The sequence below is a fragment of the Caloenas nicobarica genome, chromosome 18, assembly GCF_036013445.1.
Source record: "Caloenas nicobarica isolate bCalNic1 chromosome 18, bCalNic1.hap1, whole genome shotgun sequence".
Taxonomy (NCBI): Eukaryota; Metazoa; Chordata; class Aves; order Columbiformes; family Columbidae; genus Caloenas; species Caloenas nicobarica.
In genome coordinates, this window is record NC_088262.1 from 2,377,597 (window position 1) to 2,433,231 (window position 55,635).

General features: G+C 49.0%; 1 protein-coding gene across 1 annotated transcript; it reads right to left on the minus strand.

Annotated features, from left to right (window-relative positions):
• Positions 1-4,389: 4,389 nt before the first annotated feature.
• On the minus strand, positions 4,390-52,632 carry MAP2K6 (mitogen-activated protein kinase kinase 6). The gene is made up of 12 exons (XM_065647699.1): positions 52,341-52,632; positions 30,754-30,820; positions 29,827-29,875; positions 27,423-27,536; positions 27,105-27,224; positions 26,245-26,361; positions 25,751-25,802; positions 23,772-23,899; positions 23,002-23,079; positions 22,117-22,256; positions 19,152-19,197; positions 4,390-15,663 (listed from the first exon to the last, which is right to left on the minus strand). Exons 1-12 carry the CDS (start codon positions 52,354-52,356, stop codon positions 15,586-15,588), a joined length of 1,005 nt encoding a protein of 334 aa, XP_065503771.1. The 5' UTR covers positions 52,357-52,632; the 3' UTR covers positions 4,390-15,585.
• Between the last annotated feature and the right edge of the window lie 3,003 nt (positions 52,633-55,635).

Genomic DNA, 55,635 nt, shown 5'->3' on the forward strand with positions numbered 1-55,635 from the left:
TTGTCTGTCCTGGCACCTCAAACCTCCATGTGCTGCCACGAGACCAAGATGTATCCCTCAGACAGTCCACAGCCTTCAGTGGCACCAATTTCATTGCCAAATATTCACATGTTTTCAATTATAATTTAGCCCAGGCGAGGCTCTTTACAATACCGAGACTGTGCAATGGTGCGTTACGTCCTTCTCTTCAGCATTGCCTGGTGGGCCAGAGACACGCCGGCTTTACAAGAGTTAAGGACTGGGGGCTGGGAATTAACTGACATCTTCCATCTTCACAGGATCTCAGGTGGATACTTTATTTTTTTGTCTGAGAAGGTTTATTTTCCTCCAGATTGATCGGATGAATTGCGTTCCCAGAGATCAGAGAGTTCAGATGGCAGAGGATCCTCTTACCAGAAGATGAAAGCCAATATAATCAACTGCAAAACTTCAAAACATGCAGCTTGTTCTTGTTGGCTGAGCCTAAGTTTTCCCTGCAGAGAAGCTGTCGACAATGATTTGATATCAATCCAGTAACAATCCCTGGTTTCTAATAATAATTTGCACTTCAGTAGAAATGTTCATGTGAGGCTCTGAGAACATTTAGCAGATGGTCATTAGCGAAGCTCCCCAGTTCTCCTGCAAGGAAGAGATAACAATTATTAGCCTTGTTTTACAGATGGTGACACTGAGGTGAGGCACTGAAAGGTGAAATAACTCTCCTAATTTTCCATAATGAGCCAGTGGCAACAGATCTGTGAATGAAACCCAGGCATCCTGCTGCGATTACTCCATAAACCCTATATCCTTATCTCTTACAGGAAAACGTGGTCAAAGAGGTGAGCCTGGAAAGCAAAAAGCAAATGACTCAAAGGCAGATTCATGACACATTTCTGGAAATAAGGAATTAGGTCTGGGTCAATAAATAAGTGGAAAACCAGGGGGACGCAATCCGAGAGGCATGTGAAATGGGGAGGGATGGAAAGGAAAGAAGATAATGGAAGGGAGGGGAAGGAAAACAGAGAGTAGCTCTGACTTTTTATTTCCACTCTTGGTTTCAATCAGTGTTGTAAAATTAAAGGTTAGGGCTCCGACAGAAAGAAGAAAGCGAGCTCCATCTCCTCCCGCGGGGGCATGCCTAATGGGTGAGGCTTCAGACGTGAATCGCCGATAGCAAAACCCTCCTCCTCGCGCGTCCGACGGTGCGTCACCCTGCAAGGACACTGCCAGGGGACAGCGCTTGTGTTTTGGGGGCTGCAGAGACCTCGGAAGGGCAGGGAAACAAGGCTGGAGCTCTTGGGAATGCTGGATCTGCCCATTGGCATCTGCACGCCATCAACCACCAAAAAACCCCGGTGCAGTAGGTCAGCCGCCGAGCTGGAGGTGCGCGGACGGGCGCTTCGGGGACTAATTTTAGCTTTCGGTTACAGTGACTTTTCCTTTCTCACCCAGAACGTCTGGACCACTACTACGGATGGACCGGCTGATACTACAAACCGCCCCGCTAACATCACACATACGCGACAAGGGGAACACAGCCCAGCTTAGCTGGCCCAGCAGCAGAGCTTATAAAACAGCCAAATGGAAGCCAAAAGACTTGAGTTTAATCTCTCCAGTTAAGTAATCTAGATTCCTTCTCGCCACCAGCCATCTGATCTCAATCAACAAATCTTGGCCTTCATCTCCTGCCCTCGCCAAGAGTCGCGATGCTGAAGCCTGAAGTAATCTGCATGCAAAATGCTTTGGTAATGATTCCTTCAAGAGGGATTTTTTTCATTATTATCATTTCCCAAAAGCACTCTAATGTGAAAGTGGTAGGCAAACAAGAAAGGTCTCTTAGTAATGTTTGCCATTCATAGTTTGTTAACACTCTGTAATGTTCCTCCACTTATTTCAATACCTGTAGTTAATAGAATACTGAAAGAGACATTAAACATTAATATGTTAAAAACAGTCATTGGGTGTTAAAATAGGATGGTTAAAAAGACTGAAAATACTTCCAATTTGTCTGTTCGTCTCATAACAAGCAAACGAAACAGAATTAAACATCTGTATCTTTAACACCAGTGACCCACATGCAGGACGCTCTTAAGCAGCTCTGTGATATTTTGCTTTCAGCATCACCCCATGCGCTCCCAGCATCGGAGAGCAGAGCGCCAGACCTGCAACCACAAGTGTGCTGGAGTGGTAATACACGGCTTTGTAGGAAACATCACGGTAATTCAAGAGAGCAGAAATGATGTTTGCAATGGCAAGATCAAAGATCCAGTTCGAAAAACACGCAGTTTCTGCAGATGCTTGGTCCATAGTCCTGGGCATCTGTCACCATGGAGAAATATTAGAAAAACGCCATTTGTCAGGCCGAAGTGTGTTCCAGTAAAAGTCACAAATCAAAGTTGGATTCTAGATATTCCAGGCTATCTTTAGCAAGAGTTGTGGAACACATCTCTCTTCAGTTTTATAATCTCTAACGACTGAGAATTGTTTATGCCTCAGCATTTGATTTTCCCTTATAATTTCTTTCCACTCTCAGCAAGAACCACATACAGAGAAAACAAGGACTGGTTCAGTGGCCGAGGTACGTTCCACAAGGGCAGGGACATTTCTCTCTGAGTGCTACTTTAAATATTATGTTCTACAGGGCAGGAGCCCTGTTTGGCTGTGAGGACCTCACCTTCCACTCTTCTTTTCCTCATTTCAATGTGACGTTACTTGTGACAATGCAGGACATTATTTCACCATTTCGTTTTCTGCACATGTATTATATACTATACAGTAGGCAAGGGAGACAGAGGGAACAAGATCTGCCATTTCATCAACTAAAATAATTGTATTACAAAGCTCAGCATGGCTTACATTATTGTGCCATGTTCAATCAAACTCCATCCCAAAGGTGCATACATATCTCTAGACCATTTTAGAGGTTGACGGCTGCTTCAGTACACTTACTCCTTTTTATTTATTATTTTTTTTCATCTTGGGGCTTTTAAAATTGATGGGAGGCTGAAGGCAAGAACTGATGCATTGTAGATGACAACAAAAGAGGCTCCATGAAATTGCTTTGGGCATCTTGTGTGCGTTCCGTCTACATCTTATAAATTACTGCTGCATTTCAGTGATAAAAATAGTTTTGTATTTGGAATTGATTACAGTGAGATAAAGCTCTTAAAAAAAATACCAATGCATAAATATTCTGAACATACAAGGCTAATTTGATTTGATAAAATAAAAGTGTGGCTCTTAATTTCTTCCTTTTAAACAGAACGCACATACACACACATACCACAGCGCAGATAAAACCTGGGCAGCTGTTTTGCTCAGGGTTCCCAGAAATGGTTATGTGCCTCTTGCAGCTCTTCTCTTCAGACATTTTTATGGCGACCTCCGTCCATCACCCAGGCCGGGCAACATTCCCCCTGCAATTGCGAAGCGTTCAGCCCAAGGCATTGTGCTTTCTTCGATGTGATAAACATTGATTCCTTCCCTGTGCCCTTAAAGGTTATTATATTAACTGGGCTATTTTTGTTTAGTTTGCTCTTCAGCGCATCAGCTCTTCGACTTGTGCTCTTGCTGGGACTGGGACTGCAGGATCAGCAGAGGGAGCTGATATATTGTTTTCGGCAATTCTAATATAAATGGAAGCATAATTTTATTTACATGAGAAAGAGGGAAACAGCGATTCATGTTTCAGCATGACCCGGACCAGTACGCTTTACTCAAGCAAAATGCTGTTTGACTTCGCCTAATAAATTAAGGGTGAAAATTGGCTTTGCATCATGACAAATGCACAGCCTCATCATTAACCTTCAAAGAAACACAAGGCTTAATTGCAGATAACAGCGATGGGCCTGGCAGCGGGACCAAGGGTTGGATCCAGGAGCTGGTGAAAGCCAGAGCAAAGCCCCGATGTCTGTTTTCCATCCCGCGGGTGTGGGGACCGACAGCCGTGCAAACCCCACCGCTCCCTTCGGCCGCACCGGTGCACGGTGCTGAGCGAACCGCCGGGCTCCCAAACCCGCACCCCGCACCCCCGGCAATGCTGTGGCCATTTGCAGCCCCTTGAGCCCGCCGTCCCCACCGAAAAGCTGATTTTTTTTTGGGAGGGGTGGGCAGGAAGGCGGCTTCTCTCGCCGCAGCAGCGCCTGTGATGTGGGCTGGACGGGATGTGGGTGTTCTGCTCCCCCAGCCCAAGCGCAGGAAGAAAAACCAGCGGCAGAAAGCCTGACGATTCCTTCTGTAGCGCAGCTTCAGCATTCCTGAGTTTTCAGTAACGTACGATAAGCTGTTACGAGCAAGATGATCCTTAAAAACCTTCCATGTGAAAAGCAAAAGCAGTACAAAGTGTGCCCCCAACAACTTCCACTGGGTAAATAGAGGTAAACTGACAGCACATCACTTTTAAATCTCATTTATTTATTTTTTGTGTACATTTTTCTTAATTTGACTGACATACCATTGCTATAAAGATGCCCTGCTCTTTGAATATTTAATCCAAGACCACTAGTTCAAGTGTGGTTATGAAAAGTCACGGCAAACATATGACTGGAAAGAGGTGGTTGGTTTTGACTTCCAGGCAGTTGTTTGAAGCAGTTCATAGATGCACACAATATTCAGCAGAACACACGCACACACACTGCTGAATTTAACACACACGCGCGCGCACACGCACATCTGGAAAACGGTTACAGTGGTTGAAGTTTCAAAAAGGTGAACTGTCCCCTTCTCTCAGCAGCACTGATAAACCTTTGGGTATCCTGAGAAATAAAACTGAAGCGTAGTAAAGATGATTAACTTATTCCACCAGAAGTGTTTGGGTTCTTGTTCAAGTTAAATATATTCTCCCAATCTAATTTTTTATTTTTTTAATGAAGAGGGTGGAGGGAAAGGATCTGGAGCAGTCAGGCTTGAAGAATACCAGTTCAGTTGTTCCACCAATATCCCTAATCCAGCACAACGCGGATCCTAAAAGCATCTCATTAAAACGACGACGACATTAAATAAAAGTTTATCTAATGTGACACACATGGTCCTACTGTCAGTCTCCGACTATTCATCATCTTCATAGTACGAGGAACGGCTTTGAGATGAATGAAGATGACACAGACTAAGAGAAGAGTTTCAGACGGGGCGGACGTGGAGCCGTACGGGGGGGCAGCCGAAGTTCTCCAGAGCGCAGGGAGGACCCTGTGAACTCTACAATATCTGACCGACTCCGGTGTGGAACTTCGCCTGGTTGCAGACAGGAAAAGGAGCTCGGAGCTCCGTTTGTCATGGCACGGGGTGGCTCTGCGCTGCTACAAACCCCCGGCAAAGCCCCAGGGGACCTTAACCAGCGCTGACAAGAACCTGGGTGCCACCTCACAGAGATGACAGCACTTCATTTCTTTTAAATATACCACTAGGACGTGTTCACAAGAACAGGCCAAGGCAATAAGAGTCTACCTCCACGCTCGCTATCTCTGGACAAACCCACCCTCCCCAAAGCTACGATTCTGGGATCCTGCGTTAGGAAGGGGCGGTTTTGACTCTCACCAGGACAGAGTTTCCTCAAGAAGACTCAAAATTGGAAATCGCTCACACTGCATTGCGCTGCCTTCTCAATCTAATCCCACCTTTTCCGTTCGCCCCGCGGATGCGAACAGCAGTGCCTTCCCTGCCGAGCCGCAGAGCCCGTGCCCCGCGTCCCGCGCTGCCGCAGGGGTTGTGGGAGGTGACGGCTGCTGAGCAGCGACGAGCACTGCGGAGGAAACGGGCCAGCAAAGACTTAGGCAACAAAAACAAACACAAAGCAATTAAAAGAAGGATGGGAGATGTGGTCTGATGTACTTTTGCCAAGAAATAAATATTTTACATTGCCCTTTCTAAAAACGCTTGCGTTGCGTTTAGATCTCCAAAATGGTAGATTTACTCACCCCACCCACCCATGCACAACACACACACGCACACTGTAATGCACATACGTTTCCAGCTTTGTAGAGCTACTGGATTTACTTTGAGACAAGTTTCTTGTGCATTTTGACAATTTACTTTGAGACAAGTTATTTGCAAGAAGGCAAAGTTCATGCGTGGCTTTGACAGCTCCACTTTCTCATAAATGGTATTTGAAAAGCAGAAAGCAAATGAGGACCAAAGCTCCATTTAAAGTTCACCTCAGATGCCTGAAAAGCATTTATACCCACATCCTTCTGAGGTCCCCGCTTTATGAACTTCTAATGAATTCCACATTCTGCTACCCACCATTTCTTATACGTAGGGGGAAGGAAAAACAAACCAGAAAACCAATGCAAGCTGTTGGAAAACAGATGCACCGCAGCATTCTTCATCAGAAAGGCCAGGGAGGCTTTCAGAGCAGGAGAGCAGCAAGGCACCTTTGTGAAGAGGAGAAGGGGAATAAAAAGAACAAAAAGTTGGTTCTGAGCCCCCGACCCTGCTTGTCTAACACAGGTCACGCTTGTGGGATTTCACCTCAACATCTCCGACAGAGCAAGAAGCAGCCAGTCATGAGTTGCTCCATCGTTTCTGTAGGACTCGTGTCCTCCGGAGCCACAGCAGATGTTTGGGCAGAGGGTGCTGGGTGGCCCTCAGCTCCGCTTTGAAGCCATCCTGGCAAGCCCGAGTCTCCCTGGCTCGAGGGCTAAAGGAAAACTCCAGGAAAATTTGATAGACAAAAGCCTGGAGTGAGACTTGGTCAAACCAAGTTCATCACCAACCAGATTTGATTTGTCAGGTGGAAAATTATCATTTTCTCAGAATTCCAATGCGCTTTTGGTTAATAATGTTGTGACACACAACATTTTTACCACTTAAACTGAACCCTGATGCTAAGTCAATTCCCTCTTGAAGGAACAACTACAACCCAACCGGTGTTTTTCCGATTAAGAAAAAGTGAGCAGGTTTATTCAGAAGCCTCCACGATGTTTAGAGAAACATTGGAAAATCCAACTTTTTAAGAAAGATTCCTTATCCCCATCCCCAATTCTAGAGCAAACCAGGTCACTAATAGAAAATCTAAATTGCTATAAATATAATTTAAAATCATAATTAGCCAGCTACTGCCAGTTGCCATCCCAGCTGTCAGGAGATCCTATAGGGATTCCATAAGGCTCGAGGGTAGGCTGGGAGATGCTTTCAGCACATCTTGTCTAGTACCAGAAATGGATAAATAATAAATAATAAGAACATGAGAAGGAATAATCAGCCTCCCACACGTAAGGGAAAGCAGAGACTTTCACAGTTCTAAATGAAATAATGTTACTGTAAAAAAAAAAAACCTAAAAATAAAGTAAAATAAGGACCTTCATTATGGCAGGTTGGAAAGGCGCCTCTTTCCTGCAGTGTTCACAACACAGCTGCTTTGCCTGTGCCCTCTTCGAGACCAGCAGACCACTGGGAAGAGGATGCTTTTCCATCGTGCTCAGTTCTTTTTAAATTTTTTTTAGCTGGAAGTACGCGGAAATATCCTTATCATCAATTTCCCGCCATCTCAAGAGAGAGCAGATTTCACACTGTCAGACAGAAATTCTATAAATTTCATATATTTCGATGCTAAACACGGATCTTTGCCAGTAAAACTGTAATTCCTTAAATTGAAGATTTCGGGCATTTTTAGACAGTTACTTTCTTCTGCGAGAAATGGCAAGTTTTACTCCAACCCATTTCCCGTTTGCAAGAAACTCCGTTCAGCAGCTCCTCCCGCAATATACTGCTGTTAAAAAATAAATGCAAAATTCCAACTCTTTTGTATGTTGCGGCTATTTCCAGCAGCCCTGCTGGCACAGTGACAGCTGTCACCAAGCACGAACCACTCCATTCACAATTGCGGAGGAAGCGAAATGGTGGCAGAGCTCTGGAAATTCATTTCATAATCCAGATTATATAGGAAATACTTGGAGCCCGGTTCTGGTTTTGGCGATGCTGTACTTTGTACTCTGCAGCGCCCCAACCTGCCAGACATCCTCCAAATGGCACAGTCCATGCTCTTAGATATTTCTCCAGGACTAATGACTAAATCTGGGCTAAATGTGGATGGAGAACTCTGCAGCTGCACCTGTACACGAGAAAATTCGATCCTGATTTAACAGTTATGACGGAGACTGTAATTCATCTTTAAACACACCTATTTGGCTCTTACGAGGCACTTGATCTACATCTCCTCAGTCTGGCTGCGTAAATGAAGGACACCTGGTCCTTCCTGACTTTTCGCAGTATCCGTCCTGAAAAAAACCCCACACAAGTGGGCTGAGAAATACCGAAGGCTTTCAGATATTGTTTCTGGACTCTCCGTGATGACTGAATGTTCTTTATTAGAGGGAAAAAAATGAGACCTGGCAGACCCTGATACCTCCATCACGCAGCCCCTGGGGAAACTGTATCTACCTTTGGTTTTGGAGGCCATGGGCACGCTTGCTGCCAGACTGCTCGTTCCAACCATCAGATGTTGGCCGCCTCTCCCTGGACCACTTATCTCCATCCACCTTCTGGCACAATTTGGTTCGTACCCTTGTGTCACAGCATTTTGGAGAGACCATGGCTTGGTGTCTTGTTTTCTCAAGAAGAAGAATAATCTGGGGCAAAACCAGACTGAATGAGGATAAACCCTGAGCTGGCCTGAATTCTTCCTGTAAGAGAAACCAAACAGAAACTTTCCTGATCGGCTCAGTAATACTTGGGGTGTGTTTAGTCTTTATTTAAAAATTACACTATTCTGAGCTTCCTGGATTTAGCTGGGCCCCAAAGCGAAAGTAACATACCAAAATACCCTGACATAAACTTCTAGGAAGGGTTTTCAGGTCTGGTGAAAACCACATAGCTTTGGAAATTGCCGAAAGACGTCTGATCTTTTGAGATTTCCATCTCTATTTCCAGAGCGTTTAAGACGCTTCCAAAGCTTTTCCCAGCGTATCCTCGCGGTACCTCGCAGCCACTGGACTTTTGCCCCATCGTGGAAGGAAACCCAAGAGCCTTTCGAGGAAGGAAAGGCAGCCCGTCCCGAGGACGAGCCGCCATGGAGCGAAGCTGCTGCAGCTCCAGAGCCGCTCCGCTTCCAGGAAGGGATTTTTAATGCAATGGCAGCGAAGCACGAAGGGAGAAGTTCTCACTTGGGCTGGATACCTGCAGGGTAGCAAGTCTCTGGCTGCGTGTCCCGTTAACCGGGTAACGGAGAGGCAGGTCCTTCCTCTCCCAAAGCCGAGAGCTGGCTGGGGGCCGCTCTCCCTTCCCTTCACTCTGACCAACCGCCTAGAAAAACGGCTGCGAGTAAAATCCCAGACAGTAAAATACAAAACCTAAAGGTGGCTGAGACTTAAGGTATCGATGGAAGCAAAGAGCTTTGTAGCAACCCAGAAGCGCACTAAAGGAGGCCATGGAATAAAGGTCACGTAGCAAAATCGCTCCCAGCAGAACGGCACTGCCAGCTGCACAGACCCCTGAAGAATTCATTTATCCCTGTGGCCCGTAAATTTGATATTTCCACCATTAGGCTACTTCGAGACCACCTTAAAATGTTTACTCTCTTCTTCCTCAGGCGTTCCACATCATTTAAGTCCGACCTCTGTATCTCACCGGCGGGCTCGGCAGGAGAAGCAGCGATGCACAAGAGCACGCAGCGGGCAATGAGCATCAGCTCACTTGCAGTTTTTCCTTGTGGGTTTCTTTTGGATTTTAGATTTTGTCTCTTTTTGCTGGAAGTGGGGATGCCGTGGCAATGAGAGACTTGTGAGCAAACTCCTTACCTAGGAATCTGGGCCTGAAGGAATACACAGCAAGAGAAAGGGGAGACAGGCCGGTCTCACCAGGCTATGTACCCGACCGAGTCTGTGGCTGTCTCTTTTGCCCTCTCTTTTTGCTCCAGCCTTCCCCATCGACTACAGACCTTCCCTGGCAGAGCAGATTGACACCAGCTGCCTATCAAAGGACTCATTTTGTCCCTACGCCATTAAGACCGCTCTTGCAGTTTACTCTCTTTAGAGTCCTTTTTATTTCTACAGCACATGAACCTTTGTGTCCAGACCACTGGTACCACCAGCTCCTACCGGTATCTATACACATCTGCAAACACATAAAAGCTGAGATTCAACTGAGCTTTTTCTGCCCCTCTTTATTAACAACATCGACTGTTTTTACGGTGTGGGGTTATGTGAAGGAGCAGCATCCTTTCAACCTGCAACCTAGCTTCCTACCACACAGAAAGCATCTCTCCAGCCACAGTCTGGGAGAGTGAATCTCACTGCACTGCCAGAGCACACATCAAATTTCATATTGTCCATCTGCTCCAGTAAAGGCTGAGCTGAAATATTAATTAGGAGATCTGATCCCTTCTCACCAGAAACAATCTGGATTTTATAGCTCAGCCAGAGGCCGGCGAAGCGGACAAAGCTCTGCGATACATCCTTTGCTGCTGGTTAACGGCTTTCAAGGAAACAACCAACTTGGGGGGAGGACACAGACTGTAAAACACGCGGACATCTGGTCTGGCTTGTCCACCCTTCGTCTCCCCCATGCTCAACCCCCACCTCCTAAGTGCACGTTCAGACCAAAGAGAGACGACTCCTCTAACATAAACAGCTATAATACGGCAATAAAGATTAATGAGCAAAACTTGCCGTTTTATGTATAATCCGTGGGGATTTACAATCATTAATCTTTATTAGTGTGTAATAACTGTTTAGACATTAAGGACAGATTCTCAGCTGGACAAAACTGGCTTTATTCCATCCAAGCCAACGGAGAAATGCCAGTTTACACCCTCCATGACCCCAGCTCTCACGGAGACCCATCCCCAGCTGTAGGAATCGTATCACCAGCAGTATTTCCCCAACAGCAGGGGCAGACCAGTGAAGGCAACTATTTGTCTTTCTCTGTACCCGAAAAAGAGAGCTGCATGTGTCCAGGAAGCTCAACAATAGACATGTCAATAAACAGGAGGAAATTCAATGAAAAAGCAACAGCAACAAAAGGAACCCCGAGGAGCAGGGAAGTGGATGATTTTTTGAGGCAAGACTATAAGATCTGGTTTGGCAGGAGCGTAACTAAGAGGGATGTAGCAATCTTTGGCATGTGGAAGAGTGAAAGCACCAAGACGGGCCCCCAGAGTTCCTCTGAGAGGAACGAGATGGAAGAGGGAGAAAAAAAAAAAAAGAGCATCTTGGCTGGCTTTTCTGAGCGAGGAGTTTGGGGTTTGTTTTTAATCAAAAAGAGGTCTATTAAAAAGGGAGCTGGTGGGAACCTTGTCTGAACTACATCAGACCAGCCGCTAAAGCAATGCTGCATTGGCCGAGCAGGATTTTCGCTTCTAAAATGTCTAGGAAAGGAGGGCAATGTGCAGGTAAATACTTAGCTTGCAGCAACCATGGAGACATCCCAGGTAAAGCAGCGTACGCCGGTGTCTCTGCCCTCGGCAGCAGGCAACACCGTGTCCCACCAAGACAAGGGGTAGGTAGCACTGACCCACCAGCCACAAAACCACCTCTCTCTGTACCCGTGGAACAAGCGGGAGCTCAACTGCAGATTGTTTTTTGGAGCTTTTTCTGAGTACTGACCCCACAACTGCTTCCTCCATCACAAAAGGGAGGCCGGCTGCCTCCAGAAGTGGTGCTCCCACCTCTTCAACTAGTCAGAAGTGCCGCCTTCCTCAGCAGTAAATCTGACAAAAGTCAGGAAAAAATGCAGAAATACAGTACGTAGATATCTGTGTAAAGTTTTGTACACCTGGAAAATCTCCAGAAAAGACGGGCATTTCACCCACTGCAGCAGCACGAACCTGGCGTTTAAAAACAGTAACCAGCAAACGCCCTCCAACTTCTCTTTGAAGTTTAAGGGACCACTGGGCTCTTGGGGACCCAGAAAGTAGCTTTTCTGCCAGGGACACTTCAAGAGCTCTAGTGATGGTGAGGTCTCAGGCATCCGGGAGGTTGCAGGGACACCAAAAGCTGTATGGTGGGGGACAAAAGAGGATGAACATCACGGCCCAGTGGTCCCCCGCTGCCTGCCATGCGGATGGGCTGCACATATTTTATGCAGCCCGATAACTTCTGCCTGTGGCAGAGCGGAGAGGCCCCCCCCACCTTGTAAATGGGGAACTGTGCTGGAATTAATTCACGCAGCTGCTCCAGGTCACAGCTCTTCCGTCCTCTCCACTCCCTGGTGTGGTTTTGCATTGTTTCGGGGTCTATGGCACGAGACCTGCTGCTTTTGCAGTTTAATAATCCCAGTTCAGAGCAATCTAACATGCTGCCCAGAGTCCTGCGCAGTCTGAAAACAAAAGAGCTTTTTGAAGAACGGCTTTAAGCCTCAACACCTTGGCTGTTCACGGGCACGGCCGTTGGGAAAGGCTTCATGTCCCAGAAACCACGCCTGTCCCAGGCAGCCCTGTGCTCATGGTGTAGCCAAGCAAAGTTCTGAGCGCTGACCAAAGGCTTTTCATCTTCACAGACGTTACGAGCAAATGAAAGAGAAAAGCCTGAGTTTTGCTGTGTAGCCCAGCATGTTTTCAGAGCCTTTAAGCACACAGGAGTCCCTTGCTCTCCTCCTGGCGCCGAGACCAGCTCAAGCTTCTCTCTAAGAAAATCCTGGGATAGGCCAAGCTTTGTGTCCACACGCGCCACGAGGGATGCAGAGACAGCCAGCCAGCCAACCTCTGCACCTCCCTCCTGCCATAACCACCTTCCGCAGTGATCGCTTGGATCGCTGGTTTCATCCACACCCGTCATATGGATTCACACTTACTCTGGGCTGACACAAATCACCTCTAAAGGAACAAAGTCATGGAGAATCAGGAGGGAAGTGAAGTGATTTGTTGCACGCCCTATTGTAATGTCATTACAACAACGGGATTAGACGGCCCAAGCACTGCAAGAGCAAGAAGCATAAAAGAGAGCACTCAGCATGTTGTGTCGAGGCATGTAGGAATCATTTGAGAGGGTTACTAGCTGCAGACAACACTGACATTAATTTTCTATTGGAAAACGCTGGTGACATTAATATCTGCTATTAATACTGAACTTTGACAGTATCTCATAAATTCAACCTGTCAATTACAATGGCACTGAAATAAAGGTGCTCTGAGGTCAAGGAGATGTGGTGTCCAAATGAGACTTATATTCCAAGAGAAAAGCAGCAAAAACAATCTTTAACAAAAGCATCAGATCCATATGTAGGAAAACCAAAGGGTGGTTTTAAATGTCATGTTTTTCAAAGCGAGAATTGATGCTGGAACCAACTCTATAAACTGGCTGGCTGGACTTTTAGCTGCAGCTGAGGACAATCAATCAAAACAGCTCTGCGACTCTGAGAAAGTGAGACAGAGAAAACGCACACACACACACACCACGGAATATGAGAGGGCAGATTATGAGCCATGCGAGGCCTCTTAAAATTACACTGCGAAGTAAAACATCCTCGTGTTTCATCCGCAACAAAACGTAACCTGAAAGGTTCCCCTCGACACAAAGCTGAATATGGAGCTTATCGTTACTGAGGGGCCGGTAGGCTTGTGGAACACGGGCTGAGGAAGGGGAACTTCTTCCCCAGAGTCTGCATGACCCAGGAGCATTTTGCAGCCAGGAAACCCTCGCACCCCGACTCCTGCAAGCCCTCCTCACACCTCCCTGCTCCGCAGCTGAAGTGCACAAGGACCGACAAATCCCCATGGGCAATGCTCCCGTCTCCTTCGATGCTGGCCCCCGCGCAGAGCTGCACTATTTTAGGGTTGACAGCCACCTCTGCCGTGGCGGTGACGGTGGCAGCCCAGGCACTGGCAGTGTCTACAGGCACCTCTTCCAAGTGGTCAGCGTGTCCCTAGCACAAGAGGTACCATCATTTGGGAACCCCAGCTCTAAACCTGCGCTCCCCATCAGCCCTTCCGAGGCATCGCTTCCCAAACAGACTCTCAGGCCCATCCAGAAGCCCAGCCTGCACCAACAGAGACTGGTGCCACTAAACGGGGAGAGAAAGGGCTGGATCTCAGGCTGAATTACATCCCGCACAACTTAAATATTGCAGAGCGAGGCGTGCTTCTGGTTGGGATTTGATTCTGAGGGTCTGCCCTGAAGCGATGGATGGGGAAGGGAAGCGAGCAGAGGCACCAGGCACACACACACTCTGGCACAGCCGCACGCACAGGGATGCTCCTTTGCAGGGCCGCGGGAAGGAGCCACAGGCTCAGAGCCTCAGAGCCGAGCGAGGCAGCTGTGCAGCGCTGGCTCAGTCAAGCCAGGGTCAATCCGGAGCCAGCAGCCTTGCTCCAGGCTCACAGCAGCACCTTGCAGCGCACAGTCACCCCTTGCTCCAGACGGTAACCGCGTTGCCTTGCTCTTGCTCCTGGCTAGCAGCTTTGCTCTGACGACCCAGCCAACAGCAATGAGCTCCTGGTCGGGGTGGGCTGTGGTTTCCCTGCATGGTTTCCCAGGCTGCAGCTCTCGGGGGGACACCTGCAGCCCGTGCTGGAGCCCAGTGGTCCTGGCTGCCCTCGGCATCCCGACCAGCGCTGGACATGGCCCAAACCTCATGCCGGCACGGGCTCCAGGGGAGCTCGCTAACGCTCTCAAACTCTGCGGGCAAGCACGGAGGGATCGCTGCCGATGCGGAGCTGAGAGCCCTGGAAACGCGCGCTGAGATATCCCATTTTTCACAGATGTCGTGCTGTGCAGACTGTTATCCTTTCCCACGTGGAAAAGGAGAGAGGAACTCCCTTTGAGACCCAAAGCAGCTCATCCCCAGCCCGAGGGAGCCCCAGGCACTGCAACGCTGCTGGGCTTGCGGGCAGGTGGGGACTGACCACTGCAGCCTCCTCCTTCCTGATCTTTGTGCAACTTATCTAACAATTTATTTCCCCCTAGGGCTTTTATCCTCTCAATGTCTTCCCACTCCAGACCTCATCACCTGCCCAATAGAGCAGAGGAAGTCAGTGGGACGTAGGGCAGAGGTTCTCCCCAGGCAGAGCCTCTCCCTGCAAAAGCAGCTTGAGTAGCTGAGCCGAGAACCTTGTTTATAAATTCTTTTTACGATGCACATTAAATATTTTCCAGGACACACTTTGTCTCTTCTTTCTCTTTGACACCTGTTCCCCAGCAAAGCCCTACAACTATTGCTTGCTGTGGCCTCATTTTGCATCATCATCATCACCACGCATTCATCCTCATATAAGACAGAAATCTATTCCATCAAGCACTTAACATAAATATTAAAATTATGGAAGGGACAAAATATAAATCTACATACAACTTCATGACTACCATAGCACCTATTACCATGACAAAGCAAATTCTTGTTCAGGGGAAAGGGAAAGGGGATGAGGAGAAAGTTAGGAAGAAGGATTTCGACTGTCATTAAATATGTAAATCACTCTCTTAAATTTTTTTTTGTTTTGTTTTTGTGTTAAGGTTATCAACCTTATTAAAATTCATTTCACTAACCAGCTCGTTCTATGTCACTATGGATACCAAAGAACCCTTTTAAAAACTTTGGCGAGGCGGGGGTTTCTCAGAATAAAAACGAAACAAAACAAAACACGGCGACTTTCTGTTGGTGCTTTCATGACAAGTCCTGCCACGTGCCCCTCCCCTGCACCCACCAGTCCACAGAAGGGCAATTCATTTACAAGTCCAGTTCTCAGTCTCCCAGGATGAGTTTGACAAAAGAGGCGACGTCTGTCTCTTTGGATTCGTGCAGAGTGAAGAAAGGATGTTGCTGGGGAAGAAAGAGAGAACAAACAGAAAAGTTTATTATTCACAACGCCGAGGACCAAGCCTAAAACCTTTTCAGGCGATCTTCAGGACAGTGAAAATTTTGTCGCTGGGATCGTAATGTTGGGCTGTCCGTGTTTTGCAGCTGAGGCAAGTCGGGGAGCCCGAGGGGCCGCTCCAGGAACGCTGCAGATTTGTGCTGCCCTCTCGGATTCCCTCTACACCCTGCCCTGGCTGGGAGCACTGAGCTGGGCTGCTCTTGAAGCAAGGGAAAGTATCAAAAACCACTGCCTCCATCTCTGGCACATCGTGCCCTTCGGCACATGCGGTGCCGCAGGAGGAGATGCGCTCCTCCTGGTTACCCACCCCACCGCACAGCAGCTCCGACGGGAGCAAGGAAAACCTTGCAGGAAGGCTGACTGTAGCGGGTTTTCCCTCAGTTTCCTGCTTTATCTGTGTATTTACCCTCCGGTGACTTTTGAGTCTCATTTCTTCCCTGCAATTGCTCATAGTCCCAGCAGGAGATGGCTACTTTACCCCTAACCACCGCAAAGAGGAAAGCCATCCCGGCTGGAAAGCCATCCGCAGTTGTATGTTTAACTACTTAATTGTGACCAACATGGGAAGACATCCTGCCAGAAAATCTTGCCTGCATTTCAGCACAAACGGAAAAATATGTGTAAGGAGAATAAAAAACCAAAAAACGCAAGCAAATGCCCCCTGACAGAAACAGCAAAGCCCATCTCTGCTAGCACCAGCGACTCGGTTTGCTGCTGGGGGCTGCAACACATCAGCCGAGATGGGCCAACTTCCACCCGAAATCACCAAATGCTGTTTAACACCCACTGTCCTGGCAGTTAATTGTATTTATTTCTTTGCATGGAGTGTGTCAGAGAGAACCACAAGGCAACTGGGGCCCTGTGGGGCTCACAGGTGATGTCCACTCTGTGCAAAATGCTGTTGTACATCCCATACGCAGGCTGGAGGAGCTCACTTTGATTCCTGACCCTCTCATTTCAAGCCAGATTTTTGAAGACAATTTGGAGTTTGCAGGATTTTTCAAACCTGCCCCTCACCCCAGGCCCTGAGCGTTGGCTATTTCAATGATCATTTATGGCCGTGGCCACGTGGAGGGAAAAGGGGAGCAAGGAAATGAGAATTTCCAAGGTGGGCTTGAGCGGGAAGTTACCCAGTGAATAAAAAGAGGGAGCTCTGAGAAGCCGGGAAGCGACCCAAAGACACACCAGCAAGGAAGAGGAAGCACAATTACGTGGAAACAGAGCTGAAATGGGTTGAGGCAAGGATCCAGACATCACTTAAGGTCTCCCTGGGTCAGACAGTCATGGGAATCAAAGTGTCTTGAATAACTCTCAGAAACCTGGCCCCAAGGGCTTGCTGTGTTACTATCCCAGCGCGATGCCACTGCTCTCACATCCCAGCTAAGTCGCACCCAAAGCAGAGATACCGCAGCCTGGAAGCGCCTGCAAGCGTGACATGGGTGGCAGTGGTGGCCAACAGCTGCGGCTCTCAGTGAACCCAACCCCTTTGCAACGCCTGAGTCTGGTTATGGCACAAAACACCCTGTGCCAGGTGGGATGTGCTCCACACAACGTGCAGACCACCGGAGAGGAGTCCTGCAGTAGTTTCACGCTCCGCTTCACCTGGGGAAGTGGGTTTGCAAATGAAATTAAGCGTTTGTATCAGTTTTCCTGATGCTCAAGATAGCACAGAGTCATATTTTCCATGAGAAACCTCAATTCCACAGGAAAGCTAGGGAGCAGTCTTGGTCTAAATGACAAGTCCAATCCAGTACCGCAACTTAATGCCATAAGAGAGAGCGGAGGGAGGAAAAAAAACCCCAAAAAACAACAAAACAGCAACCCTTAACCACAGGACCTCGCAACATCCATGTCAGCCATAAAATACCACAGCATTGAGATACTCTGGAGAGGTGATCCAAGAACCTAATTCAATAGAAATGTGCTTGCTTGCCAATGGGTATTAATGCTGCAACAGACAGAGCTGCTCCAGTGAACCTTCTTGATAAAAGGCCATTTGGCAAACTTCAGAAATTTGCTTACAATATGCATGTATTTATTCAATAATTAAAAACTAAAAGGGCAAAAAAAATAAGGCATAAACCTTGGGCCTCCCTTTGTGTGAAACCAGTATTTGGGCAAACTGAGTGTAAACCAGATCTATATATAGTCTAACTACATTATGGGGCCCAGCAAGAAATGCTATGGGAATTATCCATTGCTTCTAACTCACATCCAAAAGGTAGATGGATTTCCAGCACGTCTCGCAGGTAGAGAGCACCTTAAACCCCGGCACCTCCACACCGCAGAGGTCCCAACACCTCCGAGCAGACGGTGTGAGGCAGCGATGAGGCTGATCCCCAGCTTGGCATCATGCACGTCCTAAGAGTTATGGAGCAGGAGACACCAGTGCCCAAGGAAATTCTGCAGCAGTTTCCACCCTTAATCCAGAAGATTTTGCCAGTGGCACCAGACAGGAGTGGGCATACAGGAACAGGCAAGCGTTTGGGTCAAGATCCTCAGAAATATCAAAGTTAGGACCTTCCTGCCTTTAGCAAGCTGTGAATCAGGTGAGAGTAAAAAAGCAACTAGATGCTTACGGGAGTATAACACGGACTTCTAAGCTCTCCAGCTTTTTGCTGGCTATTAGGAGCAGCAGGATCAATACCAGCAAGTCAGGAGAGAGAGAGGCCACGAAACTGTGGAGCTGTAGCAGAAAAATCTCAGCACAGCCCCCGTTCTCGGCGGCTCCAGCCCAGAGCTCTGGCCGAGCGAACGCCAGCGTCCGCGCTGCCGGGAGCTCAGCGGTGAAGCGCAGCTGACCTCGACGCCCTGCGCTGCCTCGCGTTTCCCCCGGCCTGAGCCTTTAGCAGCATTTTTTTCCTTAGTTATTCCTCTGTCCTAGACGTGCTCACAGCAAACAGTCTCTAAGCAGCAGATGAAATTCAATAACCGGAATTATTAGTCACAGACTCGTCTCTGTCCCTAACATCCAGGAATTACTCTGTCCAAAAAGTCTCCTCTGCGCGGCACTGTGACAGTAAAGCCTCGCAGGCCACCCAGCTGCTGCAGCCCATGGGGAGCATCCGTGGTGCATCCATGTCACCCGGGTGTCTGAAGCCACCACACAAACCCAGGAGGAGAGTGTTGTTATCCTCACCATCTGACTCTTCACTGCCTATGTCTTGTTCCTTAGCAAATTTGTTAACTGCTTTTATATCTTTTCCTCTGTTGAGCTGACTGGAATAACACCTGAACGACATCTCAAAGAGCATCTCTGATTTGCAGTCACCCTCCCAAGACCCTGAAGCACCATGAATTTCACATCTGCTACAAAAATAGAGATGTTAAGTATCTCAAATCACCAGTCACTATTGGAAACCCTGTCTTCAGCATCCCACTGTAACCCGTCTCAGCTCTGAACCGATACACTGCTTAATGCAGGCACACTCACCATAAGCTCTGGGTATGTTGGCCGTTCTTTGGAATTCTTCTTCAAGCTTTAATCAGAAAAAAAAAAAAAAGAAAATTTTTAAAAGTTATATTCTGTATGCAATGTAAGCAAGCCCATAAAATGATACCATGACAAAAGCAAGGTTTCAGGTCCCTGTAGAATAAGTTCAACTACTCGTTCGTATGTTAAGCAAACAGCTTAGGCCTTCAGGACACCTATAGCCCACACCGCCTGCACATGGGCCCCGTATGGTGCACCGTGCTGGGTACATACAGTGCAGTGAGCATAAGGTCAAACGAGAGATCCAGACACACCATATATACCAGCCGAGACGATGCCTGTTGCTGGGAGCCAGGCACAATTGGTTTTTTGGGGTATTATCCAGTAGGCCAGCAACTAAGGCAATGGATACAGCCTCCAACTTGTAATTGGGAGCGGTCACCGAGTGGCTCTCAAGCACGTGTACAACTATTTGTTTATCACCGCACTGTTATCAGTGGGGACGGTTACATGGGACATCCTTTTTTTCTCCTGTCTCCTACAACAGATGGCTCTGGAGGGTTGTAGCTGGAAGTTATTTTGGTTTCCCTCCAGCAGAAAATAGCTTTTAAAAGACAGGACGTAATCTCTACTCACTTCCTGACAGTGTATTTAGGGGAAAGACACTTGGAGCAACTTGAAAAGATCTTCGCACACGTACACGTCGGTGGCGGGGAAAAGGTGTCACACTGAGCAAAACAAAAGTGAGAACCTCGGCGATGATAAGTCGCTCCTCTGCTGGGATTTGCCGGAGCCCAGAGGAAGAAGAGGACACACACTGAATAGATATTTCCTGCTTGCTGTGTGTAGCAGGCTCATGTTTAGTGTCGTGTTGTGAATGAACAGAGGAACCTAGTAACGATACGTGCCAATACTGCTGAACCAAAGGTACGGGATGTGTCACATCCTCTGAGCAAAAAAGCAGCCCAAGCTGAGATGCTAAGGTGGATTTGAAGGTTAGGTGTGTCCAGAAGCAGGATTTGAGTATAATGTTTGGGGTATAATTTAGAACCTCTACAAACAAAATCCTTGTTCCCAGGTTACTAATAACAGGAAATCTGGTGATAAGTTACTGAAATCCATGTGAATATTAAGGAATGAAGAGTCATATTTGGATCTGATCCTGACTCAGATGTCCCAGGAACTTCCCTGCAGCGCCTACAGGTAATCGGACTTTTGCTGTCCCAATGGTGTGATTCACTCTGTGACCTCTTGAATTTGACACGGCCCTAGGCCAGGCCAGTCTCAATACACTGAGCTGATGCGACCTGCTTCGGTGTCAGAAGAAATCTCAGACTTGAACAACACAAAACTGGTGCAATCTGCACCCAAAGCTCGTTCTTCTGAGTCCATGCCACTCCACTGGCATTGAGGGGATCTTCAGCAATCCTCGGGGGTAGGATTTGCAAAGAGAGGACCGCCACATGCTCCCAAAGCATGAGCTTTCGAGACACGAGTGCTGCTCAGCAGGGTCATTCTCACTGCAACCATCATGACCAGCTGTGGACCTCCTACTCCTAAATCAGCCACAGCTATAGCTGCAAGGCACTGTGCTTGCAAAAGCAAAATATTCAGTGGGGAATAACAGCCTGCCTGGCACAAACAGGCAACTTTGCAATAACAAGCAGTGAGCCAGCAGCATGGGAGAAAGGCAGCTGGTCCAAAATCTCTGCGTGGGCCTCGCAAAAACGGTGGGCATCTTGTGAGAGGGTTTTTCCAAGCCAGCTCCCACCTCTGACAGACGCGGAGCGGTGTGGGCACAGGCAGGTGTTCCCCACTGCAGGCTGGTAGAGAGCTGCAGCTGAATCATGAGGACCTCAGAAACATGTTTGAACAAGACTCTGAAGAATCTGAGCGTCGGTACTTCAAGTCCTCGGGCAGGAGTGGCTGATAATCCCCTTCCTGGGTCACAGCAGAGCCGGCCGGGCTCCAGGCCCTGACACTGGCAGCTCGGGAACAATCTCACATTTCTGTATTTGTCGATCTGATGTCCTTTCTTGGCTACCATGCAAACCCACCCTCCACCTGCCAACTTGGCAAGCCGCGGATGGCACTGCAGCGCCTGGAAAATTAAAAAAAAAAAAAAAAAAACGCCTCCCAGGCGGTTTCCAGGGAAGCTGGAGGGAGCAGCCGTCCGGAGCCACGGGGCCGCTGCCAGGCCTCTTTGAACCATACGACAAGGGCAGCTGTGAGTCTCCCCGGGTGCTGGGAGAGCCTGTGTGTTCACGCAGCAATCTCAGCCTCCAGACAGCCTGCATCTGCTCCAAGCCTTTTCCTACGCCGCAGCCAAATTCTCCCGCTGCTTCCAGCTCCGAGTCCCGGGGAAAGCGGCGCAGCGGCCACAGGGCCCCGGTAGCGGGATGGCTGCCGGTGGGGGCCCCCACGGCCAAATTCTGCGCTGTCCCTGCCCTCAGAGCCATGTCCCCTCGGGAGCGGGAGGCAGGTGGATGCAGCCATTCTGTGTCCTGCTCCCTGTCCCGCACCGGCCGCGGGGACACGAGGGACCCGGCGGTCCCACCTTCCCGCACCTGCCCACAGACACCCTGTGCTGTTGATGTGGGGGAAATCGGATTGAGAAAGTCCCCTAAATCCTTTCCTCAAAGCACCTGAGCCTGCTCCTCGCCACCTCAGGCATCAAAGAGCCCCCACAACCGCCAGCACTGGTGCTCTGGCAAAGGGTGCGTTGCCTGCACAGCGCCAGGTCACAGCCCGGTCCTCAGGGCTCGGTGAGGGTGTGAAGGCGCATCCCTTCCCTCGGGGGAAAGTTTTACTCAAAAATTTGTTCAAAAATGCGGGTTGTACCCCGGAGAGACGCCCGTGGGAACAGGGACACAGGAGGCTGCCGGCACCTGCCCTCCTCAGCCTCCCCACAACACAGCGGGGGCGAGCGGGGCCAGGGCGAGCGAGGCCAAGAGGGTTATTTTACCATTGCGAGGTAAAGTCGACAAACTCTGCTGAGAACTTCTCGGCCGGGAGCTGCGGCGACGGCTCCTCCACCACCTGCTTGAGCTGCTGGAACGGCGTCCCCCAGGAGTCGTAGGGAAAGCGCAGGATGGCCAGCTCGATCTGGGGAGACAGGGCCCGCGCCTCAGCCATGGCGGGTGGACGCCCCGCGGCTCGTCCTCCCGCCCCACGGATTTCGGATTCCTGTGTGCCCGCCCAGGTATGTGTTTTTTGGCATTTTACATGGCATTTCCTCGCCCTGCCTGGCCACAATGTCTTGCAGCAAAACGGAAAGGCCTGAGGAGACCCAGCAGCCTCCGTTACCCTGGTGTTACACATCACTTGGGAAAGGTTAGAAAGTTAAAAACCAACCCCACGTTGCAAAGGGTAACTGTGCTATAAAATAACTCTGCGAGCAGATGGATTCCCCTAAAACGCTGCGTGGGCGATGCCTCCCGCCCCTCCTCTCCTGAGGGGGACTTTGCTAATTGCTAAGCACTGGGAGTTATTTTTTTTTGTGCTTTGGAATCCAACCTGCTCCAAGGCGACGGGCACACGGTGCCGGCTGCCCTCGCCTTAGCCCATGCTGCCATCTCCCGGCAGCCCGCGGCCACCACAGCGGGGACGTCCCCACCAGGGTGTCACCCCACCAAAGACAGCAAAGAGCCGACAAAGCAGCCCCGTCCTCCTTCCCTTCAACCCTGCGGCATGTTCCCTTGTCCCCCCAGTGCTGGATTCCCATTCCCACCCTGCCACCTTCCCAGGGAACCAGTGCCACCAGTGTCAAAGGGGCTACGGGGAAGAAAACAAATCCACGAGCAACACTCAACCCTCCCGGCATCGCCGCAAGCCCCCAAAGTCACCCTACCATCGTGATCCCCAGGCTCCAGATATCAGATTTGACGCTGTAGCCCTTTTGGTTCAGCTCCGGGTTAATTCTTTCAGGCTGTGAACAGAGACAAAGGCGGTTGAAGAACAGCGATGGCCCCAAGGCGATGCCTGCACCCAGGGCTCACCAACCTCAGTTTCACGGTGACAGGTCAGGACCACTCAGTCCACGCCACCAGCTTGCTCTCTTGGTTGTCATGGGGCCAGATCTGGTCCCACATCTTTACCAGTAAAGGCAGGCACTGAAATGGGTCACCAGAAGCAGATGGTACCTGCACGAGGGACTGGGATGGTGGAGCTGACCCAGCACACCTGGTACATAACAGGTGACAAGTCACAATTCTCCAGGACTGTTTTCACCCTCTGCAAGTGCTCCAGGGCTGCACAGCAGCTCCCAGGAGGAGTCTGAGGGACCCACTCCCTGAGGACCGTTTTTCCTCCCAGATGGAAAGAACTATTGTCCCCACAGGGCAAACAGCAAAAATGCAACACAGAGCAATGGCAGAGCCTTCCCCGAGGGCACAGGGAGGCGATAAGGCAGCAGGAAGCTGTGCCCAGGAGATCTGATCTGACCCATGAGATCCATCTCCCCTCTCTGCCCGCTTTACAAGCAACTTCAGGGATACGTCTTCCAAAATGCGTCCCCAGGACACATGCCGGAGGCTGATCCTTCCCCCTTTAGGGTGACCCGATGCCCAGGCTCATGTTCCTCTGGCTGTCCCACAGCAGCTTCTCGGCAGCTCAACTTACAGCCATGTAGGGTTTGCATCCTGCATCCATGGTTTTAGCAACCGAGTCAACGAGGTAACCACTAATTCCAAAATCGCACATTTTCACCTGCCCCTGCGTATTGATCAACACGTTAGAGGGCTTTACATCTGCAAGAAGGAACACATACCACAGTCAGTCATGCATGGGTGGCTGTGCCAAGCCAAAAAAAGCCGAAGAGCTTCCTATCAGCAGAGGGCACCAAAGGTGCCCGTGCAGACCCCGGTGCTTTGTGCACGCCAGAAACCCGGCTGGCTGCAGATACAGCAAGTTCAGGTGACTGCTCATGGGCCTGTCATATGTCCTGCAAGTGCCCCGTCACTTGCAGACTCCCCTCTCTGATTTGGGGGGGTGGGAGGTCACCTTGCACGAAGCCATCATATCCCGCCATGCAGGGGATGGCCATGGATTGCTCGCGGGGGCTGGAGGCATCTCCAGAGGGTGTCTGCAAACAGCTGCAGCTCTGGCAAGTCCCCAGCTGGATCTGGTCTCATGCCAGCAAAAGGAAAAACCCACGGGAAAAGGATGAGGGGTGGGCAGAAAAGGGTGAAAAGGAGCAGGGGTTGCAGGGGAAGGAAGGAGCAATAAACTAAGACAAGGATGAGGATTTCAGAAATGGCCTCTTCTTTTAAGGATACCAAGCTGGAAGGCAACGTGAACGGCAGCAGGCGTGTGGGTGCTCCACACCTTATGGAAATCAGGCCAGTGTCTCATCTATTCATTACTGCCAGATTTATCTGCTTCCCATCATGGCCTCATAATCCTTGGTGCATTCACACTTGCATCACGCTCGTGAAGGCAGTTATAATCACCATCAGAAAGGGAAATTAAGGCACAGAAAGAGGCCAGTAAGTAATATCCACGAGAGGTGCTTTCCTGCACAGCAGGGAATCATCCTTGTCAGGTTAATCCCAGATCAAATCTCAACACAGCGCAGGTAGCACAGGTTACCCTGTTTTCTCTTGTCCTGGTACTGATCCTCAAAAGGGAGCAATCCTTTGCCTTTTGCCACCCAGAAATAACAAAGTCTGTTCTGCAAGAAGGTCCTCTGTCTACATGTGATAAACTATTAAACAGAAGAGCTGAAACACCACCCGAAGCAGGCCAGAAGCTGCTTTTGAGTCCTGCTTATTAGAATTGGGTGGTTTACAGTTCACTAACATCTGCTCTCTAATCAGCACTTTGCAATCAAAAGCTTCAGGTACCTGAGATCCTCACCCATCTGTTACTATGCTGAAATAAGACAATTTTCAGTGGAAATTAAACGAGTAAACAGAAATCCAGAAGCCGAGCAGCATTTTCCACCTACTGTAAATGATACAGAAGGCAGAAACTCAACCCCCAGCCACATGCAGAATGTACAAAATGTGACTGCCTGCTAGAGCTGAACTCTGTTCAGTTCAGATGCTCCTTTCCCCGGCAGTCACACACTAGAGAGGGCTCTTTCCTCCTCACGACAAACTGAAAATGACCCTTTAAAAATAAAGGTGTCAAGCAGCAACACTGCAAATTATTTTTAAGAGTGTTCATGGCATCTTTGAGATGCTCTAGAGGGGAGAATGTCAGAAAAGTTTAAGGAGGGTATTTATGAATTCACTTGAGGATATTTTAGGTATTAATTTTGCAGAGGTGTTGAAGCAGATCATGGATTTCGACCATGCATTAGGGAAATGCAACCCAGGGGGAAACAGCCCATTCTGTGCAAGCGCAGCGAGGCTGGAGCTCAATCCTCCTTCACCTCGGGGAGACACAGGGACCAGCATCCAGTTTTTAAACAGCAAACCAGCAGACATTTCCTCTGACTAGGTTTTGCTACTCAGGAGATGCTGGGGAATATTTTTGCTGTCAAAGGCTCATTTTTATCTCAGGTATTTCAGGAGCCCTGTGCCTGGCTGAGAGTACACAGCACAGGAAAGACAGACAGACACCAGCACGGTCACGGCTGTGTGCCCAGCACTTACCTCTGTGGATCACGGAGAGCTTACTGTGTAGATGTTCTAGTGCTTTTACAATCTGAAACAAGAAATCTAAAGTGAATCACAGCTGGAAGCACCATGATGAGGAGCAAATCCTATCTGGCTTCACGCGGCCCATCCTCACTAGACCTCCTTGGAGGGAAGGAACTACATCTCAGATGGGTCCTGCACCCTCACGGCAGCCCAAGGTGATGGTGGGCACCCAGGGAACTCCCAGGGGATCCTGGATCCTAATAAGAAGACAAAGGAGCTGGAGAGTCCTCCCCAAATCTAACGCTGTGCCATCTCTCAACTACGTTTTGGGTTATTTATGGCTTATAAATAACATCACCTCAGACCAGAAACCGGAGTGTCCATGTGGGCTGGCCTATGGACCTTGCTCTTCCTGGTGCAAATACAGCAGGGAGCCTGGGTCATGTAGGACTTGGTTTAGAAAAGAAATACCCTTTCCCTTCCCTTCTCGCCCTGCTAATACTCACGGAGACGGCTATTTTCCCTAAGATGTCCTCAGGAATCGTCAGGCCTTTGTCAATGACATGTTTGTAGAATTTGTCCAGTGAGGTATCCATCAGCTCCATGCAAATCCACACGTCTCCCTGGAGATAAAGAAAGCAAACATCTGCCCACTGGAATGAACCATCCTCTCCTTTCACAAGCAAAAGTCTTTGGCACTTGCCTTTTGCTGGCCTGTCTGCCTCTTCCCTGCCTTTTAAAAGTCATCCAACAAAACTGTACTGGGCTTTCTCTTTCCCTCCACCCCAGCTGGAACAAAGTGCTGCCCACTAACATTTAGGGTGTATTTTCTGCTGTCCTTTCCCAAAGCAGAGTCACAGTGATTTAGGAGTCTTGAAAGTTATCGGGACTGAGGTTCCCCACATGCTCAGGTCACTGCAAATGCTCAGCCAGGAAAGGTTCGGCTCTGCAGAGCTACGCTTAAAACTCTTCAATAAACCTTGCTCTTCAGAGCTTTCCACATTTTTCCTCCATGTGGCTTTCTCACTGCAAGTCAGGACAATGTTAACACTAATGGATCAGGCTGAGAGTCGCTGTCCCCATCACTCAAAGCCACCACCAAGCCCCAGCGTCTCAGCACAGGGACCTCGCACCACCCCGGCGCTGGGGCTCGGCTGCCCTGGGCTCCTCCTCACCTGGGACCACGTCTCTCCTTGCTCGCCAAGAAGTAACTGTAAGTTACGCAGGCTGGGATTGAGCAAACCCATATTCTACCAAGTCTCCATGTCTAGATGGAGATGAAACCCCTGGCACTTTGAGGCAGTCTAGACATGGGAATTCAGAGCCTGAGAGAGGATCCATCCACTGATCTCCAGGATGTCCATACCTCTCGGAAAAGCGCCCCGTAGAAGGTGACAGTGAATGGGCAATCTACCGTCCTCATGGAGATATCCAGATCCATCAATAACCTCTTCTGCTCCTGGCTGTTCACGGTGGCTCGGATCCGCTGCAAGACAAAGCATTTTAACATTGGCCGTCAGCACCTCTTTGCTCTTGTCCAGAAAGAGGATTTCCTAAGGAAAGAAGTCGATCCCAGCGATGCCATGCATCGGAACAAGCGACATTAGAGATGTGCACGAAGGAGAGCGCAGAGGGTGCCCACGCACGACGACACAGACCGAAAGCACCTTGGGAGGTCACTCACCTTCACTGCCATGATCTGCCCGCTCGGCATGTGCCGCATCTTCTCCACCACCCCGTACGCACCTCGTCCCAGCTCGGAGATGGGCTCCAGGTCATCGGCTTTCACCTCAAAATTCTGCAGGGGAAAAAAAACCATCAGCGCAAAGGCAGCTGCTGTGCGGGTGTCCTATGCAAGGAGCAAAACGCCCCTAAAATCCAGCCCTGTTTGGCACATAGATTCACCTCTGAGCACCCTCTTCTCTATCCGTGGTCATGAGGCTAGAAAGGAAATCATGGTCTCAGGGGTTGCCGGGAGGATTAATTACTGTGCAGTAATTAGCAGTTCTGTAGAGGACATGCCTCGTAACAAGCACCCTGGGCAGGGTGGGTGCAGGAAGGACTGTTCCACCGGTGGGACGGTCCCCCGGCCACCCAGTGTCCCCCCAGCCACCTCCAACTGCCACCACTTCCAGCCTCTCCATCCTCTAAGGGCTGTGACAGAAAACGCCGCGGCAGCTTCTTCCTTCAGGAATCACCTTCAGCCTTTTATTATATTTTTTCTTCTGTCCTCCTCCTCCCACAAACAATCACGGAAATATCTCCATTTTTTTAAGGCCTGCAAAAGCTTATTTCTCCAGACCTGTAGATGGACCAAATACCAGCTGAGTGTGCCCCATTTTTAAACCACGGAGGATTTATTTTGTCTAGCACTCGAGATCTCTTTCTCCTGGCCTTGCACAAAGGATGACTTTGTTTGGAGCCCTGCATTCTAACCTGTCCTTCTCCTTTCTGCCACGATATTGTGCAGCAGCTCTATTTTTTGCTTATTATTATTTTTGGATGTTTCAAATCTGCCTTTGCTACTAAAACCAGTCATTCAGTTTGCTGAACGCACAACCACATCAGTCAATCATCCTACAGAAAGAAGCGGGTTATAATGAACTGATTCACGGCGCATAATCCCACATCGCTTTTTGCCGGCACAGCAGAAAAAAAAAAACCACAACAAAACCCACAGCCTGAAATGTTCTGGCTGGGGATGGCACAGCGTGCAGGGCCCGTACACCGCGGTCCTGTGAGCTCCCGCTCATTCACTCGCAGCTACGTCGCCTGCAAAAGGAGCCCTGACTGACATTTTTGTGTTACGGCAGAGATTTCAGCATCTCCGCCTGCCTGACACTGCTCCTGCTGTTCAGCAGGACCCTCTGGGAAAAAGCACTTTGAGTCTCTCAAGGCCACTCTTAAATTTCTAGAACTAAATTTCTATACATTTCTATAAAATTCTATAAATTTAGCAGCAAGGTTTAAAGAAAGTTGAGGGAGAGCGGCTTTCCCCAGGGATCAGAGGCGAGTGTGGAAATGTTGGTGGAAGAGGCAGCACATCCTGAAGGAACCTGGCTGGACAAAGAGGCAACAGATCAATGGGAAACGCAAACCACGGCATGTCCGTCCCTCCAAGATAACCACATATCTGCAGCCGTAAAAAAGACTGAGCTCTGGGTTTTACAAGTGCATTTCTCTTTGCACCACCCAACACGGGCTCTCTACCTCCGTGCACGGAGCCTTTTTGGAGCGCTTGAGCTTTTCCTGGGACTGCAGGGAGGAATTCTGCTCCTGGCACGGGCGCTTGCCCGAGCAGCAGGCATCTGCTCTGCCTCCGTGCTGCAGCATTTTGCTCCAGAGGCATCTCACACTCTTTCCACCTTCCAGCCCCAGCTCCACGCCAGGGAAAACACAAAGCCCAAAATGAAAGAAAAGCATCCAAAGATAGACATTATAAAACGCTATTGGATTAGCATTTCACTTCATAAATTAACTCGCTGACACCGAGGACTGTCTTTTGCACCTAATAAATTTACTGCCTAGCTTGAAAGTGCTTTTATGAATGCTGCTGTGCCATCTTCTCCTATCAAAATAGCTGTCCTCAGTTTTGTTTTCTCCCTGCTATATTTTTGTAACACCAGGTGAACTGGTTTCTATGCTGTCAGAAGGACTTGCTTCCAGGCCGGGAAGATCTACCCCAAGCTGGACTCCTGATGAGAAGGCCTTCCATATTAGTGAAGGGAAATACTTTGGAGTAAGGCTTTAAATCAGCAAAGGAGAGTAAAATCTGTTGTCAGCAATCCCCTTGTTTTATAATCGTTATTTCCAGGGGATGAGCTGCAATTAGTGAGCCAAGGAAGCAGCTTCCAAGGTACAACCGTCAGGGCTCACACGAGCCCCCAGGATGGCTCTTCCTGGCTTTTCCTCACTCCCCATTTCACACAAAATAGGCCACAATTATTAAATAGCTAGTGTTTATTAATCTGCCCTTTCTTTTGGCTGAAATTTAGCAATTCCCTGAGCAACCCGCCTGGACAAGCAGCCAGCCCGGGATGGTCCCCTGTCCCCAGAGGTCTTCTCGTCCCCGTAACTCCTGGTCTTACCTTCTCGCCAATAGAGATGCAGGCTTTGGAGTCTAGATCTCTGGGTGGCCTGCAGCACGGAAAAAAAAGATGTGAAATATTCCTCACAAAGAGCAATTTTCCCTCAATGAGTAAATACAACCCCCCCAACGCCCCAGGCCAGCAGCTCTTTCAGCCCTGAGCAGCCTAACCAGTCTCCTGGCTCCACAGGAACAACAGACATCGCCAAAATCCACAAAGTCACCCCCAAAAGGGGTCAGGAAGCTGCTGGAATTGGCATTTCTCACATCCAGCTTCCCCGGGCAGGTACCCAGAGAGCTTCATTGCGCAAGGCAAGCCAGGTGGCAAGCACCAAATCTCTGCCAGCCTGTAGGAAAAATGGATTAAACAGGCATAAAGGTCTAAAACCACTGTAAATGATTGCCTAAGTCATACAGCACGGGTTAACAGGCTAATAAAAGCCAACCCTCGAGGAAGCGAAGAAAGCCAAGCAGGCTGGAGTTGCACAAATCGCCTTAGAAAGCACAGGGTTTTCTTGTGCAAGGCTGAGCATGTAGGGAAGGGGATGCATTTTTATGCCTCGTCAAGTGCACGTTACTCAAACTGGGCGGCCGAAGGGCCACATCAGTTAAAATCAGGTGCCTGTTCTGCTTTTTCCTTTTCCTGGGCACATCATTAAGCAGCACACGAGTCGCACCACAGGCAGAGGGTGACGGGCTGAGACCCCCTGGCTGTACCTGGGGCGACAAGAGAAATCCAAGGGCCGTTTGGTTATTATCCCCCGTGATGGTCCCAGAATTAACCCAGGCGTTTTGGCCCCGCTCCTCGCCAAGGGTCCCCGTTATCCCGGACAAGCGGGGCCGTGACACGGAGGTGCCAGCGACGGCTGGAAGGCAGCTGGGGTTTGTGGTTTGCTTTTTTATTCTCCCGTAGCGTTTGCAGACTTACGTGGAACTTGTCTGTGGCTGCTCAAATGCTTCTTTAGGAATTTTCAGCCCAGGGTTTCTCTTCTTGCCTGTGAAACCAGAAAGAGGTAGAATTAAAGAAAGGCATTTTTGTTGTTGTTGTTTTGTTTTGTTTTAATTTGCAAAACGCGGCTTGTCTGTATTTGTTGACCTTATTTAACATAAATGCCCGGCCAGGTTGGTGGTGTAGACTCAGGGCACAGAGTTCAAAACATAAAGTGCCTTTGTTCAGTAAAGCTCAGCTTAAACCTGCAGGGTCTGGCTGCCAACTTGGTACAGAAAACAGACAAGAGCTCTGGCAAGGGCAGGCAACGTGAAAATGCAAAGTGAAAGGTATTTCTCCTTCGTCAGCCTTCCCCACGTAGGATCCTTTAAAATGTTTCTTAGATTTTAAACCATTCCAGATACAAAATGGTGAATGCTGTGAGGATTAAAAAACTTTTAAAAATTGAATCTGAAAGTCCAGAACCAGATTCTGATTCTGCTTAAATGGATGTTTCACCTCTTGGTCATTAAAGTTGTGCAAACCCAGCAAAAAATAAAGCAGAATTAAGTTTGCAGGCTTCAGAGCCGTTGGTTTGTGTTCACACTGACCAGCCAAGCTTTTCTGAGCTGGCCGAAGCTCAAGCTCCGAGCAGATCAAATGCAGGCGCTCCGGTAAAGGGGTCCAAGCCGGCAGACGCAAGAGCCAGGCAGACCAGAGAAATACAAGAACCTTTTTATGACTAAACATATACAGCCACATTTCAGCACGGGGCTTTGAATTCATGGATAAAATAACCTGAAAACATAAGTCATGTCACCAAAACCCCAAGGTAAACATCTTGCTGTTTGGCTGGGTAATAAAACCCCTGGTCCCCAAAAAAGGCACAAGCATCTAATTTAGGCGTTAAACATTTTTAACCTAACAATTCATATCAATTACTGTTTTTCGTTTAAGCATGAGTTTTATACTCTATTCCCAACACTCTCTTCCAAACTCTACCTATACATGTTCAAGTTTGTTTTTCCTCTTGACACAAACTCATGTCAATAGATGTCTGTGCACCCCAGTGCCAGAGGGGTGCTGGATCAAAGTGCAGGCACTCAGAACTGAAAATTACCTTTTTGAAGCAATTAGTCAATTCAGATTGCCATTTTTTTCTTTTTTTTTCTTTTTATTTCCTTGTCTGCTCCAAAAGACAGGATTGTGCTTGCTTCTTTTGGCAAAGCGTCATTCCAGGATGGGACAGGCTGGAACAACGCAGCATTTATTGGAAACCACTTTGCAGTCTTGCTGTTGTTATTAGAAATCTCCAGAGCTGCAAATTTACAAAAGGGGGTGGGGGGAAAAGCCAACTCTCTGCTCCAAGGAGCTTCCAGTCTAACACTGAAAAGGCAAAATAAAAGCAGCAAGGTCACTCAGAGCCATGAGGAATTGTTCTCGGCTTTCCCAAGAGGTAAAAGCTGGTTTGTAAGTAAGTAAAAATCATTGTACAAACAAGTGGAGGAATTTCCAGCTAGCAGAGCTGTTCTTTGACCCTTTTCCTCCTAGTTTTCTTAATTGCACTATGAAGGTCTCCAGAAGGCAGAACTGGGGAGCAAGCCCTGCTGTGCCAGGCACTCTCCATACCATTTCTTGCCCAAGCTGTGCCAAGTGCACATGAGATCCAACGGGATGCTAAATGGGTAGCGGTATTCCTCATGTTGTCATGTTTTAGCTAAAAAAGGAATCTCAAAAATACAGGTCTTGCAGCGCAGCCAAACAAAACCCCTGTTTGTCTGGTAATTTCTAAGTCTGCCATCCCAGTGACCTCTCTGCCTCTAAAAACCTTCGTGCGTCCTCTCCCAGTTCAAGCAAACGAGGCAACCACGGCCACAAGAAAAGCGGGATCTTCATCCTTATTTTGCACGTGGAAATCAAGACACAGAAATTCGCCGACTTGCCCAGGGAGGCAGAAACAGCCTCTTCAGCTCTAGAGCTGAACTCTTCCCATTAACACTCACCAGGCATCTCTTGGAATACTCATGCACGTCGACCATCCGTCCACACTGCTGCAATGACTTTCACCCAACCAAAATAAAAAGAGAAGCGAGCACAAATTTGCTTTGCTCTTTCATTTTTTCCTTTTTTTTTTTTTTTTTTTTTTTTTTCCCTTCATGGATTTGTTTGCACAATCCCATGGGCTGTACCGGCACCTCAGGAACCTGCTCTCAAGCAGCCCTGGGAGGCTGAAAACGGACCTACTGTAAATTAACCTAATTTGAACGTGAACCAGAACAGGTTGTGCAGCATTTAATCTTATCATGGTTCACAAGTGGTGTCAGCAGAAGAACTAGGTAGCAAAACGCCAAACCCAAATAAATATTAAAAACCTTCCGCCTTCTGGCGAAATAAAAGCTGCACTTTGGGGAGTTTATTTTCCTTGTCTCTTCTTCACAGAATACAATATTTTGAAACTTTGCCATTTTTTTGAAGCACAATCTGTTCACGTATTCGAGTTGCCAAGACACAGACACAGCTTAACGCTCTTTGGGGTTTTCTTTTCAAGAAAGAAGAAAGCAACAACGGTAGCGAGAACAAAACACGGATTTCACGACGGCACCCCGAGAAGGGATTGCAAAGGGGGAATTGCCACGGCCGGGGACTCGCACCTGCAGCACCAACAGGAGATGTTTTGCAAAAACCAAACACTGACACTTAGAAGGCTTTTTTGTCTTAAGAAAAAAAATAACTGGAAGTCCCCAAATCAGTTCTCTTCAGTAATAACTGCCAAGCAAGTATCTCACTGTCAAATAAAATCCCCCGGTTTACCATAGCAGACATCAGCTTTGAAAGACGACGCTGTATTAAATTGCAGTTTGCAGAGAAAGTCATCTGTACAGGAGCTCGAAATGTGGAGGCAGCTTAAATTGGATGTTACCTATTCCATCCACCAGAAAACCTGTATTTTCCACAGTGTTTTTATGAATCACTATTATTTTTAGCTTTGTTTCCTGAAGAAAACCACCATGTGTGTATTTGACAGTCTGTGTCCCTTGTGGCAAATGGAAATCCACCGGCCAATTTCAGCCCTATCTGAGAAAGAAACAGAGCTTCTGGACATTGCAAATCTGATAAAAATGGGTGACTAAATGAACAAGTCCCCAGCCCATGGCAGACACCAGGCATCCACGTTCAGGCTGTGCAGAAGCCCCGGGTGTCTCAGACACCAAATAACAGCACAAGGCTCAATCCTGAAGGCACAAACCGGGGGCCTGAGCATCATTGTGGGGGATTCACTGCAACTCCTTGGGATTTGCAAGAAGGAAAACCCCAACGAGCCATCACGCAAAGCATGAAGTCTAAATGTAGCTCCTTCTGCAAAGGGTTTGCAGTCCTGGTTGATCGGCAGACGGGATCGTACATCTGCTCCCCAGCATCCAAAAAGTCCGGAGTTCTCTGTGTAAACAACCACGGGCAGCTTTCTGGTCCCCGAGCCTGCAAGCTAAACCCCATTGAGAGTTCTCGCTGCAATTTGCCACACGGAGACTTCCACAAGCACTTGACTCAAAAGCCCGGTTTTAAGAATAATGGAGGGAAAAAAACCCAGACTGGTTCGGAGCAGTGCTGAGAAATGCCTCCAGAACCGAGTTCCGATCCAGCAAAACATCCAGCGTATCTGTAACGTTACGCGCAAGCTTAAACCTACTTTCTTTTAGCAAAGCAATTACCCACAGTAAATATTGAACTGATTGGTGCGAGAGAATTTGGCATGTTTAAAAAACCTCTTTGCTTTCGCGGCAAATGCACTGATGGGGACGGCAGCAACGCGAGCGGTTGCCGCAACATCACCGCAATCTTCTGCATCCACCCGCCCGCCCCGCGGGTCTCAACCAGCCCAAGAAAACCCATTCTGAGAACAAAGTGAGGCCTGAAAGCAAAATCCTCACAGGAAAAAGAAAACCTGACTTAATGAAAACACATTAAATACTTCCCTGTGAAGGTCTTAAACCCAATTCCTGAGGGAGGGGAGAAAAATACAACTTCCAAGGGGCTTGTTAACCTCTTCCCACCAGCACTGACAGAGCGTACGGAAAGATTAATGTTGCTTGGCCCCTTTCAATTAGGGCAGCGTTAAATATCAATATTGAAAAAGGAAACTTCAAAGTTTCACAGCAAAAGGGTAGGAAGCATAACAGAGAATAATAAAGAAAGGGAAGACAGAGGAATTCACTACCCACATACGCTGTAACAGAAAATAAACTTTTACTTCTGAAGGAAAATCCCATTCCCCAGCCCCTGGACTTTTCACTGCAGTCAAAAACTTTTTATGATATAATCCAAAGTAAATGGTTCCTTGCCACAAAAAGCTCCTATTTCCTTCAAAGGATATTAACCTGTTCTGTTTTCACCACAATTTATTATTAAAGCTGTGTTCAATAGCCATATAGCAACACTTTCTTTCAAATAAGACTCTTCAGCATATAATTTGCCGGTAAAATTTCACAGGCGGGAAATGCCTCTTTCTTCCACTTTTTTAAGAGACAGAAGTGGCTCATTTACTATTTCTGTCTTTCCTAAGGAATTTTTGTCTGGTTTCTTGGAAGGTTTTGAGGCTCAGATGATCTGCTTTTCCTCTATCAGCTGTATTGAACTTCGTATAAGCAACACCCCCACCCCTAACATGAGGGCAAAATGGAAATCCTTGGTGTGTTTCCACGGAAGGAGAGTGAATGAGCATCCCCCAGGCTCTGCAGGACAGCCCTGCACCACACACCGCACCACCAGCATCTCGCCCGGTACCCAAGGGCCGCTGCACCCATTTTGCGCTGGGAAAGGACCCGCGGCCATGGCTTCGGTGCAAAACCCCAAACTGAGATGGTTCTGGCAAAACCAAGAAATCAAGATTAACATTCTTTTGTCCCAGATGCCCTGGAAAGGCCCAAAAGGAGACGACTCTTCATGCAAAGACTTGGTCTTCAACTGCAGAGGGCACCTCTTATCCATAGTCCAGTTCCAGCAAGTATTTCAGCGAGCAATGGTAGATTTGATGCTGTCAAAGACAAGTTCAGGCTTTGCAGGCCAGATGGAAATATCCAAACCTCTGAGAACTTCACCCTTTAACAGCCTGGACCCAGGCACATAAATGCAAAGATATCTGAAAGCTTCTCCTGTCACTCTGGGCAGAGCAGGGTCACCTGGAGCATCTAAACTGCTGCTGGAGCTATGGCACCCTCAGGATGACCAAAACGGGGGAAAAGTATTGTTTTGAACAAGTGTTAAAGATCATCTCAAAGGTTTATAATTTACACTTGCAAATTATTAAAGGGCAAGGCATGCATAATGGTTAGTGCTGCTACAAATCCATCTTACCACACGCGAGAGTTCAAGGGCTGGTGGTGGACTTGCCCAACTCAGTCCTCAGTCGTCTGCCCCAACAACAGCTCGTCACCGCTCATCAAGGTGAAAAGCTTTTAATTCTGCCCAGGTCTCTCCACCGAGGGATCCCACACATGGGGACGCCCCAGCCAAGCATCCGAGGAGCGGGAAGGCCGGGTGCATTCCTGGCATCCCCGTGGTCACACACTCACCGCCTCTAGACTAAACAATAGTCACTGAGCGAAGATGCCTGAGATTCCCTGCCAAATCGTTGCGCTTAAAAATTAAAATACACGTAGATAATGAAGTATTTTTTTAAATGAGTGGGTCTGAGGGAGAAGCCGTGCTGCCAGGGCTGTACCTGGGCTCGGTTTTACAAGCTGGCTCCATTCCAGCTGAAACAGAAATCGAGTCCTCAGCCAGAAAGAACAAACACAAATGGGTGTAAATTCATAAACTAGCCACTTCTGGTGGTTTTAGTAGTACAAATATATCTTCCCGGGAGGCCACTTCCCAGGGGCAGCCCCACTTGCCTTCCCAAGGGTTGTTGTGGCATCTCCACGGCCGTGACCACAGTGGCTGCCGCATGGCCACTGCCTTCTTCCACTGGCTTGGGCTGCCTGAAAGCCTTTGAATTTTGCCACACAGGCAGTCAGAGAATGAGGCCACGACTTTTTGATTTAAATGTCTTTGGGACAGCTCCGCAGGTGACCGGGAGGCTGGTGTTGGTGACACTGGTTTGGTGGCTGGGGTGGGGAGGCGCAAGGGAAGTTCTCTCACCACTTCTGCCTTCATGGTTGGGTTGCATGTAAAGCTGCATAAAACCACATGGCGCGATGCTCAAAGCAGGGGGACGGAGACAGGGCAAGCGAGCGCCTGAGCTGTGCCCACCACCCAGTTTGTAAATGCAGAGCTTTAGCCAAGCCACGGTTTCTGGAGAAAACCAAAAGCTAGATGTTCATGTAAGCACCAACGATGTAGAAGTGGGCATGAAAATCGGTTTTCCAACCCCTCATCAGCCACACAAACAGAATTTAATGTGCATGAGATTCTAAAAACCTGTTGAAGTTTCAACCAAAAGCCAAGAGAAGAGATGAAGTGGATACTGTGCTTTATTTGCCTCCTTGAAATATAACGCAGCTGCCCTCTCCTTGGCCCGTCAATAGGTAAGAGCGGCCAAGCACCACTGGCTGCTCCTCCATCGCCACCACGAGCAACCGGGTCAGATGGAGCCAAACGGAGACGCTCCAACGAGGAACACGGCACGTCCTCCACGCAGGATGGGGACGTTCCCCGCACCTCCTTTATCTGTGTCTTCCCTCACGGCTGTTTACAATAACTCCTTGGAAACAGCAAACGTGAAACCTGTTTCCTTAACAACTCATTTCAGGGCTGTTGAGAGAAGGGAGCCGAGCCTGCTGTGGTCACGGGGCTGAGAATCTCCCAGTTCCAGGTTTCGTCCTCTCATTTCGGTGCCGCGGAGCTGCCGGCTCATTTGGTGGCCATTGGCACGTCCAGGTCTGAGCACAATCTCACCCATCACTGTGCCCCGTGTCCGCACTGCAACCCACACCTTTATGTCTCAAGAACTGAAGCTTATTTATTTCCTTATTTATTCCCCAGAGATCACGTTTCAGGAAACAAAGCAGGAAAGGCAAGAGCACTTTCATGACTGTGATGGATTTCGCCAACGCATACCGGAATCAGGATACGCCTGTGCCAGGCACAGAGGTACCACGGGACAGCCCTGATTTCCGCTGAAGTCCTAGTCCTCCACTCTTCCTCTTGGTGCTTTTCTCCAAAAACAAATAAATAAGGAAATCTCATACCAAACCTGGAAATGCCAGCAGGCTACACAGGGTGCTTGAGTCACTTCTCCCTGCTCTTTGCCTCTCCTCTCTGGCTGTGACTGATGGCTCAGACACATCGCACCAAGCGAGGGGAACCTGCTCCTAAAGACACCTCCCAGAGATGTCAACGCAGCCAACACATTGCCCCAAGTGCAGCCTAATTTGCTTTGGCAAAGAGACGAGCTCAGAGCCACAGCCCAGACATGGAGACTTTTCTCAAAGTCAGTCTAAACAATGAAAATACAGAGACAGAGAAAGCCTGCATCTCCATCTGGAAAACCAACATCTGGAAACCTGTACAGTAGGAAACCTCGAACTGCCGGCATAACACGTGAACGGCCGATGCTGCATCCACCTTCCATTTTAATTCCCCAGGCTCCTGAAGATAAGAAGAGCATGGAATGCCACAGCCTGGGCACAGCTCACCCAGTGACCACGTACCAGCCGATCTCGAACCACTTGCCGATACCGTCAGCACCCACATTCCAGCGCTGGAAATGCAATTTGCTGTCCTGCCCCGGAGCTCAGCTCCCTCCTCTGACTCAATCCTGCAACCGGTAATAAACCCAGTGCAGGAGAGGCCCCAAACCAAAACAGCAGGGTTTTTGCAAGGGGTGACGGAGCCGCACCGAATGAACCGTGCAGCAGAGGTTGTGCAACATCTGCTCAGATCACGCCAGGGTTCTTTGCGTCTCAGAACCCGGCTCCGCCGCAGGAGAAGCTGCGTTTCCAGCTCGCCGCAGCGGCTGACGTCGGTCAGCGCTGCCAAGGCACAAACACAATGAAGACAAAGATCTTCGGCTTTACCGCAAGGTAAAATCACAAGGTCAGTCCTTCGTGCCTGCCTCGAGATTGGCCTCCAGCGGGGGCCAGTTCAGTGGCGAAGCTCTGAACAGCACAAGAACAAAACGCTGGAAGAAGGCAAAGCACAAAGCTTTGCAATAAGGACTCCAGCAGACTAATCTCTGGATCCCACAGTGCAGAAACATACAGAAATGTCACCAAACTGTGCAAATATCAGAACCTATTTGCCTGCTTTTCAATAAGCTCTTTATTTTCGTAATTCAATTTTGAAGGTAATTTCCTGATCCAGGCTAATCTCTCTTACTCTGCCCATTTTCCTCTTAACACATCCTGCAAAAGGGCTGCAGGCTGCTGTATTTATTTGTGTCGATATGGAAACCAGAGGGATGCAATTTCTTCTTATCTATCTGCGCATTTTGGTTATGAGAGTCTGTTTGTCACTCTGATAAGAGCGCATCTCTAAATTTTAGAAGAGTTAAGACCTTCTGAGTGTGAAGCGGAAGAGATGCTTTGATAGAGATTAGAGACGAGATCCTACGCTAACACACGCACTGACCGCAGGGCTGCAGGGGCTCTGGGAGCTGATGCAGCTTTGGACCAGTTCTGCACCCTCCAGCAGTGCCCTAACAAACAAAACTGAGGGTTTAGGATTGATCTTTATGAGGGTTTAGGACGACCTTTCGTGTCCCACAGAAGCCGCTGCCACCTCACTGTTTCGTGGGCTCCAGCACTAGCTTGGACTCTCCATTGCCAGGACCTCAGACTTCACTTCCCAGCTTGGTCCTGCCTCAATGTTCCTGTAGATGTGAGAGCTTTGCCTGCCTACAGCTTTCAGCACAGGGCACAAGAGACTTTAATATTAAAAACCCTGTTACGACACCTTGGCTGAACTCATCTGGCATGTGCATCCAGCTGCTCCAACTTTGACGGCCTGGGGAAAAGGGCACAGCTCCTCCCAAACAGCAGCACCTTGGTGCAAACGGTGGCAACATCACCGAGCAGGAGAGGCACCCGATGCAGCACAGCTGGGAACATCTGCCCAGGCAATTCCATCCAGGCTGCAGCAGCCACAAGCTCAGGGAGATCTTATTGAGGTGAAAGCTATGCCAAAAAGAACTTTGCCTTCTGTTCCTCGTGGTCACTGGAGTGGGTCGCATCCATCATGGGGCTCCTGCACCTCCGGCATTGGGGCAGCTGCATCCTCCCGTTGCTCTGGGAAAGATGCAACGGTGCAGAGACCCCACAGAGCAACAGAGGCCACCAGGAGCCTCGTGGTCTCTCCTCTCACCCCTGTTATCACAAGAAATCGCAGCAGTGGAGCTGCGGGGACAGTCACTCCCTCCAGTCACCAACGCGCCATAAATCAAGCCCATATTTTCCCTCTGCCAAGGTCTGCTGGCTTTGCTGCCTTCCCATGCCAGAGCCTGTTTTCTTTGCTGCTTATCTCAAATTAGGAAATCCACAGGAATTGCGGGCTAGGGAAGCTATTTGTCAAGAGCCTTCAGCCCTCATGGGGATTTTTTTTTACGAGGGACTTTTGGTTTAGTTGCTGCTTTTGTTTTCAAACCCTCGGCTGTCTGCTTGCAGTGGGAGTTTGCTGGAATCAAAACTGGAGAAAAACTCTTGGAATTCACCCCGGGGAACAAAAGGGCTTTTGTACAGGAGGATTTGGAAGACGCGGCTGCTTTCATTGCCGCTACCTTCATTTCTGTTTTCTCCCTGCCAAAGAGCACCTGCCAGCCGTGCCGGAGGAGGCGAGCTGCTGCCCGGGCACGGGGGGACACATGGCCAGGGGACAGACACCTCCTGTGTCCGTAGGTGAACGCTTTCCAAATGTTCATGCATCGTGGCACGCAGGACCCACCCGAGCCTCCCGGCCAAGCCCGGTGCTCCCTGCCCTGGCACGGAGGGTGGGGTGGGCTCTGCTCCTCTGCTCCCGCACCCCAAAAAGTCTCCCGAGGGCCGGGCAGGCTCTGCCGTGACGGGGGGTGCCCCCAGCCTCACGGATGAAGGGCCGAAGCTCCCACGAACAAAATGTGAGCAGGGATGCTGGGGGTTCGCCCACGAGCCGGGCATCGCTCCCAGTACTCCCCTTGCTTTTTTTTTTTACTTGCCCTTATCCACCAAGATTTCACCTCAAAATGCCACAGTGAGTGACCACATGCAGCTACAGGGCTCTGACCAGCTTCCCATCCGAGTATCTCGCAGGTGACAGCGAAGTCTCTCGTGTTCAGCATAAAAGCAGGTGCCCTGTCTGCCTCAGCCACGGCGGGAGCAGCATTTGCCCTCAATCCATCAGCCCCAGCCCAGCTACGAACAATTCCCAAAGCCGCCACTCCCTGGAAAACTTCACACAATAAAGAAGCACCCACCTCCTCTTCCCACTGCTCTTCAGAGCCTCAAACCCCAACTTTCTTAGGGCGATAAGGATCCCGTCCTACTCAGACACCCCATGGACATCTTTTTGCTCAACGTCCCCCTCCAGGTTCAGTTTTGTTTTCCTGCTTTTTTAAATGTGCTCGGTGCAGTCGGGATTTTCTCCCTGCGGTTCCTGCAAAGTGTTTTTAAAGAAGCATCGCTGGCGGAGCGGGGGCCCTGCAGCAGAGCTGCAATGCCCCTGGAAAAACAGCCCAGCATCTGCGTCTGCCCCAGGACGAGCCCGTGCACCGGGCAGAGCGAGCGAGGGGCAGCTGCCCCAGCACCGCTTTTTCCGAGCCAGAGCCTCTTGGAGCTGTCAGATGTGCTGCCAGCCCAGGAAAATGCAAATTGCTTTGGAAAACGAAGGTGACATTTCCACCCGCTTGCCGATTCCTGCTGTGCTGCAGGCTCAAAAGCCCAATTCAGGCTTGTGGCTCCAGCTATGAAGGTTCTTATGTCTTGATGGTGCTTACATTTAAGCACGTGCTTACTGTGAGCACACGGTGCTATTAAGGCTGTTTTAAGTGTCAGGCTGAGCAGGAATAGGTACGTAAAAGCTGTGCCAGACTGTTGCCTTTGCAAGGGCTGCAGCAAGTGTCTGCCCCCTGGGCACCCGGCTGCAAGTTCCAGCCCATTTCTCAGCCATACCCACCAAAAGGGACAAGACAGGCACTGGCAGATGTCCCTCTGCAACAGTGGTGTGTCCTCGTCATTGCCCTCCTGTGCCCGATGCTGCCCCGTAGTATCTGCTGGCAAAGCTACGTGGGCAAGAGCTGAAGCTTGTTCAGCCAAAAATGAGCCAGGAGGCTTAAATACAGGAAAAGCAGGACTTTGCTAAATCAGGAGGGTGCGATGGGGCAGGGGAGCTCAGCGAACTGGCCCTTTGGGGCGTCCCTGTCCCCAGGAAAGCACGCACGGTGACTCGTCCTTCAGCTCTGACCCGCTGCTCCCCACGTGTTAACGTAGCCCCATTTCTCTGCAGATCCCTCAGCAGCATCGCACCTTGTCTGGGCGATACCGGCCTTGGTGTCAACGCCCCTGCAGCAGGACAGAACAAAATCTAATCAATACCCCGGGGCAATCTGAGCTGTGGTTTTATTTCTGCTACCAGGTGCTCCAGCCAGCAGCAGGAGTCTCATTTTGCCAAGCACAGATTTAATTCATTCAGCATATTGTAGATGTTTGACGTTTAAACTACATTGCTACCAGCCATCTTCTACGGCTGATGTGCTGCATATAAAACTCGCGTTTATAATTTTCTGCTCATGAGTAAAGCCACCTTAGGACAAAATGAGAGATTTATGTTCCATAAAGAGAGAAGTGCCCATTGATTTGGTCATTTTGCAAGTTACAGAGTATAAATAACTTTTACGGCCAAATAGATACTGTGATTAAGTTTTCAACATGGCCAAGACTTTGACCGATCTGCCTTTGCGCTACCCGGTTAGACAGATCTCTTTTGCTTTTCTTTTTTTTCCATTTATTACCTTATTTGCTTGCTTTTGTACCAAAATTATTAAAGATGGTATTTGACAGTTCTGGACAGCACAGATGGGAGGAACTAACTCATGCTCCCTCTGCTGGCAATGCCTCCCAGTAAATGTGTAGGTCCTACTTTAAAAACACACAGGAACCCTATTGACAGCAAGAAGCCAAGGGCGGCCGCAGAAAAGCCCAACCCAGGTCCCCAGCACTGCAATTTTGGGCACTACCCCAAAAACTGGAGACACTGAGAGAACAACTGCACCAGGTCTGCACCATCAGCAACACCGGCCGGGCAAGAACCGGGGCTGCTCCACCACCACCCCGGAGCAGAGAGTCTGTCCCATCACGAACACAAAGTCTCGGTCCTGCAACCGCTTCAGCGATGTGTCTCCGCGCACGCAGGGCGGCTCTGGAAGCTCGTGAAGCTCTGCAGGGCCCAGCTCTTTCAAGTTCAAGAAGATTTTAGCCTGAGGTCAGAGAGCATGAACTTCCAGCTCTCCTTCCAGACACCTGCTAAGAGCACACGCTTGCACGCCATATAATAAAGCAAGCAGGATGTAAAGAACAAAAGCTTTTCCCTAGTTTTTATCATGCAATTTCATTTCAGTTTGGAAAACGTGTTGAAGAAATGCATTATGGCATAGTACCCTGGCAGAAGACAGAAAGTCTTGTCCTTTTTTTTTTTTTCCCTATAAAATGTCCCTGACACAACTGAGCAGATTTTTTTCTATCCACATATGTTCCCGTGGATCAAACCCCATCAGGTTACATCTCTCCACCCAATCTTCTAAATCAGGAGTTGTAAACACAAAACTCCCTTTATAAGTCTCTCTGTCAAAGCCTCTATACAGTTCCCTGGGCGAGGCTGAAAACTGTAGTTTCAGTTATATACATACATGCTCACAAATAGGCTGCTGCTTTCTAAGTTGCAGGAACAGATAAGCAGAAAGGGAGGGGGAAGAAGGAAAAAAAGAAAGAAAAAAAGGAAAAAAAAAAAAAGAAACCAAGAGAAAGCGGGGTAGTGTAAGTCATATACCCAGATCCATAATGTCCATCCTGCTTAGCAACCAGGACAAAATACATCCCCAACCTTGTAAATTCTTATGCGTGTGCTCAACCCCAAGCACATTCAGTCCCACTGACTCCTACAAAAGGACTTGTATGCTCCAAGTTCAGCACGTGCACAAGTAGTTTCAAGATCAGAGCATGAAAAAAAAAAATCCTATTTAGCTTCTCTTTCAAGAGGAAAGAAAAAAATTCTTCAGACCCCGCTCGTCCAAATGAGAGCCCTGCTTGGCTACAGCTGCTCTGCATCAGCTCTGATTCAACCTCCCAGATTGCTCCTTGTGTTTCAGCTGCAGAAATGCCTTTTTAAAGCAAGCTCCTGGAGGGGAAAAAAAAAAAAAAAAAAAAAAGACCCCCTTTTTTTGCAGGAGGTGCTGGCTGGGGAGATGCTCGCACAAGATGGGCCCAAATGAACGTGCTACGAGGTGAAGCGAAGGGCTGTTGGTGCTGGAAGCGCCGGCGTTGTCGGGAGCTCGGCGCAGGAAGAGCGCGGGGAGGAACGCTCTCCTATTGCAGGAAGCTGTTCCAGCCTCTGATCTGACATAGAGCTTCTGATTTCTTGCGGGGGAAGTACCAAATGTTTTTGAGGGGAAGAAAAAAAAGAAAAAAAAAAGAAAAAAATTTTTTATAAAAATCACATGCTCGGCTCTAAAGGAAGCTGCCTAATGACATGAATGAAACTGAAGCCACGTGTGGGAGCTGGCGGGGCCGCCCCGCTCAGGTGGCCACGGGCACCTCGCCAACCTGTCACCCCGCAGGGGTGCCAGCCCAGGGGTCCCTCTCCCTGCCAAAAAGGTGCTTGTTGTGCGTTTGTTCTTGTCTCCAGAAAGCGACTTACTACTATTCATCTCTGAAAGCAGCGTCTGTGTCACCCGCCCCAGCTGCCAGGGGCTATTTTGGGCTCTTCCTCCAGCTCAGATGCTGCCATCGGGGGGGCTGGTTCGCGACATTATTTGACACGGTGCATCGCACCGGTCTGGTCTTTCGGTTAATTTGTAAAACTGATTCCTTGGCAGGAATTCAAGTTCTTGGTAGAGATGTTCCAAGTTTCATTAGCAATGAGCAAATTGCTGGTGTCCTTGGGAAAGGTAAGGAAGTCAGACTCTATGTTAATTGCCTTTATTTTTTTTTTTTCTAGAGGGTATCTCCCAAAGGACAACTCTATGCCACGTAGAATGGCTCTCTGGTTACATAAGTGCCTGTATATATAATGGCTGTCAAGGCTTATTGCATAGGTATCTGAGTAAACTTCAGTTTTAAGTATGTTTACTATTTTATCAGACTTTGTGCTTTATTTGAGCCAAGCACTCCTTGTCTCTAGCTGGGTTTCTCCTAGTAGGTTATTAGGAGATTACGGTTTCCATCTCTTAAAAAGCAGAAAGCACTTTGGAGCAGGTTGGAAAAACAACAGTATCTGGAGCCTTGCTTTTCTTCTCCTTTAATAGGCTACTCTGTCAACCCTCTGCTTGCTAAATGGGAGAAAAATCTGTGGGCATGCAGTGAAGGTCAATCTTGTGGTTTTTGAAAACATTTAATTAGTACAGTTAAGTACTGAGGTCTGCTTGGGAGTGAGCTGCTGCATTAACCATCAGCATCTTTCTGTTTGGAGAAGCAGACCTGCAGGAGGGGACTGGAGGTTAAGTCTACATCTCCACGTCCAAAACTTCAGTGGTGTTCAAGCTCAGGATGAAAACCGTTGCAGCTTCCCTCTCCTGTTGCTACCTCCAAAACCGGTGTGGGGTTTGGAAATGCAGCTCAGGTCTCTCTGCACATCACTAACAGCACCAGGTCCCAGATCCCGACCTGGTCGTGCAGGGGCTGGGCTGACCTGCTGCACCTTCAGGGACCCACCGGGGCTGCCAAAAGCCTTGTGCTGGGGCTTGTGCTTCTCCTGAGGCTTTTCTGCCAAGTGCTGAGGCTCAGTGCTTGAACAAACCTACTTAAGATGTAGCTTTGCCAAAAGCCCTTTGGGCATTTTGATGACAGCATGTGAAGTCACTGTCTTGTCCTTCCTGATGCATCTAACTGGAAAAAGGGGGACAGCTGTTCTCGGCTCCTACAGGTGTTTCACTCCTGGAATAAAACTACAATACATGTCACACATCTGTGCTTTAATCCCCGGGCAGAAGCTGCACAAACACTGGGATCGCAGGCTGGCAGTTCCTTTTGACAAGGCCACAGCATCAGCTGTTTGAGAGAAGAAATCAACTCCAGCCCTTTCAAAGCCAAATTTGGGGTTTATTGCTTCATACTTCTGCAGCATTGGAGATCCTAATTGTCAGCAATGAAAGCAGCCCTAGGAGGAAAGGGCTGTGTTGAAATGAAAGCTGGAAAGCGTGCCTCTAACTGGGAGCCAGTTGCCAGCACTGGAGAAGTGCCCCGGGAACACGGAGCTGGTGCCAAGGGCAGCGCTTGGTGCTGCACAAACCTGGAGCGGAAAGGACCTTCTCATCTCCTGCACCCCGGTTTTTCAGCGAACGTTTCAGCTCCTACGTGCAGGTACTTGCGTGAACATGCAAGTCCAGCCGGCTCTTACTGGGGCTCCTGTGTCTGAGAGATGGGAGATGCTGGGAGCTGATGGGAACAGATAGAATGGAGCAAGTTTGGGAAAGAAACCCAGTAATCAATGCTGGGTTTCCCCTCAAAATTCTCTGTCTCTATCTTTTTCCTGCTGGTACTCCAGCAAGGTTTCTGCCTTTGCCAGATGGGGACTTCCATTACTTTAGAGCTGTCAAAACAACAAAAGATGACTTTGAGTCATTTTCTATATCTGACCTTGAACTACTGGAGAAGCAATAAACATTCTTAAGAGGAATGATAACACAGAGTGAAGCTGTGATTTTTATAATATAACTTGTTGCTTGAGTGTCAAATAAGCCCTGCGGAAAGCGTATGAATGAGGAACCTGAGGATCAGCCCCGGTTGCAGGATGAAAATAAGCACAAAAGCACATTGCCTGGGACTTCCACAGAGGAATGGCCAGACGATGCTCTGAGGCCATTTGGCGCTGATAAGCATTGTTTCATTGAGTGCAATTACATATTTTTGTTTAGGAAAAGATTCTCCTTCAAAAGCAGCTACCAAGCCTATGCTGATTCAGCCTTCATTAAAGGCCTCTGACTGCAGACACAGTGAAGTGTTGACTCCTGTACTTATTTTCTATTGCTGCCTTATCTTTGGCATCTCATCTGCAACTTCTGCTGTTTTGTTGGGGTTTTTTTTCCACTGGTTTCATCTGAGTACAGTAAAAGTGGATGTTGCTTGGCCTTCAGTTCTTCTAATGGTTTTTGGTCTGCCCGGGTGCAGCCTAGGAAAATGCAGCCCCAATTATAAAGCTGCAAGCTAAGTAGGCTAACAAAACAGCAACAGCAAGAAACTGGATCAGCTCTGCTCCGTGAAGTTTTCCTGCTCAGACAGGAGAAAATGAAATGCTTTTTCTGTCTGCAATCTTTCTTATAAATATGAAACTCTATCTCAGCTGCAGAGGCTGCTCCCTCTGGCTGTTTTTGCACGATGCTCCCTGGGCTTCGCTGCCCTCAGCTTTTTGCAGCAGCCTCATAAGCTGTGGCCATTGCTCCTACAGCAACGGCGGGGGGACAGTAGCCTCGGTATCTCCTACCCCAAACTGCTCTCCTGATGCAGGTGGGTGCTGCTCGTACAAATTCAGGGCCCTACTTGACCGTGGGCTGCAAATCCCGAGAGATGTTCAGCGCCAGCTTTGCTAGAACCAGCAGCCCAAGATGCACAAGTGGCTTCTTGGAGCTTCCGTAAAGGATGTTCAGCATCTGTTTGCAACATCCTTAAAGGAAAGATGACTCAAAAGTGCTTTAGCACCTCAGAGACTTTCATGGTGGGATGAAGCCTTGAAAACATCAACTGAGCGTTTGGAATTCCTAGCTTACAAAGAAGGCTAGCTTTAATTTTGGCTTTGAGGCCAAAGCCCAACAAGCGAGAGTCTCAGGTTTCCCCTCTCCAAATTGTTTTATACTGAGCAGAAGACACTTTTCCATTCACACTTGTCAACATGCAGAATATTGTGGATTTGGAAGACAAAAGGGAGAGAAAAAAAAAGAATAAAAAACTTTTGTGAGTGGATCTGGAAATTGCCCTGAATGGCCTTCACCGCTCTGCCACCACAGACGATCCTGTCTCTGTCTCACGTGGCACAGCTCCAGGACCCCAGATCTGCGTTCCCGCTAACGTTGCTGTAGCTGATAATGTTAATATCTTCAACTCTTCCCAGACAGGCCCTGAGGAAGGGAGCTCAGGAACTATACAGGTAATGAAACTTTTTTTTTTTTTTTTTTTTTTTTAATTATAGCTCTCTCCACGTCTAAAATTAAAAGAACAGTCCTGCAACTTATCCGGCCACCGGAGACTGACTCAACACTTCACATAATGATGCTGCCAGAGGCCACACTGCCAGCTCAGACAATGCCGCGATTGTCCCCCAAAACGTGAGTGGCCACAGTAAGGGACAGCTGTGTGCCCTGGCTTTTACCCCTTTTTTACTCCTTTTTTACCCCTTTTGCCCACCGTCACCATGAAGGTGTGACCTGCTCCGGGTGCTTCGGCTCCCTGAGGGATGCACAAGTGACATCAAATGCACGTATGGTTTGAAAAAAAAATGTTAAAAAGAAGCTTTTTAGTCATCTCATAGATTTGCAACCACAGTACACAGAATTTGCACATCTGCCATGTGACTTTCAAGGTAATTGTGTTCCATTAATGCCAATACTCTTGGAGGAATGAAGTGTCTCATCCCTCTAAATTACTCCTGTGGTTTTAATTGAGTATCGTTTGCTTCACCTTAGTAGCTTGTGTATGTGTCATGGGAGGGAATTCACCCCAAAGGAAGCTCCATGTTTTGGTGACTACAGTAACAACCGAGCAACGCTCACTGTGGCAGTGAGAAACCTCAACTTTTTCAGCTGGGAGGAGAAAACAGATCTTTGCTCCTTTTTTCCCTTGCGCAACTTATCACTTTTATTGCTCCAATTACTTCTATAGTTTGAGCTTTTAAATGCCTGTGTCCTCCTGTCTAGCTGGTTTTCTTCCCCTGTTGGTTGATTCCTCCATTGCATGAGACTTTTAAACCTCTTTATAAACGCTTGACCCCGCTTAACCCAACGCACGTACCCAGGCACCTCCGTCACAAAAGCAGAGCGGGCAGCACATGAAAAAGAGCAATTAAAAAATAATAACTTTTAAAAGGCAACAACTTGAACTGAAATTGGGCTGTGTCTGCTGCTAGACTAGGCCTTGCTAGGCTTGCAATTCGCTTTGCAAAGCCTGGCCTTGCAAAGCCTGGCCTTGCCAAGCGCCGATGCCATGGGAGCGTGTTCACGGTGAGCGGCCAAGGTGGTGCTGACGAGGCAAACGGCACGTTGCACTAGCAACGGGAGCCTCGCGCTGCTCGCGGGTTCATTTTCTACCAGCAAAAACCTGCCACCTACCCAGGATGGCTTTAAAAAAATACATACATATAGCTAGCATTTAGGCTTTGCAGCTCTTCCACGGAGACTTCTAGCCGGAAAAAGAAAAGAGCGTTTTACGTAAAACGTGGTATTTTGAATAGGTGCAGGGCTTTTGGGCAAAGTCCATAGGGTGCATGTTCAGCCAGCATCACGTGGGCCGTAGTTCTCATAATGTCAGTAGCTCTTCTCGGCTAGAGCAGAAAAAATTGTATTTGAAACAACGAAGTCTAAGAATTAGGAATAAGATCAATGGGCAGCAATATTTAGTAGTTAAATGTACCTCACTTCCATGTACTATTCATGAATTAGTGCTCTAACGGGAACTGTTCCCCTTCCCTTTTCTATTTCAATGGAGAAATTTACATATTTGCAGGTTGCTTCTCTGATATGGGCTTTGTGAGTGAATAATTCTCCCATTACAATGAATTTTGAAGACTCTTGGACATATCTGCTGTCATAAGAGTTCAGATTTATACCCTCAGATTGTGTTTAGCTTGTAATTAATATGGACTTCTGCATTTTTTTCTCTTCCAGAATAATATCCTATTAGTCATGACTGCCAAATGTGCCACATTTGGGCAACGATTCAACTTCTTCTGAACTACCATCAACATCAAGTTCCACTTGTCCGGAGCAGACTCTTCTCTGAAGGTGAGAAACCACCTGCGGAGACCTGCTGTATTATATCTGGGGAAATCTTATTCTCTATAGATCGCTCCATCCAACTAAAAATACCATTTTGCAACTTAAAAGAGGGAATGAAGTCAGAAATGAGCAGAGGGTGAAATGCAGGACTTTGTCTTTCTAATTCCTCTGTATTTTGTTGACTGCAAAGTCTTAAGGAGTCCATCAGCGCACAGGTAACGTGGCTGACACCACAAGTGCGATGCTGGAGGCACCTGCTGGTCCCTGCTATGGAAAAGGTCAGAATTAACCTGTTGCTTCCAAACTTTGTGGAGTTTTACCTTCTCTGGCTGTGCAGAAAGCAGATCACCTTTTCTGCATGGCACAGGTAGGGTCCGAGGAGCAGTTCTGCCCTCTGAACTAGGCAAGATTCCTTGCAGGGAATCAAGTCTTAGCAAAGAATTACCCTCCCGATTACAATCCCCCTGACAAGCAGCATTAAAAAAAAAAAAAAAAAAAAAAAAAAAAAATTAATCTCTGGCAAATTCTCAGAACAACTTTGGAAATGAATCAAAGCAGGGAGAGGGCTGTGCAGCTCGGCAGCTGGCGGGAGCTCTGCGCAGGATTTGGGAAAGCTGACGAGGAACCTCCTGTGCAACACGTGAAAGCTGAGCCTAAACTGCAGATTATGTCTCCCTTAATTCATCCTGAAGAACGATACCTCTGGTGCAAACCCCGGAGCTGAAACCCTTCCCCAAGCAAAACCTCCGCCTGAACAGCTGAACTGGGAGAAGTTATGAGAGTCAGGAATTCAGCCTGAGCACACTCGTATTGCAGAGAGCGAGATGGACGGAAAACGGATTCAAGAATGATGCCATTCATGGAGATCGTGTTTTGTGGGTTGGCTACTTGGATTTTCCCATTTTCCTGGTACTGAGGAGGACGGATCAGGCCAGCGCTGGTGGACTAAGCAGCACCCAGGGCCACCAGGGCCAGTCCCTGCCCATCACCAGCTCCACAGGGTCAGGCTTTGCCACCCCGAGACTTTTTGGGGACCCCCGGGAAGCGGCTGCTCCCCTGCCCCCCCTGGGGCTCGCAGGGACCCTCCTGCGAGCAGCAGCGAGCCCTGGGTATCGTTCGGTGCAATTCTGCATTATCAAACTTCCTTGGCTCTTTCTATTGGAAACTTTTACAATTCTCTGCTTGGCTGGAAAAGATGACTGCAGCAAACCCAAATTAGGAATAAATTATACAACAACTTTACATTTTTCTTACAAAGGAAAACTGTGTGGCAAGAGCTGTGAAAGCACCTCCTTCCTATGTCCTCCCAGCAAGGCTTAGAGTGGAAGGCCACTGACTTCACAGATTTTTTTAAATTATTATTATTATTATTAAAAAAAAAAGCCCCAGTCCCAGTTTGGGAGCTGCTCTCCCACTGGGCCATGCACTGTCTCTCACCCCCCTACTCCCCAATATGTGCGGGGGCTGCAAAATGCACGGAGAGGCAGCTGCAATATCAAATCCAAACATTTAAAAGAAGCTCCAAAAAGCTGCATCTGTGTGGCCAGTCGCGGACATATGTGCATCTCTTTTCACAATGAATGGCCAGAGCAACTCCTTAAACATCTCAGCTCGGTCTTGCAGGGACTATTGCATTCCCACAGCATTTTTGCAATATAAAATTCTCCACATCCTCCCACACCCCCCCTCCCTTGCAGGACACAAGGCAAAGCCACCCCGGAATAATCATCAAGTTAAAAAGCAAAGAGCAAGCCTTCCCCACCGTGCTGGCAAAAAAAAAATAATAATTAAAAATCACTGTCATCCCCTACCCAAATACACCCCTCCCGCTCCATCCGAAGTACCGAGTCCCTGCTCCCAAATGCTAAATAAAGCAGCCCTTTGCATGCTTTTAGCGACCTGGTGTTACAAACCACACTGCTGCCTCTGACCAAAAGTTACCAAATATTAAAGGGGGGGGGAAGAAATCAGTGGAAAATGATCTCAGTCCTGGCACAAGAACAATACTTTCCCATGGAAACGTAGGTATATATTTAATTCCTGGTAACTCCACTCAAGTTTCACCTTTCATCTCCTCCACGGACTTCTTTAAAAGTTTCATTTAATTTTGCACTTGAAATTAGCTGCAATTCGCATGCATTGTGCCCATTTTGCATGCATATATACAGTAGCGAATGCATCTGCTCTTCAACACCCTTTATCTGTCCTGACTGTGCAAAAGGCAAAAAGGGCTCAGTAATCCCCGCAGAAGAATTCAAATAACGTCAATGCACAGCTGAACTGCAAGCCCTGCCTTACAGGAACTGTGTGTGTGAGTGTGTGTGTGTCTGCAAAAAGGCACATACTAAACAGGAAATGCAACTGAGAGCCATTGAAAGCCTCAAACTTCAAAATGCAATTGCATCCCGAAAAAATGCATGCATGCACTTAAAAATGCATGCACGACTTTTTGCATATTTGCAACGAACAGAAGTAGGAGCCTTACCTCTCGACTGAGACATTTTCCCCTTTGCTTTGGTGGGGGAGGGGAAGCACAAAAGACTTTGCCTTGCCTCTCTCTTCTGGAGCTAGTTTTGCAACAAAGATGCAAAACTGCAAGCGCTCAATCTTCATGCAACTGGAGTTTTCCTGACTTGCTGCAGCAGCTCTCCTTGCAGCGGGGCGAGGGGGGAGCCGTGCAATTGCACACTTTGCAGGGCAGCTTGCAGCGCCGGGGGGTTTCCTTCCCCCCCCCTGCTTTGCAATGGTAGGGAAGGCTCTTGCTGCACCTACATGATGGGCCAGGGCTGGCAGCTCAAAGCTCCAAACTTGGAGCTGGGGGCGCAGTGCGCAGGCGCGGTGCCGACGGCCGCCGCGCGGCCGCCTGGGCGCTGTAGTCCCGTTCGCCCGCCCCTTCCTGCAGGGGGCGGTGCGGGGCTGCGCGCCCGCGGAGGCTGCGCGGGGGCGGGGCGGAGCGCGCAGGGCGGGGGGTGCGGAAAGAGCGCGCGAGGCCGCGCAGGTAGCGCGCAAACGGCCGGGGCGCCGCGGTTGCGGCTTTTCCCGGCGATGCGCGCCTGCGGTTTCGGGGTGATGCGCGGAGGTGACGCGGGTCGGCGATGGGTCCGCATCGCCAGCTCGCTTTTTGTTGTTTGGGTTTTGGTTTGGTTTGGTTTTTTTCACCCCAAACCGCTGTGGCTGCGAGGGAACAGATCCGTGCCCTTCTGCATCCTTCCCGTCTTGCATCCTTCCCGTCTTGCATCCTTCCCCTCCTGCATCCCTCCCCTCCTGCATCCCTGCCCTCCTGCATCCTTCCCGTCCTGCATCCCTCCCCTCCTGCATCCCTGCCCTCCTGCATCCTTCCCGTCCTGCATCCCTCCCCTCCTGCATCCCTCCCCTCCTGCATCCCTCCCCTCCTGCATCCCTGCCCTCCTGCATCCCTGCCCTCCTGCATCCTTCCCGTCCTGCATCCCTCCCCTCCTGCATCCCTCCCTGCCTGCATTCCTGCCTACACCTCTGTCTACATCTCTGCCTCCACCCCTGCCTGCACCCCTCCCCTCCTGCATTTCTGCCTCCTCCCCTGCCCACGCCATCCCTGCCTACATCTCTGCCTGCCTGCACCCCTGCCTGCTGCACGGTGCGGGGGCTGCCAGCTGTCCTCCTCCTCCTGTCACCAGGTTTGGGGGGACAGTGGCATTGGCCCAATGCGGGTCCTTCCCGGCGGGATCCTGGGGCTCCCTGGGGACCGGGGAAAGGCTCTGGCTCTCGGGCGGTAGCTGGAGGTGACTGTGGCGGGTCCAGGGTGGTGTGGGAGCGTTGCCCACAGGGAGGTTGGTGTGGTCAGTCCCATCGCCCCCACCATGCACTCGAGTCCATCTGGTGCTGCCGACCTGGGGGTGCACACAGAGCGTGCGGAGACGTGGTGGTGTCCTGGTGCACCACAGTGAAAACGGGAGAGACCTGGGTGCAAAAATGCAGTAGAAAGAGCAAAAAAAAGATGCGCTCCATTTTATTTCCATTGGGTTTAGATTTTAAGGGTCCATTTGGGAGAAACCTCTTGCTTTTGTGCTCAGACAATGCTGGGGGCATTTCACATTCTGCAAACACTGTGGTGCCCTGGCTGAACCACGACTCTCAGCTGCCTTACATAACGTCAGTCATTTCTTAATCTTTTTTTCTTTTCCCCTTGCAGGCAGAGCAGATGAAGTGAGTTTATCCCAATTCTGAAACAGAGTGTTTTCCGAGGTGGTCAGCTCCGCTCCTGTGGCCTCACGGAGGTTTCCCAAATGACAAGCCCAGGGGACACGATGCGGTGACATCCCCCTGAGATGGGGACGCTGTCTGGATCAGAAGTGCAGCTGGATGCTGGGCTGTGGGAGATGGGGACCCCCTTCTGCATGTAGGAATCCCACTTAGGGAAAAACCTCGAAGGAAAAGATAGGCCTTCCTAAAGCAGTGCTTTATATTAAACATCTGTTTAATTTTAAGAACACTAGAAGAATAAAAATTAAACCAAAACACTGAATTTAAAAAAAAATAACTAAGTGCTAAGAAGTGTGCGGTGTAAAAACATTTACAGCTAAACTAATGCCAAGGATGTTTGTTTACACCCTAGCAAAATATTGATGCCAAAGGTATAAAATCCAGTGCAAAGCTTGCATGGAGAGCGTGTCCGGGATTGTAAGCAGCGCTGCTGCTTCTAGTGCCTTTTCTTTGGGCTGGACAATGTGGATTGTGGCAGATTTTCTACCCCGTGCCCTCGTGCTGCTCCGTTTCGCAGCCGGCCCCGTGCAGCTCTGGGCTGGCGTTGCTCAGGATTTTGCCACTTTTAGCTGCAAGGGCTGAAGTCTGACGGAGCTGTAAGTAACCCGCAATTAGGGATCTGTTTGTGTAACTTTCTAATGTTCAGGGTGATTGTTTGGGGTGAGGGAAATATGCTGCTGTACGTGGTCCTTCCTGCCAAACTTGCAGCTAGAGCAAATCCTTATAGCCAAGCAATAAATCCCCCAAATGAAAGGTTTATGATGGAAACGCTGACAAACCCTTAACTAACACATTACAAATGGCAGCGCTACAATTCAGTAGCTATAAGCTAAATTAGCAGTGGCGCGGGCAGCCTTCGAGGATTGCCATAGCGAGCTGGCCTTGTCTTGGTGAAGACATGCAGCGAGGCAATGGCTTCTAATTTGCTGTAATCTCTCTAATGAACTTTTGTTGGCCTAGCTTGCGTGCAGCTGCAAAACAGGGGATGCTCCTTTGGTGCTTCATGAAGTTTTTGGATGACTGTCAGAAGAACATCCATCGGGCAAGAACAAGCACTCAGTTGTTTCAAGGCATTTTTTCCTATCGAGGATGGAGTCCTTGCTCCCTGTGGTTTCCCGGAGCGCTGGCCGCGTCCCTTGCTGCGTCCCAGGTGCCATCAGGTGCTCCGGTATGTCCCCATCACACACACAGGCTGCGACAGTCCAGCAAAACCTATGTCACGCTGCTGGCACCCAGCAAACAGCACAATGTCAGTTTTAATTATTTTTTAATATATCTTTTGTATTCCTCATCTCCAAAGGCACGCAGAGATCTGGGATCCCCGCACAGCGCTGCCTTCTTCAGAATTGGGGCACCCTTGCACAGCGCCCTGCTGATGCCGAGGCAAATTTTCTCCTGGTTTTAATGGGTTTAGGCTGAGCCTGGGACCTGCAGAGGCTTGTCCGTCTGTCACGCGCGTGTCTGTAGGGATGGAGGGGGTGTGAAGTTCAGCCGGCGGACAAGTCTCGGCCGGCTGCGGCGGGACCGGGCGCTGCGGCAGG

What these genes read in the sequence shown, in the direction of transcription:
- MAP2K6 (XM_065647699.1), bottom strand. An exon ending in GTCGACTTTACCTCGCAATG is followed by an intron (nt 19,198 to 22,116) that starts GTAAAATAACCC and finishes TTCTGATTAAAG; the next exon opens with CTTGAAGAAGAATTCCAAAG. An exon ending in CAACATACCCAGAGCTTATG is followed by an intron (nt 15,664 to 19,151) that starts GTGAGTGTGCCT and finishes TTTCTTCCCCAG; the next exon opens with CAACATCCTTTCTTCACTCT.